General features: G+C 41.1%; 1 protein-coding gene across 1 annotated transcript; it reads right to left on the reverse strand.

The window, feature by feature from the left end:
- Positions 1-1,550: 1,550 nt before the first annotated feature.
- Positions 1,551-48,587, reverse strand: LOC147528824 (ceramide kinase-like). The gene is made up of 13 exons (XM_086610559.1): positions 48,449-48,587; positions 36,501-36,614; positions 35,236-35,358; positions 33,092-33,217; positions 32,495-32,558; positions 28,694-28,839; positions 19,363-19,437; positions 17,422-17,574; positions 13,609-13,714; positions 10,861-10,931; positions 5,132-5,337; positions 2,648-2,856; positions 1,551-1,718 (listed from the first exon to the last, which is right to left on the reverse strand). Exons 1-13 carry the CDS (start codon positions 48,585-48,587, stop codon positions 1,619-1,621), a joined length of 1,632 nt encoding a protein of 543 aa, XP_086466685.1. The 3' UTR covers positions 1,551-1,618.
- Positions 48,588-72,089: the final 23,502 nt, after the last annotated feature.

The raw sequence follows: 72,089 nt of genomic DNA on the forward strand, positions 1-72,089 counted from the left end.
TGACTGTTCTTCAAGCAAATATCATTTGCAAGTGTTTTTTTGTCACATAGAGCAGTATGAATAATACTTTGTAGCAAAGATGTAGCACACCATTTTGATATTACGCAAAACTGGAATGTACATAATCTCAATTAAACAAAAAATCAGCCATTTGTAACAATTTTCAAGTGCTTCAGTAACAAACTGACCAATCACCATGGCTTACACAGAGCAAATACATGGGAGACGTAAAACTAACACAAGTTGAATGACAGAAGTGCCAATAAATATACATCAATAATCATTAGCTGTTCAGACACAGAAAGAACACAGATGCAATGAGTTTTAAAGAGAACTACACATTAAGAACAGATAGAGGAGAGCAGGAGCTGACTTCTGATCCTCAAACAGGAATAAATACGTACGAGAAAAGCAAAATTTAGCCCCAAGCCTGCACACAGAAAGTGTGTGTAACAATGCACAAATCCATACACAACTTAAATAATCACTCCATAGCTATATGTGATAGTCTGTTTTTTTGCTATAAAAACAAATCAGCACAGTGAATTCATGATTTATCAGATGCCAGTTTCTTCCCTTGATTTCACAAAACAAATGATTTTGTTTCATATTTAGTTAAATAAATAATATTTAAAAAAATTTTGAATCATCAAATCATATTTTAAAACTTAACATTCCAACATCTTATTTTGCAAAGACATTTTAACATATGCACAGTAGAATCTCCAAAGAATTGCGTACCGAAGAGGGAAGCTTTTCACACATTAATTTCAGATATTTTAAAAAACTTAAAACTTGCTGGTGTTCCAGAAGATATTTAGGTTTTGCTTTGCCTGTACCTTCCTGGTATTGTAAGTATCCCTGCGAGTTGCTTGCAGACATTTCAGTTGCTGTGTGTGGTATTTGGTATCATCCAAACAGTCACAAAACCCTTTATAATCCCAAAAAGCATCATGCAAAGAAGCCTTTACAAACAGAATATATAGGATAAGGTATGATCTGTACACAGAAGTGCTTTTATTTTTCAAAGTATTTCTAAACTCTTATTGTTATTACTTAAAGCCAGGAATGTGTGTTTGAATTGCATTGATAAGTTGCAAGGTATAGTCAGAATTAAAAAATGAAAGATTTTACTAAAAAAAAAAAAGACGAGAATGACAATGCTGTTGTTCAGCATTTAAGCCACATGCAACTACATAACACTCCCAGCAGAAAACATCTCCTTGGACACTGAAAATATCTTGTCTTGATATCTCGGTTTGATGATAACGAAAAGTCCAATGTCTTCTAACATTCAGGTATTATTGCAACACAACTGCTAAACTAGCTTTCTAGAAAAAGCACAGAGAATTTATCAGTCATTGTGAACACATATATATGTCACTCCTCTCTTTTCCAACACAACTTAGATTACATTGCTCCAAGATGCATTTTAATGACTACAATGTTTTTTAAAAAAAATGACACAATGCAATAAGACATCTAAAACTATACTGAAGCCATCGGGAAAAAAAAAACACCTAAAATTTTAAAATACTTGTCAATTTGACTAAAATGCATATTTACTCAATATCCTTGAGGTTTTATTTTTTCCTTCTCCCCATTGGAGGAACAAAGTCTATAGTAATTGTTCAATGTTACTCTGGCTGTAGGCAGCTTCTTCTTTACAGTTTTCCTCGATTCCCCTTGCAAACAGTTTCATTAACTGGCAGTGAACCCTGAAAAACATGGAAATCACTAATAAGAAATGAGTACTACACATTTAATTCTAATAATCCATGAATTTCAAGCAGTTGGACAAATTTCCTTGCTCCAGACTACAGAAACTGCTCTCTTATTCTTGGTACAATCCTCCCCTGCAAAGAATCCTGGATGCTTTTGTGTATCCATCACTTCTGTTATTCCTCTTTTCCACACAAGAAGTTCTATAGAGCACTTAGATGAGCTGATCTTATACAATATTTATAAAAATCACTTTGGACTGCTGAGTGATTATGATTTAATGGAAAACACTTGCATGTAAATATTTTGTATGGTGTTTTTAGTTCCCTTTGTTCTAGAAACAACAAAAATACCCCAATCAACCAAAAAAAACCCTGAACGACAAAAAAAAACCAAAACCAACTTGAAATTTCACAAGCCTCTACTCCCTTCTAATTTGATTATTTGTGCAACTGCAAACTTCTTTCTTCATATGCCAAGGCTGGAGATAAGACTGCTGTGTGTCAAAACCCACAAACTATGGGACACACTCAGTATTTCTGTAAGACAAAGATACTTAAGCCTAAATTTAACAGGAAAAGCTATTGCTCAGAGTAATGAGGTACTCCACTCATTTAAAAAACAAATCCTCCCAACACCACCTTCAGTTTCAGGACTTCCACCATGTAATATCAGTACCTAAGAAGTAAGTAGAACTTCAAAGGTAGGGCCATCCACCTGTCTCAGTGCTTCATTTACAACATACATGGTTGGAGTATTCTCTGGAAAGGACTCAAAAAAAGTAACCAAAAAAAAAGTTTATTATCAGAAGACCGAAATTTGCTACGCAGAAGCTCTTTTTTGGGATGTCTTTATAAGCACCTTTACAATCAGTGGAAAAGCTTAGTATGTTTTCTGGCACATGGAGAGAAATATCGATGCTTACCTCACTTCAATTGCTGAACTGTCCAGAGTTTCTCCATCACAATTCCAGGTGCTATTAGCAATATTACAGCAACAGGCTGGATGATCTCTGCAGAACTGGCCAAAACGTTTCTTTCCTATGTCCGTGACGTTACTTTCGTTGTCTTCTGAAATCTTTGATGTAAATTGAAAACTCTTCACCCGATAAACATCTACAAATGAGAAGTCAAACTACAAACAAAAAAATAAATCAAACCAGGCAATTAGTTAAATACATTTGATGTATAAAGTAACTCAGCATGCAGCATTTCGTATTCTAGAAAGTCTGTTCACTCCAATTTTCTAAAGAACCTTACCTGAGGCATAGAGTGATCTTCAGTTTTAAAAAAACTGCACAAGTCAGGAACAATAAAGCAAAAACGGAACCTTACTTGGTCCCCTTCAAGTAGCTGCAGTGCTGGCACTTTACAGACAATCAGGTAACAATCTCTGAGATTCCGAATAAACGGGGTATAAAAACTATTAAAAACCCATCAAAAATATTTTAACATGGAATCAAAGTCAAAAAGGTTTGGATTGGATCTTTGTACCATTCTCAGGACCTGTTCAACTACAGTCATTAAGACACATGAGCTTTTCTGAAAGCCTTCTGCTTCTGCATTTGGAAGAATGCCCTGAAGGTGAGAATCCCCCAGCAGAGTCATCAAATCACAGAGCTGGATGTATGTGAAAATAAGAATAGAGGGCAATATTATTACATTCCAACAAAATAAAAATAATTTTAATTAGTTAATTTAGCTAGAAAAAAGTAGGATAATTAAGAGATTGCTCTTATAACAGAGCTTACAGATTTATACTACAACATAGCACAAATGCTTTAAAATAGGCTTTGTAAATGAAATGAATTTGTAAATGAATTTGTAAAAAATTGGAGGGTGCTCCCACCTGCCCTGAAAGCAGCTTAACTGATACGGACTTAAACATTGAGCAAGTTGTAATAAATAACAGACATGTCATTTAGCAAAGGCAATGGAGAATGTCTGTGTGCATCTATGGCAGGGGAGTGGCAAGGAAGCAAAAGCCAATAAAGAAATGGTTTACTCAAACAGTCTGTATTGACGTAGAGTGATCTTTTTCTTTTCACATTTTCTTCAGTTTTCAACAGGGTTTCTCACTATTATGGTACGCTCTGACCTGGGACGAGGACATATGTACAACCCCACATTTAATCTACACCGCAAAACCAACATATCCCAGAGAGAAACAGGGGGGAAGCACTGGAAGGGGAATGACCACAGAGGCAATCACAAAAAGCATCAGAGTTGAAGACCTCCTAGGTCTGAAGTTCCCTCAGCTTTTAACCATAAACAAACTGAAGCTGTCAAACTCCACACTTGGAAGCAGTGGCTCACGGATACAATGAGGCTCCCTAAGCAGTGTGCTAGTCCACACTGCTTAGTTGCAAAGACTGGTACCCACGGCTTCACAGGGCCACCCGTGAATGCTCTCATGTCTCAAGTCTAAGCAGAACATAGTCTCTTGAGGAATGTTGAAGCCAATTTGAAAGATAGGCAGGGAAGAGTTCAAATAATCAAAAATATCAAGGGAACAGTAAGAGTGAGTGGGAAGGAGAGAAGGGAAGAAGAGGAGACTAAGAATAGCAGGAAGGAGGAATACAGACACATGCACACAGTGTCCCAGGGAATGGTAATGAGGAAATACAGGAAAGAGAATCTATATGAATTCTTCTATAGAGGAGGAAGAACAGCTTCATAAACCAGTAAGATTTATTATTGCTTTTATAACTAGGTATGACATTAGCCCATTGTTCAGGCAACTTCCAGAACATGTTAGTAATACCAGGTCGTGACAAGTATTAAGTGTGTGTATTCACACTGTAGCTCTGGTTTCAACAGATACTACAGTCCAAAAGAGGGATGAATCTTCCCTTGCAATTTATCCTGACAGCTACAAGATAGGCAAGGAGTAATTTTGAAGCTGAATGCATAAAGCTCATACCCTGGTCACATATATGTAGTAAAATCCTGCTAAAAACCTGCAGTTTACAATCAAACTGCAGTTCTGGTAACTTTCTTCTAAACCACATTTTAATACAGTTTAGAAAAAGTGATTTATTTACTACATCATCTACCCCAGTTACTGAGAGCAGTTTCATGACAAATACATGGGGTCACAGCTGTGATAAAATCACTTTAAACATTGTACAAACAGCAAATATGCAGAAAATGTTATGAAATAGAATTCACTTAGCAGAAGTGGAATTTTGTTAGAATGCCATGGCCGAAGACCTGACTTAGCTAAAATGATCTTTTATTTTTTTTAAATGGTACACATGCTGAGATTATATCACTCAAAATGTATAAACTTTCTTCTTTTTTTCAAAAAAAACACCCTTCTTTGTAGATACGCTTTTTTGTCATATGAGAATATTGATATTTACAACGTGGGCTAACTCTGGAGAATTCGTTGTCAAAGTAACACGTACCTGATCATCTTGGTTCGTATGTCTGACAAGATACCGTAGAAAATCAAATCTGGAGCATTTACGAACTAGAATGAGGTCAGCTGAACCATCTGCCAAATGAGCTGCTGGTGAAAGACCTTTTGGACTTCGTGGACAGGCACAGCTCATATTTACTGCATTAATGGCTAGAAATTTCCCTTTAATAACCTTCCATTCTTCTTCATCTTCTGAAACACATCAATAAAGGCATGGAGATGGGTTATTACTGGATCTACTCACAAGAACACTAAAAGCGCAATCATTCTTGGCAACTGACAAGTTTTTACTGGGCATATTCATACACTGTGAATACATATCTAAAATAAACCGCATTTTAAAAAGTAATATTTTTCATATACTAACTGAGAAAGTTGCTTTCTCCCTTCACAGACCGTGATTATCTACTAAAACTGCTCACCATTTCTGACATATGCATGTCAAATTCAGGATCAGTGCTATTTGGGTAAACCCACAAAGCCTTAGGCAAGGACAAGACAGAGGCATGTTCCAACTCTTGCAGTATGAAAGTTCGGAGGGATTTTTAACTTTTAAAAACTTCTATTCTTGCTCTTCAAAATGTTAATCTTACATAAACAATGATACAAAGACAGTGGTGTAGTATTTGGTTTCTAAATCAATATTTCTCATCTTCCTCAATCCCACGAATTGTATTTTAAAAAAAGACAAAAACAGAAGAGAAGACTTGAGGTTCAGCAAAGACCAGCAGACAGCAGATCAGCACTCTGTTTCCACCCCAACCCACCCTCAAATGCCTGAAGAGGAATACTATTAACAGAGTTAGACTGTCCTGTGTGAAAATCTTCAGAGATTTCTGGGAAATAATACAAAAGTCTGTTTTCAACAATGTGAAACTATTTGTTAGACATCAAACCTAGACTGAGCTTAAATGTGTGATGGCATCAATACTCCCAAGAAGCAGGGAATTTTCTAGAACAAAGAAACACTCTCCGGCACTGTATAGAATTGTCATCTAAACTGTATTTTCTTGAATATGGACAAAAGTAGATAAAAAATGCCTTTGCATTTTTAGACTACACATAATCACCTTCCTCACTACAATAAAAAAAATGCCATAAGCAGTCATAACACTCGTTTTCTCCTCTTAATACAAGTAGACTCAGGTATTTCAAGGGAACTCCACAGAAGCAGTGATTGCAGAATAGTCTATGGAGATATACGTGGTTCTAAGACTGGAGTTCAGGAATGAAGTGCCATTGTTGATGATAGGGGTAAAATTAAGGAATGAACAAAGAACTATAAGGTTTGTTTATATAAGTTTGTTAAAAAATGTTTGATTATCAAACAACAGCAAAGTAGAGCTTTTGAGGCATATTAACTGATAGTGACTCAGAAATCTAGCATTATCCAGTTCCCCACATTTGGATTAACTTCTAGTTAAGTTCAAGGTGCTTCTTTGATGAGACTATAGATGACATTTATGCTATATACTTCATGTCCTGAAATTCTGATATTCTTTACTGTCTCAGTTTCAGGAACTTCATGTTTAGAGAATCTTACAATTGTTTAGGTAATTTTGGACCTAAATTCTATGCACTTATTTTGAATTGATCTCTTCCAAGCTTCATACATCAGAAAAGAAGACAAAAATTCTGTAACTGTTCTTTGCTTTTTGAACTTTTCTTACTTCCTTGAATTTTTGTTTATTGGAACTTCTTACTACCCATTCTTTAGTAACAGAACCAAGAAAAACAGAATTCCAGGAAAAGTATAATAGGATTATAATGTGAAAAAATACTTCAATGAAACTAAAAACTTCATTCTTTTTCCATCTAGACTATCCTCTCTATGTCCTGATAAACAAATCAGTAATAATGAGAAAAAAACACAGCTCTTAAATTCAACATTTTCACATCATTTGCCAGAGCGGTTTTAGCATCAACCATGCTTGCTTTGCTGCTGATATTTTATGTGGCTTTCAAACAGGACATTACAGAAAGAAAGAATTTAAATCCGACTAAAAATGTGTATTTTAAGAGAGATGAGAAAGACAAACATCAAACTAGAGAATGACTTTGCTCAGGCTGCAGGCAAATGATGAGGCCCTGCTCCGAGATGAAGGTGCCTGAACAGAACAAACTACTGGAACTGGAAACATTTACGTCCAGAACTACACAAGTGCTTATTTACAAAACAAGCAGGCATTTGCTGATATACAAACAACAAAATGAAAACCCTCCTCTTTACTGATAGATCCTTTTGCTGTTTACCTGAGAAGCACTAATAATTTGGTCTGCAGTGCATCTCGATATGCATTAACTTTTGAAATATGCTCGCTGTAATAAATAAGTCTCAAATTACTTAAGGTAGAATGTATTACTGTAATGGATTGTTTTTGCCTGATGGAAAAGTGCTGTTCAGTATAAATTTCAGCATGTTACTCAAAAAAAGCCCTGCTGTTCAAGTAAGAACAAAGTCAGGATTTTTACCGCATTTTAAATGACCAACTGTTTTCATAGCCATTCTGCAGGGTGCGTCACTGTAATACCGCGCATTATCCACCCAAAGTATCTGCCGTACCATAGAGCGATCATAAGCAGGGAGAGTACAAACGGCGCTCATTCCAACTGCCTGTCGTGCATACGGACACTGGAAGTTGCTGAAACCAGCACAAAGTGCTAGCGCTCAAAGTTTACCCAGCACGTGCACAGACTTCTTCTGCGTACCACAGAGAAATACATCCAGTGCCAGTCAACGCACACGTCCCTCTGACCCCACCTGAACTGTACACAAACCAAGCAGGCACAACGAAGGAGCCCGCCAATACACTCTGCTGAGTAAAAAGCTTATCCGAGATGGTGATTTAAAACCCTTTTTATTGCAAATCAAAAGCAGACGATTGTTATTGTTTGCTTACCAGTACTGCATGGAGAAGAGACCAGACTGCAAAGAAAGCCAGCTACCGGAAGTAAAATGGACTTAAGTAAACAACATCCTACATAATCAGATGCTTAATGTCTTGTGCAATGCTGGCTAAAGCACTCTTGATTGCTCACTAACGTGTAGCTTCCTTCTGCCTTTGCTGGATCAAAACTAATAAAATGGCAGATTTAATAAAAAAACAAATAGCAAAATCCCAAATGCAACAAAACAAAAAAATCCCACAAACAAAAGATAAAAGGTTGGCAATTTCTACCTACAGTTATTTCTCAAATCAGCAGATTTTTTTCTTTCCAAAAAACCTGCTATCAGACTTAGCTCCTAAGAATATATTATGTACAGCTATTTCTTTAGCTGAATCTGGGCATCACCTAACAAAACTCAAGAAACATGCCAATGTGGTCATCTGTTGACTACATCAAAGATTTGAAAGCAGTAGCTAGGATGAAAGCCGGTATAACAGGAGTTCGAGTTGGCATAGAAATCTATACACAGTCTTTATGCTACCAATGAATTTCTACAGTATGATGATACTTTCTGCTAACAAACAGCTAGAACCTGGCACAGATACTGTGCAAAATAACTGTAATTATAAGATAATCTAGGTCAAAAGGACCAAGGTTTATGTCAAGAAAATTATGGTTTTATGCACTGGGGTTTACAAGAAAAATAAAAAATAAATAAAAAAGAGTAAAAGCAGAAACAAGCACTCATGGGAAGGTTGCCTGCTGTTTAAGAGAGGTTTATCCAAGACAATGAACAGAGACCAGAGAAGAAACTTGTCCAACGGAATCTGTGTATCTTACTCCAGCAAGGCCATGAGTCCATCAATATCGGTGCTTCCCATTAGGATGTAGCAGTCAGACATCGAGAGATACAGCTAGGAGGATGACTGCACAGAATCCAGTATATTGACAGTTGTTTTAACAAAAGGAAGGAAATGTTATGCCTGTAAAAAAAGCCATGGAAGTGTGTGAAGGGGTTGGAATGAGGGGGAAAAAGAGAATATGGATAGCACAAATAGAGAAATCTCATTTATACTGAGTATTGGTGGGGTATTGTACAGAAATATTTAAGTCCACTAGATTGGTTATTAGTTGTCCAAGTTCACTGCCTCATATTTATTTAATAAACAGCTTTACACAGGGTAACTTCTGTGCTAACATACACAAATTTTTCATCCTATCTATTCCAAAAGTTATATTAATGAAGTGCTTCCTTCTATACTACCTCACAGTTTATCAGCTAAGTCCTTTTCACAAAAAGAACACAGAGTCCGAGCTCACAGCATATATCTTTCTTAAAGAAAGGAAACTCAACACATTGAAATCGTGCCTGACAAATTTGGTGGCCTTATATGATGGGGTTACAGCATTGGCGGATAACGGAAGAGCAACTGATGTCATCTACCTGGACTTGTCCAAAGCATTTGACACTGTCCTGCATGACATCCTTGTCACTAAGTTGGAGAGACATGAATTTGACAGATGGACCACTCGATGGATAAGGAACTGGCTGGATGGTTGCACTCAGAGTTGCAGTCCATGGCTCGATGTACAAGTGGAGACCAGTGGCGAGTGGCGTTCCTCAGAGGTCAGTATTGGGGCTGGTGCTGTTTAACATCTTTGTTGGAGACATGGACAGTGGGATTGAGTGCAGCCTCAGCAAGTTTGCTGATGACACCAAGCTGTGTGGTGTGGTTGACATGCTGGAGGGAAGGGATGCCATCCAGAGGGACCTTGACAGGCTGGAGAGGTGGGCCTGTGAGAACCTCATGAAGTTCAGCAAGGCCAAGTGCAAAGTCCTGCATGTGGGTCAGGGCAATCCCAAGCAAAAGTACAGGCTGGGAGGAGGATGGATTGAGGGCAGCCCTGAGGAGAAGGACTTGGGAGTGCTGGTTGATGAGAAGCTTAACATGAGCCGGCAATGTGCGCTGGCAGCCTAGAAAGCCAACTGTGTCGTGGGCTGCATCCAAAAAGCGTGGCCAGCAGGTCGAGGGAGTGATTCTGCCCCTCTACTCTGCTCTCATAAGACCCCACCTGGAATACTGTGTTCAGCTCTGGGGTCCCCAACACAAGAAGGACATGGAGCTGGTGGAGTGGGTCCAGAGGAGGGATATGAAGATGATCCGAGGGCTGGAGCACCTCTCCTCTGAAGACAGGCTGAGAGGGTTGGGGTTGCTCAGCCTGGAGAAGAGAAGCCTCCTGGGAGACCTTCTAGCAGCCTTCCAGTACCTAAAGGGGGCCTACAAGAAAGCTGGAGAGGGACTTTTCCCAAGGGCATGTAGCGATAAGGCAAGGGGCAATGGCTTTAAACTGAAAGAGGGCAGATTTCGATTAGATCTAAGGAAGAAATTTTTTACAATGAGAGTGGTGAGGCACTGGAACTTGTTGTCCAGAGAAGTTGTGGCTGCCCCATTCCTGGAGCTGTACAAGGCCAGTTTGGAAGAGGCTTTGAGCAACCTGATCTAGCGACAGATGTCTCTGCCCATGGCGGGCGGGTTGGAACTAGATGATCTTTAAGGTTCCTTCCAACCACAACCATTCTACAATTCTATGAAATATACAAGTAATTAGTATAATTTTATCAGAATTTTCTGAGGTTTGGGTGGAGGAGACACCTTACATATTTTTCACATATTTACTTGTATTTTCCTTAAACTTAAAGAAACAATGGATTATCTAGTAACTCGTGTTTAAAAAAAACCCAACAACACAAAACTTGAATTGATACATTCTGAGAAATAATGTTTTGTATAACACTCCATCATCTTACTTGTTATGACAAATTACCTTCATGTTTTAATCCACGTTCCTTGTGCTGTTCTGCCAGCTGTTGCTCACTTTTCTTGCAAATATAACATCTGAAAACAAAAATACCATTCAGTTTCTGTAAGCAAAACTACTATTCAGTTTAACTCTTTTGTTCTACCCAGTCATTACTGGACCTTCTCCCAGCACAATATGCAGCATGGCACTGACAACCCTGACGTGGCATGAATCATGCAGCCCTGCAGGCAGTTTAGGTACTTAAGTACAGTGCTGAAGATTACTGGATGTCAGAAATAACAGCATTACAGAGCCATAAGATCACACAGTTTGGAAGGGACTTCTGATGTGGTCCAAATCTCTGCTCAAAGCAGGTCTTATAGGATGAGGATGTTCAGTGTCTTGTTCAGTCAAGTTTTGAATATTTGCAAGGGTAGAATCCACAAGATGTCTGGGCAACCTGTTCCAATACTTGACTGCTGTAACAGTGAAAGACACTGACATACTGGAGCCAGTCCATCTCACAAGTACTGAGCAGAGTGAAAGAATGACTTCTCCTGAACTGCTGGCTTCTCTTTTGCTTAGAAAGCCCAATATATGGTTGGCCTTCCTTGCTGCAAGGACATACTGCTGACTCAGATACAGCTGTGGTCCTCCAGGATCCTGAAGTACTTTTCAGCAGAGCTGCCTTCCAGCCAGTCAGTACTGCTGCATGGGACAATTCCACCCCAGATACATCATGTTTGCTTCTCCTGAAGTTCAGGAGGTTCCTATCAGCCATTTCTTCAGCCCACTAAGGTGCCTCTGAACAGCAGCCCTGACTTTCAACATGTAAACCGCTCCTCTCAATCTGGTATAATCCATAAAACTGCTGAGAGTGCACTCTCTGCCATGGCCCCAGTCATTAAAGATGTTGTACAGTATTAGCCCCAGTATTGATGCCTGAGGGACACTGTTAGTAGTTGGCTGCCAGTTGGACTTGGTACTCATGATCTTTCTAGGTAGTCTAGCTAGTTTTCCACTTAACTAGTCCACGCCTCATCAATTTGATTTTAAGAATACTACAGGAAACAGTACCAAAGACCTTGCTAAATCAAGATAGGTAACCCTCACTCTTTCCCCCTCATCCTCAGGCTCGAGGACCTGTAAGGCCTGGGGCTAGACTACATCAGTGAAAACTGGAGCAAAGCAGTCATTTTCCAGCCTTTTTCATATCTTTTATTATTACGTTCCCCACACCACTAAGCAGCAGGCCCACAGCTCCTTTACCTTTTGTTATGATTGGTAAACTTATTACAAAGGGATTATATAACTACGACTCTTCACATCCCTCATTGATTTCAATTCCACCTGAGCTTTGGCTTTCTCAGTTCCATCCCAGCATGTTTAGGCAATGTCTCTGTGTCCTTCCAAAGTAGCCCATTCCACTTCCATCTTCTCTACTTCTCAGATGCCTGCTCACCCTCATTGGTTTTCTATCATGCTTACTCAAGTTTCTGCAGATCAGAATGGACTGTTCTTGTCCTTTGAGGATGTACCGACCAACTCCAGGGCAGCCTCCCATGGAATCTTGCCAAGATTCCTGAATAAACCAAAATCTGCTCTCCTGAAGTTCAGGGCTGCAATTCTACTTTTTGTCTTGCTTACTTCTCTCAGGATTTTAAACTGTATAATCTCACAGTCACCACTGCCAAGACTGCCCTCAACCATCACATCCTTCACTTTCCTTTTCTGTAACAAGACCAGCAGAGCATTTCTCCTAGGCAGCTTGTCAATCATCTGCATGATCGCTGTCATCAACACACCCCAGGGTTTTCCTGAATTGCTTGTGTCCATCCTTATTGCCCTTCCAGTAATTATCAAGATGTGTAAAAACCCCCGTGAGGTGTCAGGCATTCTTTACTCCCTGACCAAGACCTGGATGACAGATTTCTTCCTCTGGATCTTCTCCTGTATCAAAGCACCTGATGGATCAGGGTAGTTGCTCTGGCTAGTACTGGAGGCTGTAATCTGTTGCATGTTACAGCACTATTATTACAGCACAGTCTCGAGAAGTTCCATGTAGTTTCTGGCTCCTCTGTATCCTGCTGTGCTGTTTGCTGCTGTGACAACTACTATATCTCTGATAGCTACATTCATGTATGAAGCGGAACAATAAATACTAGTGCATAACTTCAAGCAGGTGAAAGCAAAGAGAAAGGAAGGAACACAGAGATTAAGGTAGGCTCTCTTTTAGGAGAAACAAGCAAAGAATATCACACAGAATTTATATAGCATAGTAGTAGTCTATAAAAAAAAAAATATCCCACAGGATAAATAGGCTTATTCCTGAGAGGGCCAATCCTCAGGACAAGCCACGCCAGCTGTTGTCACTGCACTAAAACAATCTCTAAAATCACTAGATCCAATTGCAATGTGAATGTTTGAAAATTTTTGATTAATTATTTCCATTTGCAGAAGTTACAAGGCATCCAGGCTTTTCACTTATTAGCAGTAACACAGCATAGCACCCTTGTCACCTTGTAACTGGGTACTGCACCATTATACTTTCCTGCATTTGTGGGGGTGGGACCAGCTAACAAAATTTTATTACATTTTTGTTTACTGAGATGATAACATGAGGTGTTCTCTTTAACAAGTCAATAAACTTTTAAAAGCTTGTCTCTTTCAGAGTAAGTGTTCTGAGGTTAAAAACATTTCTGTGACTTCTGTTTATGTACAAGCCTTTTGAAATAGTTCATGTCAAATATCCAGAGATAAACATGAGCCTACCCTGTTCTGCAGCTATCTTTATCTCGTGGAGATCCCAGTGTGTGTTTTGCTGGTTGAAATGAAATTGTTCCTTCATAGTAATGATGAGTAAGAAAAGTCTTGAAGCCTACATAAAAAGGGTATTAAGCAGCATTAAGTCACTATAAATATGCAATGCGACCACCTCTGCATACATCCCTTGATTGTTCCTCTCTTTTCTTCTCTAAGGACTGCAAAACAATAGCTGCTCTCCTCAAGCTCTTTGTGTTATGAAGTTTTAGACTTTAAAGGACAAGGAAATACAGTCCCCAACTTTAATATTAGTCATTAGTGCCATTACTTTGCTTGACATCTTTAAGAGCCAACTAAGCATTTTAGCTGTACATCACTGCTGAATGTTAAAAAGTCTAAACTACACAAATTCTGCTTTTGTATCTTCTTTCCCTAACACAAAATAAATCAAATAAGGCAAAAAAAATATCTTCCAGTAACATCGGATTTCTCCAAATACTAGCTAACTAGGCTAAACCACTCAGCTCTCTTTACAATCAGTGCTGAAAGAAGGACAATATTAATAATTCATTTCATCAGTCAAGTGTCCAAGACAGAGGAGTGCCTATTTCTCTCTGATTGATAAGAAAGTAAAAATTATTAGCACAGAAAAGATACTACTTTTTAGGCAGCTATCACTGTGTGACATAGAGCAACACATTTCTATTAACAACACCAAACAGCACTAGCAATTTCATTAAGAAAAAAGCTTATTAAACAAATTTGAATTAGGGTGGCTTCCAACATAATTCGTAACAGTTCAATATAAACTTTTTAGTTCTTTACAAAGCTCACAAAATACTTAATATTTTAACTATCAATTCATTTATTAACTGTGCTACTGTCATGGTTTGATGTGGAGGGGGGGGTGGTTCTGGTGGCAGGAGAGGGATTTTGCTCCCTGCGACCTCCCCGGTTTTGGATCCGGGTTAGGCTTAGTTCTGGCCACCGGATCAGACTGCCATCCCCCTCGGGGTTGAGCCAATAGGGCGCCTCTGCGAATTGCCCTATTTAAGTCAGGACAAGGGAACCGGAAAAGGTGCTTCGCCCAGGATCGACCAGAGAAGGGAGGAGGGCACTGCCCCCGCTCCCTGGCTCCCGGCCGGGCGGCTGCCTGCGTCGGGCCGGCGCCGCCCACGGAGAATGGCGGCGGCGGAGCCAGCTGGGGAACTCGGGGGCACCCCACTCCCAGGGTGCCTACTGGGCTGAGTTCACCTGGAGAGGACTGAGATCTGAGAGAAACAGCCGCATCGACAGCAGGTCAGTGAGGATGGAGCGGGAGGAGGTGTGCCGGAGCCGAGTTTCCCCTGCGGCTGATGGTGAGATAGCAGGCTGCCCCCCTGCAACCAGGACGGCCTCGGTGGAGCAGCGACCCACTCGCAGCCCGTGGGGAGAAGATGCCTGAGCCCGAGGATGGTCGTGTTGGGGGCACGACAAGGCAGAGAGGCATCTGGAGTCTTCGTGACGACCCACGCCGGAGCGAGTGGCTACAGCTCCCTAAGTACCCGAGACTGTGGTATAGCCCACACCGGAGCAATCTGTGGGGAAGGATTGTTTCCAGTGGGCTGGACTCACGTTGGAGAAATTTGTGGATTTTTCCTCGTGGGTAGGGGATCCATTGGAGCAGGGGAAAAGGGTGTAAGGACTCCTTCTCCTTTAAGAAAGAAGCAGCAGTAACAGCACGGAATGAACTGACCTGCACTCCCCCAGTCCCTGCCCCCTGTGCTGCTGGGGGGAGGAGGTAGAGCCGGGAGGAAAAGGAAGGTGGGGGGGGGGGAAGGTGTCGGTTTTAAGATCTGGTTTTGTTTCTTTCTGTCCTCTCAAGTAATCGGTTTTTATTTCCCTTTGTCCTTCTAAGTAATCATTAATAAACTGTTTTGCTTTGAGAAAAGCGCTGCCTGTTTTGCCCAGGACCATGGTTGGTGGGTGCTCCCTCTGTTCTTGCCTCAACCCTCAGTCCTTTTGTTTTTTTTTCCCTCTCCTCTCTACTTTATTGGAGAAGGAGAGACTGTGTGAGTTTTAGTTGCTGGATCAGCCTAAAACCACGACAGTCCTTTTTGGCGCCCAACGTGGGGCTCGAGGAATTTGAGATAAGAATAGTGATTGGGAGAGGTAACGGGCAAAACATGGACTTCACAGTGCTGAAAAACAGAAGGACCTTGGGAAACTTTGATTGTTGTGACTGGTGAAGGGACAAGGGGTGGATTGTTTGTAAAATGTGTGTTCTTCTTCTTCTTCGATGTTGTTGTTGATACTGTGTTCTTTTTCTGTAACTCTGTGTTCTCTTTCTGTAACTAAAGTTGTGCCTAAATATGGAATTCGCAGAGGCGAGGGGTGGAATGTCATGGTTTGATGTGGAGGGGGGGGTGGTTCTGGTGGCAGGAGAGGGATTTTGCTCCCTGCGACCTCCCCGGTTTTGGATCCGGGTTAGGCTTAGTTCTGGCCACCGGATCAGACTGCCATCCCCCTCGGGGTTGAGCCAATAGGGCGCCTCTGCGAATTGCCCTATTTAAGTCAGGACAAAGGAACCCGAAAAGGTGCTTCACCCAGGATCCAGCAGAGAAGGGAGGAGGGCACTGCCCCCACTCCCTGGCTCCCGGCCGGGCGGCTGCCTGCGTCGGGCCGGCGCCGCCCACGGAGAATGGCGGCGGCGGAGCCAGCTGGGGAACTCGGGGGCACCCCACTCCCAGGGTGCCTACTGGGCTGAGTTCACCTGGAGAGGACTGAGATCTGAGAGAAACAGCCGCATCGACAGCAGGTCAGTGAGGATGGAGCGGGAGGAGGTGTGCCGGAGCCGAGTTTCCCCTGCGGCTGATGGTGAGATAGCAGGCTGCCCCCCTGCAACCAGGACGGCCTCGGTGGAGCAGCGACCCACTCGCAGCCCGTGGGGAGAAGATGCCTGAGCCCGAGGATGGTCGTGTTGGGGGCACGACAAGGCAGAGAGGCATCTGGAGTCTTCGTGACGACCCACGCCGGAGCGAGTGGCTACAGCTCCCTAAGTACCCGAGACTGTGGTATAGCCCACACCGGAGCAATCTGTGGGGAAGGATTGTTTCCAGTGGGCTGGACTCACGTTGGAGAAATTTGTGGATTTTTCCTCGTGGGTAGGGGATCCATTGGAGCAGGGGAAAAGGGTGTAAGGACTCCTTCTCCTTTAAGAAAGAAGCAGCAGTAACAGCACGGAATGAACTGACCTGCACTCCCCCAGTCCCTGCCCCCTGTGCTGCTGGGGGGAGGAGGTAGAGCCGGGAGGAAAAGGAAGGTGGGGGGGGGGGAAGGTGTCGGTTTTAAGATCTGGTTTTGTTTCTTTCTGTCCTCTCAAGTAATCGGTTTTTATTTCCCTTTGTCCTTCTAAGTAATCATTAATAAACTGTTTTGCTTTGAGAAAAGCGCTGCCTGTTTTGCCCAGGACCATGGTTGGTGGGTGCTCCCTCTGTTCTTGCCTCAACCCTCAGTCCTTTTGTTTTTTTTTCCCTCTCCTCTCTACTTTATTGGAGAAGGAGAGACTGTGTGAGTTTTAGTTGCTGGATCAGCCTAAAACCACGACAGCTACATAGTCAAATTCAACACAACTTTAATGAGCACACTGTTAATGTTATCCACCAAGTTATGGAACTTTACATAATGTGATCCAATGTACTTGGTACCACAAGGAATCTAAAATCAGGTTCAATCTGCCTCTTATGTTTAAAAGCTTCAGAGAGGCTTGGTTTGGAGAGAGCACATCAACTGCTCCAATACATTTATGTGCTGACAAAAGAAGGTAATAATTACACTTGTTACCTGAGTAATCATATCTTATCGGGCCCATCCACCGCTTCTTTTCACTATCTTTTAATATATCTCCATAAAAACCATAACCCAGCAGTGATACAGAGTACTTCAAAAATGTGTTGTTATGATGTACAGAAGAGACATCCAGAGGCTGACAGTCACCTATGAAGATTAAAAGTGTAAGGTTCTATTAAAGCTGATTTTGTTTGCAGCTACAAACATGATAGCAACCTTAATGTTAAAGATTTTTTAAAATAAAAAAAAATGTTGTATTTATATCATAAGACATATATGTCATATATCCATATATATTTCTTATACATGCAGAAAGGGAAAACTTTTTAATACTAATTTAATTTAATATTAAAAAAAAACATTAAGCACTAAGTGAGAAGAAAGGTTGGTGTGCTAAGAATTTATAAAGCAGAATTTACGTTCATTCACCATGTAGCAGTAGGAGAGGATGTTATAGAAGAGATCAATGTAGTTATCTGTACATCTACCGGATACTACTTAATCCTGTATGTCATACTAACAGAGGATAATTCAAGCTGGAAGGGGCCTTAGGAGGTTTCTCATCAAATCTCCCACTCAAAGTGGGCTCAGCTATGAGGTCAGATCAGGTTACTCAGAGCTCATCCAGTCAAGTCCTGAAAACAACCCAAAGAACAGAGAGTACACCTCCTCTCTGATGTCCTTATAGCGTAAGCTTTGGAGTGGTGGGGGGTTTTGGGTGGTGGTGTTTCTTCTCTTGTTTGTTTGTTGTTGTTTTTTTTTGTTGTTTTGTTTGGTTTGTGTTTTTTTTTTCCTTTCTTTTTTTTTTTTTTGTTTTGTTTCACTTTATGCCAATTGTCTCTCATCCTTCCACTACTGACAACTGTGAAGAACCCTTTATGTAAGTGAGAAACACCCTTAAAAAAATCTAAATACATGTGTATGTATGCACATTTAATAATCCAGCTAAAGTACTATGAAATACTAAATCCGTTTCTCTCTCTAATCCTAGTCCAATGGCCTAAACTCTACATAGGCTGAACGGATTTAACCACAGGTTAGTAACAGAGAAGCACATGTGTAAACCTTTGCAACACCAGCTCCTAAAACTGCCACTGTTAAGCACTCAATAAACAAGTAATAATGAAGTAACTGTCACTTGGAAATTCTATCCTTCATGCTTATGCAACATCATTATAACTGAAGGCTAACTTGAACAATTTTTCAGATTCAGTATTAAGAACTGGGTGACTATGATTCTTCAGTATATGACAAGACAGGATGATCATCACAAACCACAATGCACTGAATATGCCAAGCTGTCTCCTTCAGCCCCCGTGAAGTTCAGGGACTCCATTACTAGCGGACTTTGAGAAGCAGCAATGTCAGCAACCCTACTGACAACAACATATCAAAAAGCATTTATTTAAAAGTAGTTGTTTTCCTCCCTAGTTCCTCCTCAAATATATGACTTAGAGATCGCAAAAATGGGGGATTATCAGCTAACTCCAGTCAAGCAGAAGCTGTACTTCTAACTTTGCATGGAAGCATTGAATTGCACAGGACAATTGGACAACTAGTACAAATGCTACTATTCAAACGTCATAGCTTAGTCTCTAAGAGAGAGAAATAGTCCAATAATTTACACTGCTTATTGTATTTTACTGCTATTTTCAAAGCATGCCAGAATGCATGAAAACTTAAGCAGCAGATACAAAATTTCAAAATGTTATGATCCCTTGAAAACAATGAATTACAGTAGAGAAAGTAATTAATATTTAACCTCCTGTATTCAAAATCAGAGACTTAAATCCCAGACAAAAACTTCATATTTCAACTCAACCATTATGTTCAAATTATATTGTTTCACAGACATATCAAAAGAACTAAATGAAATTATTTTTTTCTGCTATTTTAATATTTTTCATAACAAAACAGCAAAATGTAACCACCCACCTACAATAATATGAAGAGCTGATGTTACTGGATCAGAAATGCCAACAGTTGAATAGCATATGCAATCTGTTGATCCTGAAAAATAAGAAACTAGAGATGAATTCATATCTTTTCAAAACAAGTATTATTGGCATGGTCCTCCAAATAAAGGCATTATGTTCCTTTGGCCTCCCTCTTTCTATTTTTGAAACAAAGCAAATATAAGGATACAAATATTATAATTTAAATTGTAACGTTTCCTCCCATAAAGAGTAGAATTTATTTCTCTCCATACAAAGTACAAAGATTTTCACTATATAAGCAATAAATACATAGCAGTTAGTGAAAGGAAATAAGTTAATTTACACAAAAAATTTCAAGATGAAAAGTTGAATGGTCTCCTGGCTTTTTGAAGAGTGATCTAAATTCCAGACTGTCAACATCCCCTCCTCCAGCTGCATCTTAAACCAGAAATTCTTGCTTAGTTCTATTATTTGAAAATTAGTAAATATTTGCTTTCAGAAATTAGTTTATAGACAGGGGAGCAAAGTGAACGGAGAAGCGCCTTTACAGTCTTGAGCAAAATACGTACAAGAAGAAAGAAGTTAAGCTTTGGGTTTTACTTATATTCTGTCTTTGTTACTAACAACCTTCAGGCCACTCCTCACTCACTATGGTTACTCAGTATTTTAGGTGCTGTTTAGAGACAGCCAGTTCTCCCTGATCTCTATAAAAAATACAATCTAAGAACTAATGTAGGGCTCTGAATCCTACTCTGCAGCAGGGACTTGAAAGTCAGGACCAGATGTACCTGAAGCACCTAACTCCAAACTCATCTTTTAGTTTCTCCCATTCTTTCCCAGAAATTGAACTCCTTTGAAGTCAAGGCTGGATATTTGAAAACAAAAACTTACTTTGTCCACATATATGTTCTCAGGTTTGCTACTGACACACTAGATGCAGAGCAGCTCAGATACAGAGTACTTCATTTCTGAGGCCTAATTAAAAATCTACTTTTGGTTCTTTGTCACTCTGAAAGCAGTCGGGGCATATACAGTTATCAATAAGAGCAAAGAAGATCCTTTCCCATCCAACTCACTTCTCAGGAAACGGACACCACATCCCCCATCAGTGAGCAGTGTGAGAGAAGCTCCTACCAAGTAAACGCTACGCAGAAGCCTGCCACAGTGAACAAGAAACAGCTCCAGGAGCCAATTAAAGAGAATACAAATATAACTGAACTGCAGAGCAAAAGAAACGATGTGACTAGAGAGATCTCTCTCTACAAGGTTGAGGTTCAAGATGGTGCGGGTGCACCATTACAAATATACGCTGTTGCACAGGAGACGGGACTCCAGTGTCCCTCGGTATCGTACCAGACAAGGTATGCAATGATGCTGTCATGCCAGTCGGAGTTTTATAGCAGAAAATATTAACTACAGTTCAGATACTGAAGCTATGCTTTACTGCCAAATTTTTCAGTTTAATTTTGCCTCCTACACTCATAGATTTCAATTAGGCAGAAAACAAAATTCTCACTACTTTTGAAAAGAAAAACAAATAAAAAAAACAGCCAGTAAAAGATCTGACCTGAACTTTTACTGCAGAATGTACAAGCCTAACATTTCATACAACCTTTCTCATTTCTTCAAGATCTGTTTGCATTCTGTTGTTAAAATTACCTTAGTCACATTTGTCTTGATGTAAACAGAGCTTTCAAGTAGTCTTACACCATCGGTATGAGGAGAAGAGGGGAATTCACGTAAGCTGCATTTTAACATCAGAGGCTTACCCCCCTACGCTCTTCTGTAGTCAATTAAAAGCTGATTTATCTGTTGCACAATTTTACAGAACTTACTTTCATTTCTATTTGTTAACTAGCAAGGGAGTACTAAAATTAGATATGAAGTCTGAAATTAATTCCGGGATTCTAAAATGGGAGGCTGGGGAAGACACCAACAGTGTTTACCAGCTGCCAAATCATTCCTCTTTCTCAGACATGCCAGTGGAGTACCAACTACGAATAGTAAAATATCATTGGGTTTTTTTCCCCCTTCTTTCAGAGCCAACAGTATTTAGCAACAAAACCAGTCTCATTCTTTACATACATTTCAAGAGAACGTAACCAGTCATAACAACACATCAAGCACGAACCTAAAGGTACTAGTTTAAAGGTCACAAAAATGTTCATGATAACTAAGGATTTGAATCTCTGAGTACTCCATAATCAAACAGGAATTCTAGACCATTAGGTGGGTCTTGAATAGATTTGTAATCTACTATTGCTGAAACAGCACTCTGAGTAGATGCACACACAACTCCCACCAAAATCTGGCTTATTTCATCAGTATAAATATGATATGGAAAGCAGGGTTAGAATGTAAATATAGCTTAACGAATACTCCTTGATTAGTAGCTTAGGATTGCCAGAGCACTCACTTTGGGCAAGAAGCTTTCACAGAGCATGACTCTTGACTAATGTTAGGTGGTGGGTGTTGTTTGTTCTGGTTAAAACAACAGAAAAAGCTATCTACATACTATGCCAGGTTTTCTTTGAGGATTTTTAAGGCAACCGCCTAACTGAGTGAAGGAAAATAAAAGGGCGTTTTATGGGTTGCACAGAACTACATGCAAATGTGAAGAAAGCAGTTGGACTGCTTGTTAACTAAGCGCTAATTCATTAAAAAAGAAAGATCTTCAGTGTGGAAACTAATTTTTGCATTGATGTACAAGGAGAGAAAAAAACTGACACGTAAGGGAACGACTAAGTTTCAGGTTAAGACACTTACAAGTAGCTACATGTGTACATGTGACACTGCAGACTACGTCAAAGCTTCCATTCTGGTCAAGGAGATCTTGTCAGGAATACTGACGGCAGCTTGAGCTTGATTCAAGGTACTCACACACAAGCCCCATTTGAAAGGCCTTAGGGAACGAGACATCTGCACAAGACAGGCAGACGCAATGCAAGATCTACAGGCTCTACCGACTGTATTGACCAGATGCCCTCTGGCTACAACCTGAGTTTAGATGCCCATCTCACCTGCAGTCACCTAAAACGTTAAGCATGAAAATTTGAGTATCATCAACTTCAAACTGAAACTCACCCTAAGGAGAGTAACTCTGTTACCTAAACTGACACCAACCACCAGTGTTCAAGCATGGAAGATTACTCTGCTTGGCTTCCAACTGCTACTCCAGTACAATAGTTGTCTTGCACAGGGCTAGGACATTTCAATGATGGTGGCACCATACCACCATATGTAGACAGCCAAATCTCAAATTCCAAGTCTGAAATCTCACAGCTAAAGAAAGCTCTCGTCCCAGACATTTTGATATTAAGAGTCTGCTGAAAATATTACATGTATAGAGAGCACATCAACTAGTCTTTGTTAAAATAAGTATAATTACTTTGAATCTTTACCATGTACTGTAGAGTCCTGTTTCATTACCCATTTTCCCCAAAGTCGGCTTGTTATTAGGAGGTATCATACAGCCACATAGCTATTATACAGACAAGTTCTTCTACATTCTTTCCCTCTCCAGATTTAAACACTGTATTTTTTTTAAATAAATGAATTTAATGAGTTAAAAAATTATCAAGGAAATTCTTCCTTTAATTAATCACAAGGAGAAATGATCAAGATATGTGATAAGATCTTGGTGATCTTATAGCAGCTTTCCAGTACCTAAAGGGGGTCTACAGAAAAGCTGAAGAGGGACTTTTTACAAGGGCGTGTAGTGACAGGACAAGGGGCAATGGATTTAAACTGAAAGAGGGCAGATTTACGTTAGATGTAAGAAAGAAATTCTTTACATTGAGGGTGGTGAGGTACTGGAACAGGTTGCCCAGAGAAGTTGTGGATGCCCCATCCCTGGAGGTGTTCAAGGCCAGGTTTGATGAGGCTTTGGGCAACCTGGTGTAGTGGAGGATTTCCCTGCCCATGGCAGGGAGGTTGGAACTAGATGATCTTTGAGGTCCTTTCCAACCCAAACCATTCTATGATTCTATGATTTAATTTATTACAGTGTGTACTCTTCATAAAACATTTTGCTAAAGCAAGATTAAAGAAGACAAAGTGATGAATCGTACTACATAGAATACAGTTCAGCTAAATCATCAGATTTCCCCTTTGCATGGAAGGGGAAGTTTTAAATTGGTCATAGGACCACCAAAGTGATAAGAAAGAACAGATGATTTACTGGTTGTATGGAAGAGTTCCTGCCATTGATTCTGTGGATTAAAAAGTAAATAAATAAAAATCCAAGTGCTAGAATTAATCATCTGAAAAATGATTACACTACTAACTTACAGTGAAGTTCTCTTAAACCAAAACACACACATGCTGTGAGCTATAAGCATTTTTGTGCTTTTATTGATGGAAAACTAAAGAAGTTCAAAAAAACTGGAAGTACTAAACTAGGCAGTTAACAGAAGCAACAGTCAGCCAGGTGTTGATCCTATAGTAAAGAGAGAATTTAATAAAGAAAGAGAAATACTCTTAGTGCTCATGCGCATTGCTTCAGAGAGATATCCTTGACAGGGGCAGGTGCTCCCAGCACACACAGAATCCTCAGAGACAAGTTAGTATAGCAACAGGATTCTGTACTGCAAACGGGTGGAATAACAACTTCGCCGGGAGTGTTGTACATTTATAGTATTTTTATGAAGTCACAATCCATACAGTCACCTTACAGATGAAATATCAGGTGATTTATGCTAATGACAGAGTAACTACATACACTTGGTCAAGCAGCATTTAATACTTTGAAAAATCTAGATGGTGACTTTTCTGGGAAGTGGTTTCAAATTACAAGGATCCGACACATTCAAAAGTAAGGGAAGAGGCTACTGTTACAGGGAGAGATGAATGGCCTGGGCATATCGTCATGCTCCTACTCAAAAGTCTTATACATCTTTCTTTCTGCCTCCAGAAACCAAAAAAATCAAAGTTTAACATCTGCAGAATGACAGACTGGCTTAAAAACGAACAGCTCAGAAGGCCTTTACGCTGGATTTTTTTGGGAGGTCATCACTTCAGCAGGAGTTCAGTACCACAGTACAACAAAAATTGATTAATACAATAATGGCAAATTTAAGAGATGAAGTTAACATCACAGGGAAAAGTAATCTTGACTTAGTTGTCTTCACAGTAGCCCCACCATATAAAATGCAGTATTTAGCTCTAAGACTGTCATCTTCAGAAGTATAACTGACTTAAAATGTTGAAGGTGGAACAAAAAACTTTGCACTTCAGATCTCAAACTGGACATACTGAACCTTGAAACCAGATGCTAACTAAACTGCAAAAACCATTAAATATTACAAACATCTGTTATAACAGAGAAGGCTGTGGACACATCGCTTGGAGTCATTTTAAAAAATAATTAGATTGCTGTTTATGCTTTTTATGCTTTCACATATTTTCAAAGAGAAATTTTATAGCCTAGATGACAGTAGTATAAGAGTCCAGTCACACTTCATGACTTTACTTGCATCTGGTTTTTCATTTTGTGAATGAACCCTCCACCATTTTTCTATACTACCTTCACATAAGAAGCCTGTGCTATCTTTAGCATTCTTAACTTCTACAGCTACACATCAACATTCTGATTATAACCATACTGCATGCTTCAATCCTAGACATTAGAGAGTTCACACCATGACCACAACAAAAGTGAGAGGGATCTGGATACACCAGAAGCCTGAATCACTACAGCAATTAACACTTTGTATCTAAACTTTACTCAGTCTTCCCCCTAGCGCTTGGAAGATTTTTACGCTGTCCCCAGGGTAGGCTGGCAAACTTGTTTTTTGGAAGAATTGATATGTTAATATTATGCCACAGCACAGAGTGAAGTAGGATTTTTTTTCTACCTGCTGAGATCATAAGAGTATTTAATCTAATCCTCTGACATCAGTTGACAGCTTTGTCCCCCTGTTCTATGCCAGGTTTAGTAAGAATTACTTTGGCTTACTCTAGAGGGTATAATTTCAATACTAAAATGTGGATGAAACCTCAATGCCACATGTTGTAGAAGAAATGATTCTCTGTTTTCAAGTTCTACGGGGGCATACTACCACTCTGAATGCAGTGAGAAACCATGGCTGAATGTGCTTTTAATGTTAGATGGCACTAGGAGGAAGTAATAACTAAACAGAAGTTTTCATAGGTGTGCTGACTTGTAGTTACCACACTGCAGTGCAAAACTGTCAGGTCGCTACAACCTCTAACCTCTTAACAGCCAATCTGTTTACAACAGCAGTCACTCAATTTACACTGGCAGATTTGAACAATGGCTGCAACTAAGAGAAATTCAGAAGTTAAACTGCCATTTGAGTAGAAGACTTTATTCATGTCAATAAAACCACAAGTTATTTCATAAAAATGTACTGTAAAGCATAAGAATATATGGTACTTTTTAACCAGAAGACACACTAAGGAAAGCGACTGTCTGGAAACAGACACATATGTTGCAAAAAAGGGTTCAAGTAGGGACTTGCTCCAGAAAGTTAGAATCATGATTTATAAGTAGTATCCGATGTTAAAAAAACACCAAGAAATAAAGCTCATTACTCGAAAATGGTCATATAGATAAGAGTTTCAGCACTAAATCTCTTTCATTTGTAGTTTCAAACCTTTATACAATTAAATTGACAGTTTCTGAGCAAAGATGAAGTCTGCTGAATTGCATGTTAGTTTGAATACGGACACTGTTTAATCACAGCCACAAAGCACGACCTGCCACGTTTCATCATGCTTCTGTTAACACAGCTTGATGTTAGGAACTAAATGATAAAGAAGGCAAAAACACCGATTCAGTGTCACCTTACCCCAGGCTTCTGTCCTCACTGAGTAACCCATCTCCATGTATCAGAAGACACAGAGAGCATTAGAACTTAATCTTTAAACTCTGAGTAGCGTTTGTTTTCAATATCTATTAATGAGCTCTTAGGATTTTAAGAAAAAGATTGATTATAAAGAACTAAAAAGAACATAATGGATGAAGTTTTTCTAGATGCATTATTTATATTTCATTATTCCTTTTGACTCGCTGTATTTTAGGACTGTCAGTTTAATTTAAAATAAAAGTCTTTTTAAGGATCTCATTTATTTTGGAACAGACTTGCATTAGTCTGGGAACTAGGGGATCTGATGGGGTCAATACATGGTCAGAGCCCTGTTACTTCAAGCAAAGATGAACAGAGAATGGTTTCACCAAGGGCTGGAAAAAACCCTCTTGCTGTGTTCCTGCCCACCCTGCAATGCATGGGTTTGGCTTTTTCATACAGAATTTGAAGTCCCTGTCATGGCTAGATGTGTTAAGGGTTAAGATCCATTTAGCGTTTTGACTCACTTTTTCAGTAAATAAGGACTTTCCCATATTTTCAGTAATAGATCATTTTGAATATTGTACAATATACAAACAGATCAAGATAGGTATTATCCTCCAAACTTCCAAAAACTTAATTAATAGAACCTCACGGCCAGTTTCCTTCTATTACAAACAATTTTTGAGGGATCTGAAGAATAACTTGGAGAAAATATTTGAATCGTAGCACTGATTATGAGGCTGTACCTCATGTTAGTTCAAGGAATAGAGCATGCAGTATACATTCAAATAGCAAACAGTTACAATGGACAAAACACAACAAACAAAACATTGAAGTACGTAAGAGAAGAAAGCGACTTGATACATGTTGTTAGCAATATTAAAATATCAATGGAGCTCACACTTTTTGGTTACAATTGGAAAAAATGCATTAAGAAATTGTTGAAAAGTAAGGTTTATCTTTCAGTTTTAATATACTTGCAGTTAATTTCCTAAGGACAAAGAAATAAGTCTTAATAATAAGGTTCTGGGTTTTTTTTAATTGTATCTTTTTATGATCATCAACATTACCATTAGGCAAAAATCTTCTGAAACCAACCATGCAAGCAAAAACTTTTACTCCAAGAAATTTGCCCAAATAAAGGAAATGAAGGGTAGAGCACTTTGAATTCTGTTCTTAAGTTTATTGTACAAACTGATTTTAATACAAAGCTTTACACAAATAAAATCAGAATATACTTAAATATAGTAATTCTGTTATACAGAACCCTTAAGGTGCTAGCTAAGAAGGAGAATGAAAAACCGTAAGGGGATATTCACACTGCAACTTTTAGATATCTAACCCTTATTGTACTACAAGGAGAAAGGGTTAAGCTTCTTCCAAGCAACAATTCAGACCATTTGGGCTTGGATACATTCTTCATAAAGATCTAACAAGTGTAAAATTAGTCACCTAAAGCCTGAAGGTACAAACATACTAATACACCTTGGTGTATTTTTATAACCTGTGCTAAATTTTCTCATAAAGTTTGTGTTTTAGTTCTAGTCAGAAGCTCATAATGTTGATTTCATATCCTAGCTCTTTAGTTCAAATCTCAAGCATCTGACAAGAAAAAGAGAACAGCCCAGAAAAGACACCGAACTCTGCATTTGTCTTTCCAGAGTCCTCAAAATTGCAGATGCTATTAAAGAGTTGCAACACTGAATCCAGTCGTGGAAGAGAGAGTCATCTTGTAAGACCACTTTTGAAGGAATCTTGAGGACCAAGTGGGCAGGGTGAGGTAACACCTGGGATACTAGATTTAACAGCAAGATTGATCCAAAGAGTGCCTATGGTCAATAAAAATCAGTTTATCACCAAACACCTGAATTCCAAGAATGAGTTCTCTCAAATGCCTCTCAATGACAGTAGTCAGGGATTGCCTGAAAAAGTGGCTGACATTAAGAACTGTGAAGGTATAGCACCTCTAAATAGGAGCAGAAAAGGCAACTTGGTCTGGAACCTGAGGACTGTTCCTCAGCTGTAGTTGCCTTATGCCTTTTGTGATGACAACCAAAATTAAAAAAAAAAAAAAAAAAAAAAGCGCATTTGTTTGGAGTTTGCCAGACCAGTGGAAGGATCTCATTACAATTCTAACTAAATTTGTGGAGCATTTGAAACTGGAAAAATATTTATCAGGTAAGTCTGTTCAGTAAATTTCACTCATTAATGTGTTCAGATGGGCAAAGGTACTACTGTCAACATCTTATCTTGTATTAACACACAATAAGCCACAAAAAAAAGTGATTAAATTTTGAAGTTGCACATTAAGATTTGATCTCCTTTACAAAATATCCTTTCCAAATAAGACTGCATGTGATCAATGATTATACCAGGATACAAACCGCTTTAGCTAAGTGTCTTTATGGAATATCATTGCTCATATCTTACACTTAGGCCTAAATTCAAGAAGTTATGAATAAGAAGAAATTTCAAAAATAAATGAATAAAGTAAACTGAAAGTTAACCCTTCCTTACCAGCAGGAATTATGCCAATCCTTATATTGCACTGGACTAACGGTGCTTTGGGATTATTTTGGTCTATGCCAGAGTCCTTCTGCATTCTTCCAATGAGACCATGCATCACTTCACTGAACATGCCGTCCCCACCAACACAAACAACACTGCCAGGAAACACAAATTAGAATGCACACTAACAGTCAATAAACAACACGGCAAGTGTTCTACTTAGGGCATGCACTGGGCACATCAAAAATAGTTGTTCTATTCTCCTCTTCCATTTTTACAGAATATAGTAGCCCACAGTGAACTTGGCAATTAACAAAAGGCAGAAAAAAAATTTCAAGCTACAGAACTGCAAATGCACCTATACATGTGTGTAATGTTAGAAAAAAATTTTGGAATGCAACCTAAAAAAAAAACCAAACAACCTTTATCCTCCATCACTGTATGCAGTCAGACAAGTATCAGTGGAAATTCACTATACAAGAAAAACACTCAACAGGACTGTACATACAGTTTTCTAAGTAAACAAAATGGAAATAGGGTACCTTTACTAAAAGGGGAAAAGTAAGTTAATATTTGTGGTTTCAGGCAGAAGTATATTTTACACTATTAGTTTAATAGGGATATACATTATATGAAAGGACAAAAACAACAGCAAGGTGCATGCAAGCATGCTCTTCTGGACATGCCAAGAGCCCATCAAAGAGAAGTCAGGTATATCTGCGTAACCATTCATAATGAAACACAGACCTCTAAATGTTGCCAGAAGCAAAACTTTGTTTTGCACACTTAATTCAGGTCAGAGCTGGTGCAGCAGCAGCTACACAAATCCTCAGTATGTTAAAGCTTAGCAGAGAGTCCACAGTCAAGCAAATACTAGGAAGTAAAAGACTTTTACAGTAGTATACATTTCATACACAATAATAAATTACACTCCCTGAACTCTAAAAGTATAAACGTTATTTAACTGAAAAACTAATTCAAATACACTTTAAAGGAACCCATGACAAATCCAAAGTTATGCATGTAGTCCCCAGCATACACGCTTAGGAATGTTTACTGTTATCTATAGCAATCATTTCCAACGGATAAACTAACACTTACTCTTCCACATAGTCAGTAACAGATATTGCAGAATGAGCATTAATTTCATAGCACAAGTTAGTTTGTTTAATTTATAAGTATTGATGATTTAAATTTACTTGTTATTTTCAGCAGAAGGAAAGCTTGAAAAAAAACAGTCATTTTTTCATGAATCTAGAGGGCAGTGTTAAAAAAATACGCTGTCCAATTCTAAGTCAAGACCTAAAAGACTGGAAGAGAAAGATGTTTGGTTTTCATTTTTAGAATTAATTTCTCTTCTCATAGCTTAACTACATTATTCCTTAACTTTAGCCTGTCTCTTCTTTCTCTGCAGACTCTAAGACTTAAAGAGGTTAAGTGGACAAAAGTTTCCATGTCAGTTCAGGTCAATGTTGTCTCAGTAGTGTTCTTTGTTTGTAACAAATACTACATGGAGGCTAAGAAATGACTATTTTAGGAATGTCTATACCTATCAAGGGCAAATAGTGACAGATAAAGAAGTTCACATGCACAATACTAGCATGATAAAATTCACTGCAAACATCAGGTGACTAACGTAGGAGTCACACACGTGAAGGCCTCTAGTGAAGAACTACTGTAAGAGACATCTTCTCACAGTGATTCTTACATTTTGGGTTTATTTTTCTAATGGACTAGTATTTCACTTTTTAGACAGATGATAACAGTAAACTACATATGCTAAAGGACTTCAGGAGAAGAAAGTCCACAAGATAAATGAGTTTAAAAAAAAAAAAATATGGTCCCTTCTAATCTCAACCATTCTGTGAACTAATTCAAGAACTAGGAAAAAAACAACTGGAAACAGTTTTAACAAAGGCTTGTGCAACAGGCATATGGATAAGGAAGCATGGTGATTCATTCATGTCAGACATTCTAAACATGGTCATTACTGGCACAATACTACAGCATGCTCTAGTTCTGCACAATGATGTGCAAAAACCTGCTGTATTGTAACTGAACAAATATTGTAAGCAACTGTCTTTAAAGAGAAGCTGTTCTATTACTGAACTGTTAGATTAGTACATTCATCGTTAAGGAATTCTTATACGGAGAAATGGGAAGAACAAACAGGAAACATGCACAAGAGGTTTAAATAAGCTGTCTCAAGTAAATACACCTGGAAAGCAGTGAAGCAGTTACTAAGAATCCTGTGTCTAGTTCCAAAATTAGAGGCATGGTTTTGCCAAATAGGGAATCTAGAGATTAAATAAAGAATCTCCTCACTGAACGAAGGGAAAGCCACTTATCAGAAACAATCTAAGAGGACATGTGAACAACAATTAGGTGCAGGAATCCAAAGCAGCTTTTCCTGTATGTGAGAAGAGTCAAACTTGAAGAAATATACGCATTTATGTGGTTCAAGTCTTCCATATAAGCACACAACCTGCTATTTAAAAAAGTAGTATTAATACAAGAACTCCTTCCTAACACACCACAGAAAGAGACTTGTATGTGATGGACAAAAATCAGGCTTAGAAAGACAGGCTGCAGTTCCCAAGCTAACTGCCATTAAGGCCCAGCCTGGGAATAGAAGAATCATGAGATTCTCAAATGATGCAGTTCTCTGGCCAATTGTTTAGCTCAGTCATGTTACAGAGAGAAAAACCAAAAAACCTCACCAAAGCAATAAAAAAAAATAAATGTCTACAATAAGAGATTGTTTGAATCTGCCAAAACCAGTTCAGGCACCACTACAATTGATCACTTCCACTTGTAAAAAGCAATTTGCTAGGAGTGGACATGGGCTCACTTACTTCCCTTTTCTGCTCTGTACTGGAATTTCAACCATCGGTATTATCTATTTCACTTCAGTCAAATGAAAAGGAAAAAAACTTAACTAAGTTTTTCCAGGATCCCAGTTTCCCTTCCTTGCACTTCTGCAAAACTAAGAAGAATCTCAGTATAGTTGAAACTGCTTATTTAAAGTCAACACATTTTAAAGCAGGTGAAGTCTAGAAACTCGACCCGTGAATGTAGTTTCTTACTACCATAATTTGTCAACATCATGCCCTCACTCGACCTATACAATGCATATAGATCTGCATATTTCCACTCATGTAACTTGTTTCATGTCATGAACTGGAAACTGGAATTACTAGCTTATTTATTAAAATATTCTGCTTCTACATCAGATTTAATAATGGAATGCAATTTCATCATTCCGTTAAGTCTTCTTTTAAAACAGTAATTTCACAACAGAACAAACACAAATAAAGTCAAATGATGCAGCCATTATTTGAACAGTCCTACATAGCAAGAGGAACTATCTGAAATGTTTCTAAACAGTTCATGGTTTTTACACACAGGCTGAATGCTACTGATGCAGTGTTCTGGACTCAACGTATATGTCAAGATCACCTGTACCACAAAACATTTCAGAGTAGCTTTCAAGCTATCGCAGAATGCTCAACTTCTGGATGAGCAGAAGTAATCTTACATTTACCTTTTGAACACAAATTTCATGCAAACATTGTTATACTACACTTGAACATATTGTGTGTTGAATGGGTTTACCAAAACAGTTCAGTTTTTCCTTTGACACTCCTAAATGTGGATCTCCAAGGAAAGGAACTTGCCCCAGAACTCTCAGCTGTTGCAATAAACATATTAGCAATGAAAGCTACTATTTTAAATTGGAGACAAGGACAGATTACAGAATATATCAGCTAGAAAAGAGAAAAAAAAAAAAAAGCAAGTGAAACTACTTACCCATCGTATTTATTAATATTAACTTCAAATAAATTGTCCTTCGCATGGTTAGCATGTTCAGTTACTATGAATAAACACACACATTAAAAATTACTATTATAAAAATACTATTATAAAATGGTATATAAGAGACAATTATAAAAGTGTTATTATTAATTCATTAATAACCATGATTCTATTACCAATGTGACCATAAAACAATCTGCCCATGAAATGCGTTTCAAAAGATTTTATGGTGAGGAAAGAATTGAAAAAGACATACACTGCAGTATACACGGAAAAATATTTCACTAAAAATTTGTGCTAATGAACAATTGGTTTTAACAGTAAAACTGAAATAGAGGAGAAAGACAGTATCTTTTAAATGAAGAGATCAAATAGCTCAGAAGTACAAGAAGTTTTAATTTAGTAAGCAGAAAATTGATACAAGTTCACCATTTATCTGGCTACCCAGATTTTAATTAGAAAACATTCTCTCTCTACCATGTAGTTTCATTTCCTTAGCAAGAAAAGGTAAGTAACAGAAAGAACATAAGCTACTCAGAGATGTTTCAAAGAGTTCATATTGTGTTTATTAAGAAAATATTCATTACTCACTAACAACATCAGTGGAGATAGAAGCCAGATTGAACAGTGGAGCAACTTTCTGTTCATAAATCCTCTTCCCTTGTCGTTTTCCTCCGTACGGATTAATATAAACAAGTAACTGCTTTGGTCTAGACTCTGCAGAAGGAAAATATAGTACACTGCTTATGTACACAAAACAAAAACTTCAACAAGCTATACAAAAACCAAACTTGTAAACATCAAAGTGAACACAGCTTACAAGACTTTTACAACTCTGTATTAACTCTTGTAACTCTAACTCTTTGATAAAGAGCTATAAAAACCTGCTTCAACTATCCTCTTTATTATACTGAGGATCCTGACAGTATTGAACAAATTGGTAATAAGACAGCACGTGAAATTCATAATCATTTCATCCGACTCCATGTCTCACATTCTTATGCATATTATTCTCACAGTACCTTCCCACTAAACGACGTTAGTATCACAGGCACATGAGACAAAAGAAAAACCAAGGGCAGCACTAGGAAAGGCACTTGTCAGTGAAGTATACATAGAAATACTTTCACATTAATTTATTTAAACAATGTTCTTGCTTTGGTAACATAGTTAAAATGCATTTCCTTTCAGTGATAAAGACACAATAACAATACCTCACAAAACCACACACTGCACAGCAAGAGTTTGCTCTGTAGAGTAACCCCTTCCCCCTAGAAAACACCTTTGATAACACCATCTCAAGTTTCTTCAAATAGTTATGGATTTACATTGGTGGTGTCAAACAATTATTCAATCCCTGTACTAACAGACACACAAAACAGTAATGCCTGCTGCACCTAGAGAGCCTTCCTTTTTTTGTATAGAGCACAAAGACCTGTTGTAACATTCGTGCTTCCTCAGATGGCATTCTAAATTATTATTTTAAAAGAAAAGAATAAACAGAGTTATTAGACTGGTGCACTTGCACAATAAATCCACCCAAGCTAGACTGTTTGAATGGTTTAAAGCTGCCACATACCCAAAGCACCACTCATCCTTTGTGAGAATCTGTTACCTTTTCTGAAATTGTTTGCTACCCATAGAATGAACACCTGCACTCAGAGATGACTGCCCAGGCCACATCTCTCACAGCTGTAGTGAATGGATGCACAAAACTCATTTTTTAAAAGATTTTATTGGAAGCCAGATACCTCAATGTGTAACATAGACAAAAGAGAAACACGACGCATGCTTCCAATGCCTGTTCAGAAGAACATTATTTGTTAAATATCCATTTCAATTCTGTGAGCCTTAAGTACTTCCTTGAGTCACATCATAAGTGTACTTGTGTCCAATCTCTTCTCTGGCTCTGTCAGATCGAGCTCAGACTTACGCTGTAGATAGCTTATCTCCAGTCCTGCCTTCAGCCCTATCTCCTGCTGCTCCTGTCTGGCATTCCCCTGGATGGACCTGATTATCTCATCTGGGCTGTAAATGGGTCCTGCTGCTATCTCCATCCCTGTTCTGCCCAGATAGAGTGGGACTGCACCCCGGTCGGTGAAGGGCACTGCCTGTGCTGAGGTCATCCTTGACTTCCCATCTGTCACAGAGTTGCTCTGCTCCTGCTGCCCCCTGACATCTATCAGGATATCTCTTTCAGGAATAACTCTTGCAAACTACTTTTAGCCTTTCAAGAAGCAGATGTTCGAAAGTTCTAGAAATGATTAACATGAACTCTTACTACCCAAGGCATGCTGCTGGTGAGAGAGAGTGGAAAGGTGAGACAGACTCACAAAAAGCCACCCATAAATCTAACAATTGCTACAGATCTCTAGAGTACCTCAAATCTCTGAGCTTGCATCTGCCCTTTACTTTCTCCAAAGCTACAGTCATTTAAAGCTTCTGCTAAGCTTCTAATATGTTCTTATTTTGTGAATATAACTTACATCTGGGCAAAATTATGAAAAACTTACAGTCCTCACTGATTAGAGTAAAACACTCAGTACAACTTAGTGAAGATACAAGAAGCAAAAGTAGTTATAAGAAGAACAAGACACTTCAACTCTCAGCTCCCTCAACTTTTGAGCATAAGCTGGTTTGAAGAGATCAAAAAAGTAGATATATCAAAATAATCTTAATTGACATACGCGCCTGCAAAATGATGCTGCAAATGTCAGTCGTTTAGTCAAACTTACTCTGCATTTCAAGTAATTCTTTCAGTGCCTGTATCCACTGATTACACAAATGCTCATCAACACACCAAAACGTCACATCACTGCACCGCCAGCGGTGATTTCGGGCTTTTTTCACATAATACACTATTTAAACAACAACAACAACAAAAAAAAAAAAGAAGGAAAAAGAAGAGGTATAATGAAACAGGTCTGTGAAATGACAACTGCATTTCAAAGAGATCTCAAAAATATCTGCTGTTTGAAAAAAGTGATAATTAACCCCCACTACACATTTCTACAAACAACAGAAGCATTCAGAGTGTGAACAGAACATTTGCAGAAAGTCAAAAAAAAAACATAAATGAAAATATTTGTTCTAGGTCATTACTTTATAGCAGATACCCAAATAAAAACTATTTTCCATAAACTGTTTATAGACATACAAAAGTTCACTGAGCTTATGTATTATTTTATCCATGTCTACATAACATAAAATGCCGTAAGCTTAGGAGGATAAATCAAACTCTCACATCAGCTCCCATGTAACCAACAGGATGAATTTAACTTCATAAAGCTGAAATTTGAGAAAAAAGATTTAGAATTTTCCTGTACACTACGAACGGAGCTGGTGAAACAAGTAGCACCCTTACCCTTCCATCTACAGCATTGCCTATCATTGTTACTGAAGGACTAAATGTGAGGAAAATACTCCACAACATAAAGTTTTCGCTTGGGAGCAATCACATTTGCCCCAGCTTTGCAGCACAGAAGTCACTACTCTTTCCCCAAAACAGACAGAAGTTTTTTTCTGGCACTTTGTTTTAAGAATGCAGTCAATAACACAAAGAACCTTTACACGTCCACATTCTGATGTTTAGGGATAATTTAAAAAAAACCCGAACATTTAGGATTCATTTTTCTGGCCTCTCGCAATTCTCAAGTCGAGTAGAAGAAATCAAGTGTTCTGCTGCAGAGTCATTCAGCAGCAGAAATGTAAGACATTATTTAGGACTTCATTAAACAACCAAGCACAGCATGTGTTCTTAAAGGAAGGGTTTTATTTTTCAAAACAAGGATCTTCAAATGTAAACTGGCAGATTTTTAGTGTGTTTTTTGCTTGTTCGTTTGTTTTTGTGGGGTTTTTGATTGGTTTGTTGTTTGTTTGGGGTTTTTTTTAAAGTATCATTTTATTTTAAAAAAAATTCCTAAGATTCCTTTTGAGTCTGCCCTAAAGTACTTCTAACAAAGCAATTAGCACAAGCATTCTGAGACCGAATTTGCCTTACCTGTGAAAGCATGTGGCTTTGCCATTTTTTGCCATTTGCCAATATTACGCTGTTTCTTGTTAAGTTCAGTTTCTTCTACAGCAATGATCTCAGAGGTTGGTACAAAACAGTTTTCTGTATGAACACAACATCTTACACATTAAAATCTTTGAACAGCACCAGAATGCTTATTTCTACACATAATATGACAAAGATATACAGTTAGAGTAGCTGATCAGTAAGCACAACCAAGAGCACAAGTAGAAATCTGCTGAATGTTCTCAATTTCCTTTTGCCTTTAGTCAAAGCACATAATCCACAACCACCTATGAACTACTTCCAAATAATGTTTTAAATGTCTACGATTTCTCAGAAAATTAGGTATTCTGAGCACAAAAACACTTTTGTATGAAGCCAAAATCCAGCAATGTTGATTTCAGAGTAATGAAATTGCCCCTTCAATGACCTCTGGTCCAGATATTTGACAGTGAATAGCACAAGCTATTTCAAAGAACGTGCAACTAAATCCAGTGCAGAGAGACCACAGAGGCTATTTGTTATTCTCAAGTAAGTAGTTGGCTTATGAAAGAAAGGCATTCATATGAATTCTTAAGACTTTAAATCCCACTAAGCTTTTAAACTTCAGGATCTTCCAAGAAGGAAATTCTAGATGTTATGTTTATGTACCATTAAGCATTTTTCCCTTGTATCAACTTCAGAACTATTGTTTTTCAGAATTAAAGGCCTCTTGCTCTTAACACTATGAAAGAATTTCTTCCACCCTCACTCTCTTTTCTGATAGTCCCTCAACGCCTTCTCAGACTTCTTAACTCCTGTCAAATGGAGTATTTGTCTCATTTTCATTACTGATTTCAAAATTTCTCTGCTTTTACTTTATCTAAAAAATAAAATTAAGTGGAACTGAAAATGCGTTTTGTATTTATGTACAAGCAAGCACTCTGTGTATATATACACACACATATAAAATACTTAATTATGTAAGATCATATTACTACACCTATTATATAAGAGATTATATTATTACAATATATTTGTTTCTTTCATATGTAGATAGACATATAGAGAAATATAAAGAGATATTAAACACATAAAATACAAACACTAATACTGTTGTTACTGTTACTTGTTTTTTTATCTTTACAGGTGTTTTAGTATTTGACTAGATTTATATTCCTTTAGGGATTTTATCTTACCAGAGGTTTTTATCATGACTCCAAAGAAATGTAGCCTCTAAACTTTACACTGAGATCTTTCAGGAATCCGGCTGCATTTGAATGTTTTAACTACTTTATTTATGTTTTAACTACTATATTTACTATATTTAAGGCATGATGAGGAAATGCAGCAGTCACAGAATGTCTTTATAAAGATACAACAGCGAAGATGAAATCACTAAAAACATTTCACATATATAGATATCATATGTATACATGTAACACTATCTCAAGAATTTAATATTGGATAGTAACAGTTAACTGACCTTCCTGACATTCAGAGAAAAGATCCGTTAGGGGATCTCAGTATGATTATCCACCTATCCATTTATCCAAGGGAAAAAAAAACAGAACAGAGATAGAATGATAAATTAAGGGAAGGGAGCATGTTCTTGAACCTTTCTTTCCCAGAAATGCTTTTTACTCTCATTTTTCTACTGGCTATGCCACCTATCCATATACCAGAATATGAAAGTAAGCTTCTTGCATTTATGAAGACTGCACTTAAGCAGTAACTCCATTTGTTGTTGCTCACAGATATGCTGCAAAACTGACAAACTACACTTAGATCAAAATTTGTATGACAATGCTCTAATGAACATTTTGGGAAATAGTTCTACATGTTGGATATTTATTAGCACGTGTCGTGGTTTAACTCTGGCCAGCAACTAAGCCCCACACAGCCGCTCGCTCCTCCCCCTGGTGGGATGGGGGAGAGAATCAGAAGAGTAAAAGTGAGAAAACTCACAGGTTGAGATAAAGATAGTTTAATAGGCAAAGAAAAAGTTGCACACACAAGCAAAGCAAAACAAAGAATTCATTCAGGGCTCCATCATATGTAACGGTTACTTGAGAACACAAATGCCACCACTCCAAACGTCCTTCCCTTCTTTTCTCTTCTCACAGCTTTACATGCTAAGCATGATGTCATATGGCATGAAATATCCCCTTGGCCAGTTTGGGCCAGCTGTCCTGGCCATGTTCCCTCCCATCTTCTTGTGCACCTGGCAGAAGATGGGAAGCTGAAAGTCCTTGACTGCTTACCAACAACTAAACACATCAGTGTAGTATCAGTATTCTTCTCACACTAAACCCAAACCAGCACTATACAGGCTACCATGAAGAAATTTAACTCTATCCCTGCCAAAACCAGCACAGCACGTATGCTAGGAACAGCAAGAGAAGCCACTGTTTTATTAGGCATTTTCTACATAATAAAGAGAAAGCTGTCCAACTGTACAAATAGCAAACATTAAAAAGCACTTCCAGTTCTTTACCACGAAAAGCATTTCTTTGGAGTACACATTTTAGCACATATTACATAGCTTATATTAACAATCCTAGTCCTTGAAACCACTTCTATTAAGCTCTCCTAATTCCTCAGATGTGTTCTCCCTCTGACAGTCACATGACTGGAAGTTCTGCTTTTCCAGCAAATCTCTTCACAGATGTGGCAAAAAAGCAAAGAGTAAACGTTTCAGTTAAATATGTGCATTTTTTAATCTTAAACCACAAGAGTTACATATCTGAAGAAACAGATTCCTGAAAAACAAAGACAGAAACAAAATAAAGGAACAAAATAAAAGCAAAGAATAGAGTGACCCCACCTTCCTTCTGTAAATCTTTGGGTTTGGTAAAAGTCAGAGAAGTTTCTGATTTATGAATACCAGCTATGCTGATTGTGGCCCTTGGTAACACTTGGCACTTTACAAGCATCAAGCAACTCCACTGCCCTGATAGCATATTCCAATCTTATGGCAGTCAAAACCACATACTACCTAAGACAGTCATTGCAGAGGGCCAGAAAGATGCAAAGCTATCTTGCATACAAACATGTTATTCAGAACATTCCCTACAGCTTATGAAAACAAACCTAAACACAGTGGCATTTGTGTTTGGATAGAGCTCAAGAATTTCTGTCAGTCCAAATATAACTATCACTATTCAACTTAGTATTATACAGTATATTGTTTAATCAGAAAGCAAATCAACTACTTAGTCCCACCCTCCCTCTCCCCTAGAAGGGAGACATTTCCATTGCAAATAAATCAAATAGAGACTTTCAATACAAGCAGCACAACCCTGCTCCTATAAACACAGTGTTCTTATCTGCTACCACTTCATCACCAAAACCTGTCCCATAAAAATAAGTAGAAGACCTGTCCCAACCTCTTTTGAGAGGTCAACACAGTTCACAGAGGTACTAATTATAGTCCTTTCCTGCACCTACTTTTGTAGCATTTACCCTATTGTCAAGTACCACGAACCATTTCTTTCACTGATTTAGCATACCGGTGTTTGCTCATAAAGGCCTTCGCCTTCATGAGTTTCTCCCAAAACATGCAAAATCTTACAGCCACATTAACAAGAAGAAATGGTACTTATACCAGCACTACTAGATCAACATTAATGAAAAACATTGAACTATGGGCTCGGATCATACCAAACAAAAGACTTTTACTTGGCTCAGAACAATATACTCAACCAAGTAGCACACAACAGCTCCTAGACAAAATTCCAGGCAAAATACTGTGACTTTTTCAACATACACATCTAGATTCAACAGGTCGATTTTTTGAGTTTAGAAATACTGAAGTACATATCAAATCTCTTAATCTTAATCTCAAAGATCTTCACACATTTATGTTTCCATGTCTCACTTTGTTCAATGTCTAGCATACATAACATTGAAGACAATGAGCTGTCCATCCAGAGCAGCTGAATGAAGAGGCATGGCAAAAAAACAAAATTAAAATAACAAACAAGACACATGACCCACAGGTGACAGTCTTCCCAGCACACTGGTCATGCCTGTCATCACTCATTCTGGGACCAAGTGTTCTTACAGCCTTAACAGATACTTGTCTTGAAGTGCAAACTGCCAAATCAGCAAAACACCACATCAGATGCACACTACTGTCCCCACATTAAGCAAGCAGGAGAAAAAAAAAAAAAAAAAAACAACACGAGGTAAGCACAATAACAGCAGGCTTGCTTTGTGAAAAACGTAACTGGCAGTTGTGAAGCCTGTTTTCCTGTGCTCAGAAAGGCTTTTTGGTGCATCAACACTGTCTGCCACTCCCACAGAACACTTCCTGAGTTTACAAGCAAACTTGCTCAGAACCTCAGTCAAGATCTGTTCATTCCTCACTGCCAGCGACGCGTCCTCGGGCCAAATTCCTCCCTCAGAAATGCGTTAGCTCGAAGCAACAGCGTAAAAATGTTGCTGATCACAGCATTTGGTTTATTCTTAAAACTCAGCTCGGGCCCATGGATGCAATGGCATTCAGAACTAATTTAAATGATTAGTACACTCTTGTGACTTAAAAACATTGACAACTAAAAAAGCTGGGGTGCAGATTTAAAGAAAAAGTATTTTTTCAGTCACTTTGAAAACTAATCTACTGTTGCAGACTGCATGAACAGTGAGTTATCTTGTCCTAAGTTCAAGCTTTCCCTTCACCTAAAAGTGAGAAAACAAGAATATTTCCCATGAGAAGGTACATTGCATTATACTGATTGCGCACAACAGAAAGCTGTGCCTAGCAAAGACCAGAACAAGAGATGATGGTGCATATGGATATAGAGCAGAATTACACAGAATTCCCCTCCTTGGCATGGGGGTGGGGGAAAGAAAAAAGGTGTCATGACTAAATGATTTAATTCAAAACTGTGGAAGGGTCACAGAAACATCTGAAGGCCATGATCTCACAATATACAGCCATGTATAAAAGAATTGTCTTTTTTTTTTTTTTGAGTAAATATTTTTTTTTTTTTAGTAAATCTTCAGTACAAGGGTGGTAAGACTTCGGAATAAATTGCCCAGAGAAGTTGTGGATGCCCCCTCCCTGGAGGTGTTCAAGGCCAGGTTGGACGGAGCCTTGAGTAGCCTGGTCTAGTTGAGAGGCGTCCCTGCCCATGACAGGGAGGTTGGATTAGATGATCTCTGAGGTCCCTTCCAGCCTATGCCATTCTATGATTAACTATTTTGTAAATTAATAGGCTATATATCAGTTCCAAATAATAGACATACAGTTGCTATTTCACACTGCACATCTGAATTTGAATCAAATCACAGCAATTTGAACTTGGATCAATTTGCACACTTAAATCACAATATTGAAGGTTTTCCCATTGATTTTTTTTTTTAATTTCTAAATTAAATCAACTTAACTAAGAATATTTCAATGGTAAAGCAAGAAATAAGATGCACTTTTTCACCCTAAGGTAAAAAGAGAAAAAAAATACCGAAGAGGTGTATGCTGAAAAACATGTACTGTTTAATGTAGGGTGCATCTATATTTCAATAATGTATCTTCTTCCAGAAGAAGAACATACATTTGAAAGACACAATGCTTTCTATAGCTATTATTCCCCACATCCTGCTGGTTCGATGTAGCCAGTGGAACTGCCTAGAAAAAAAAACACGGTTCAAATTTCTACACATGCCCATTATCAGTTGGCAACGACTGATGAAAAATGACCTTGACTAAGTACACGTCAACACACTAAAGGTTCTGGACAGACCTTGTCCAAGCAGGCCCACCTGCTCAGTACTGTATCTATCAAACCGAGCATTCTTTACAATACACATCAGAATGGCACAGTCTTGTGGACACTAGCACAGTCTTGTGGCTTACTAGCACCGAGGCTTCCTCACGCGGTTGTTTGGAGGGAAAGCTGGAAGAGACACACCAAAGCAGGAGAATTCTGAAGGGAGAACTAGAAGGGTTAAAAGAAAGTGCACACAAGAAGTGAAGGCATGCAGTCTGGTGCCTAGTTTGATCATCGCCTTCATACCTGTACTTTACAATTAAAAAAATCAGAAAAACATCAACAGAATCTCATTCTGCATGATATAAACTTAAGCAACGCTCCTAAAATACTTGTAAGTATATGCTTACAATACACAATCTTCTATAATTTGGTACACAAAGTTTGACCACATGTTCATAGAATCATAGAATGGTTAGGGTTGGAAGGGACCTCGAAGATCATCTAGTTCCAACCCCCCTGCCACGGGCAGGGAAATCCTCCACTACACCAGGTTGCTCAAAGTCTCATCCAACCTGGCCTTGAACGCTTCCAGGGATGGGGCACCCACAACTTCTCTGGGCAACCTGGTCCAGTGCCTCACCACCCTCAGAGGGATAAATTTATTCCTTATATCTAATCGAAATCTCCCCTCTTTCAGTTTGAATCCATTGCCCTTTGTCCTATCACTACATGCCCTTGTCAAAAGTCCCTCTCCAGCTCTCCTGTAGGCCCCCTTTAAGTACTGGAAGGCTGCTATAAGATCACCCCGGAGCCTTCTCTTCTCCAGGCTGAACAGCCCCAACTCTCTCAGCCTGTCTTCATAGCAGAGGTGTTCCAGCATGTTACTTGATAAAAACCTGATTGTGCTATTAACATAAGGAAATAATAAAACAATTGATCTGCCCAGCTTTGCAGATCAACTCAATCTCACGATGAAGTGTTACAAGGTTGAAAAATAACGTTCTTCAGAATATTTGAAGATGAAGGCATGCCTAGGAAAAGAAGTGCATAGCTAAAAGTAACAGAGAAATACATGAAAAATTTCAGAGAAAACTTTCCCCTCTAAGTTCAAACAAGTCTAACTAATCAAAGAATGGGAAATGGGAACCTCATTATACTGAAGACAGAACTTGAAAATATGATGCTGTTAAATAAGGCCTAACAGTAGGAAGGAAAGTAAACAGTGTTTAGGATTTAAAGTTTTAAAAACATACCATGACTTGAACAAACATTTTATGGTTTTGTTATTGTTGCTATCTTCTCAATGATAGCACTAAAAATAGTTCTCCTGAATTAATACTTCTTTATTCACAAAATGCATTTTGACATAACGGGTTTAAAAAATATATATATATTTTTAATATCCTTGTACAAAGCTGAGAAAACTCTAGAACCTCCCCATATTCTGTAAAACTACATTTTCCTGGACAAGAGGACAAGGCCTCTGTTGTTTCCTATCTGTTGCTGAATTTGTATGCAAAAGGGAGAGGTAGATACTCCAACACTTCTACAATATACCTAACTACAGTTCTAGTTCCTTACCTGTCCAAGCCTGCAAACCTTGACAAAATATATACCAAACCATTTTCACATACGTAGCTAAATCCAAGTCAGTAATAAATACTCAGAAAATAAGCAGCCCTCACTGAGTTTTTCAGTTTAAAGACAACTGTTTCATTGCAATAACCACCTATTAAACAAAAAATATAGCACTTTTATACTGCATACTGAAGTCTGTACTTAGGCATACTGCACAGTAGTCACGTAGTCAAAGGCCAAACGATAGAAAGATACCAATCTTGGTCAGTAACTCCTCTGAAATTATACACTTCTAACTAACCATCTTCTAGATTATAAAGTTTATTTATATACTGTCATGTATGCTACTTATATTTCCAAAACAATTGCAGAGAACATCATGAGCCATCCCAGGTCTTAAAAGAGCTTTAAGACAACAGGGCAGCAATAATATAAAACTGTGATGGTATTAAAGGACAAGTGCAGGAAACACCTGAATTAATCAGGGTGTTAAGAAGAGAATCAAACATAGAAACATTTGGTTGGAAGAGTAATTTACTCAGTAAATGTACTGAGTAACCCTCAGTAAATTTGCAGACGACACCAAGCTGGGAGGCTGTGTCGATCTGCTCGAGGGTAGGGAGGCCCTTCAGAGGGATTTGAACAGACTGGATCGTTGGGCTGAGGCCAATGGCATGAGCTTTAATAAGGCCAAGTGCAGAGTCCTTCACTTGGGGTATAAAAACCCCAAGCATCGCTATAGGCTCGGGGAAGAGTGGCTGGAGAGCTGCCTGGCGGAGAAGGACCTGGGGGTGTTGGTTGACTACTGGCTTGATATGAGCCAGCAGTGTGCCCAGGTGGCCAAAAAGGCCAATGGGATATTGGCGTGTATCAAGAATAGTGTGACCAGCAGGAATAGGGAAGTGATCCTGCCCCTGTACTCGGCACTGGTGAGGCCGCACCTGGAATATTGTGTCCAGTTTTGGGCCCCTCGCTTTAAGAGAGATATTGAGCTCCTGGAGTGAGTCCAAAGAAGGGTGACTAAACTGGTCAAGGGGCTGGAAAATAAAACTTATGAGGAACGGCTAAGGGAGTTGGGGATGTTTAGCCTGGAGAAGAGGAGGCTGAGGGGAGACCTGATTACAGCCTACAAATACTTGAGAAGGGATGGTGGGGAGGTAGGGGAAGGGCTCTTTACATTAGTGATGGGTGATAGAACAAGAGGAAATGGGTATAACCTTAGTCAGGGGAGATTCAGGTTGGATGTTAGAAAGTATTTCTTCTCTGAAAGGGTTGTCAGCCACTGGAATAGGCTGCCCAGGGAGGTGGTCGAGTCCCCATCCCTGGATGTTTTTAAGAATAGGGTGGATGATCTACTTAGCGATATGGTTTAAAGGGGATTAGGGACAGTTAGACTCGATGATCTCTAAGGTCTTTTCCAACCTAGAAATCTATGAATCTATGAAAGAGACCCTCAAGATCATTGAGTCCAACCATTCACCCTGCACTGTCAGGGTCCCTAAACCATGTTCCTCAACATCAAATCCACATGGTTTTTAAACACCTCCAGGGATGGGGACTCCACCACCTCCCTAGGCAGCCTGCTCCAATACTTCACAACCCTCTCTGTAAAGAAATTCTTCCTGATATCTAACCTAAATTTCCCCTGGCGCAACTTGAGGCCATTCCCTCTCCTGGGAATTCATAACGTGGGAGAAGAGATCGACCCCCATCTCCCTACAACTTCCTTTCAGGTACTTGTAGAGAGCGATAAGGTTCCCCCTGAGCCTCCTCTTCTCCAGACTAAACAGTCCCAGCTCCCTCAGCCGCTCCTCATAGGACAAGTTCTCTAAACCCTTCACTAGCTTTGTCGCTCTTCTCTGAACTCGCTCCAGCACCTCAACGTCCTTCTTGAAGTGAGGGGCCCAAAAGTGGACACAGTACTCAAGGTGCGGCCTCACCAGTGCTGAGTATAGGGGGACAATCACTTCCCTGCTCCTGCTGGCCACACTGTTTCTGACATATGCCAGGATACCATTGGCTTTCTTGGCTGCTTGGGCATGCTGCTGGCTCATGTTCAGTCAGCTGTTGACGAACACCCCCAGGTCCTTCTCTGCTGTAGAGAAGTAACATCATCTATTGTATTGCGCTCTACCTAAATTATACCTGTGTCTCCAGAACATTTAGGCATTTCTTTTTCTTCTCCTACCCTCCCTTTTTACTTATGATTCCATGTCATATTTTCCAAAATCTTGTAAACAGCTACGTTACAGGATAGCAGTCACACTCAGTAACCAGACTTGCCTCCTAAGGAATCTCCAACTGGCTACTGCTTCAGAAACTACCTCAAAAAGAGTCTAGTTTACTACGTCCCGCTCTCCTTCCATCATTCTCATCATTCTACATACACTTTGGAATAGGCTTCAGGACAGGTTCATACTCATTCTGGCCCACCAGGTGTAAGTTGAGAAAACTTATAAAAGTCGTAAAAATTTACAACTGTAAGCAGCTGTAAACTTTTGAGTGCTAAAAAGAGAGCTGGTGTAATTTTTGTGGCACTCCTGCATGGTGCAGAGGAAGCAATCACACAGTAGAACTGAGCTCCCATTGAACTGGCTCTAGCCTAAAGATCAGTCAACTGGTAACTCTGCAGAGGCATTTTTAGGAGGATTTTACACAATTTAACAAAAATTCTCTCCAAAGCAGGGGCTACTTTACCCAGTGGGAGCAACTGTCCCAAAAGGCTTTGAAAGTTTGTATTTTAAATTTAAGATCCAGATATCTTTCTCTAGACTCATTTTGCCTCATTTTGGAAAGTGCACAGCTTATTTTTCACACCCATATATTAAGCTCGGCAGAATTAAAGAACTGATTTGTCTTCAAAGTCTTAAGTTCATTTAGCTACACATCTGAAGTAAGTTTAGGAATTTTCAAATACTTTTTTTAGCAAAACTGCTGAAAAAAACTAGATCATGTCAAATAGTATTCACACAATAGCAGGGGAAGGATAACAAACTCTGTTCTTCTGTTATCATGAATAAGAAGAGATGTATTTAAAATACAACTAGTTCTCAGTTATGTAAACTACAACATCAAATTCTCACAGTTCTGTTTGAGTCTTCCTTCTCCCTCACCTGTTTTCAAAAAGCCTCAGGCCGGGAAGATATTATGATAAAATTAGGAAAATACGTAAGAAAGGTACATGGTAAGAAAAGAAGAAGAACTATTTAACTACTTAAGTTTGGGAACTTGCCTGGCACTGGAGACACATATACTCAAAGCTTTCTCAGATAAACTTCTAGTCAACCTTTCTATTATTAGTTTGTCTCAGATCCTCCAACCTCTAAAATGAGGATGACAGCAGTTTTCCACTCTACAGCAGCTACTGTGAAAAGAAGGACATTACACATTTTCAGATGTTCGCATACCATGCTAATAGAGCTATCTTAATAATGGAAATAATTACTATGTAAAACCCCCAAGGTCAAAGAATCTGATAAAATATCACCTATGGTGTAACAGAAAGCTTGATATACTGTATGTACAGACATCTTTAGAAGCTGTCCTGAAATTCTGTCAGGTCTTTTCAGCAGTAACCTCTCCCACTTACAGATTTATAAGTCAGCACTGTTCTAATTGCACAAAAGGGGAATTATGAACAATTTTGTTATCCCATTATAAATTATCAGCCTATATTAAATATTTCTAAAACAATAGCTTGCAAAAGTTAAACTTTCTTTGGAAATTTCCATGGAACCCTTTAGAAAGCAAAGACCTTAAAAAAACTCAAAAACAAACCCTCATTTGAAAAAAATAATTGCCTGAAACACTGCCTCAGTATGAAAATGTTTGGGTTTTTTTAACCACAACTAAGTCACGTAACTAAAAAAAGTCGCTTTTAAAGTTCTCTATTATGTTCTGCCACGAGTAATTTGAATACAGCATTACAAACCACACGCTGCTGCCTACTCAAAGTGCCCAGAGACAGCGGGGTTCAGCTGCACAAATCCGTGCTTCCCTCACCCAGCTGCAGGGACAGCTTTCCTGCCTTTGTTACCGGAGACGCGCTCCCAGAAATCGCCTTCTCCGAAAAACGCGGAACTCGCCGCCCTCGCGGCCCGCCGCCGGCAGCTTTCGGCTCCGTTTCGGAAGGCGTGAGCCGATGAACCGGCTGACGGGTTCGGCGCGGCCGGCTGCCCGCCGGTAACGGTCCCGCCACCGCTCCGTCCCCGCCGCCGCCTCCCCGCTCCGCTCCGCACCGCCCGGGCCCGCGAGAGATCCAGCCCCGCTCCCTCTCGCGCCGCCGGACTCTGAACCCCAGAGGCGGCCGCCGCGGACACCGGGTGACGCCGACCGACTCCCTCCCGCTGCGGGGTGAAACGGCGCCCGAGTACAGGAAGCACTCGGCGCCGACAGAACGCTCCGATCGCTCAGCGCACCCTGAGCCCACGAGCCGCGCGCCGCCGCCGTGAGACCGGCCCCGGCAGCGCCGGCGGCAGCCCGCCCCCGCCGCCGCCCCGTCCCCGCCGGCACCCGCGCCCGAAGCCGCCGCGCCTCACGCCGCCAGCGACCCTGCGAACGCCCTTCCCCGCCGCCGAGCAGAGGCGGCCCCTCGGGCGGCCCCGGCCCGCCGCGAGGCCGCGGCAGGTGCGATAACGGCCGCCCCGCCGCTCCACTCACCGCCGCCGCGGCGCGCCGGGCGGGGGTCGCGCCAGGCCAGCCGCCCCCGCTCCTCGTCTAAGGTGACCTCCCAGGAGCGCTGTCCCAGCCCCAGCGAGGAAACCAACCGGCGCCGCCGGCCGCCCGGGAGCTGCTCCATGGCCGCCGAGAGCCCGGGCTCGCCGCAGCCCGCTACCGCATGGCCCAGCGGAGCGGGCGGCCGCCGCGGGGCGAGCCCGGCAGCTAACGGCGCCCCTCGCCCGCCGCTACCCGCCCTGCCCCCCAGGCGGGACGCGGCGTCAGCGCCTACGCCAGCGCCGCCGGGGCGGGGCCTGTGGGAGCCGCGGCTGCCGCCACGGCACCCGGCTCCGCGGGGCGGGGCGCGGCCGGGGCTGGGGTCGTGCGGGACAGCGGGCCGGGTGGCCGCCACCTTCGCCGGGCCGCCGCGGGCCGCCGTGCCCGGGGCTCCGCCGCAGGCGCAGCGGGCGCGGGCCCGCCGCCCCCCCGACCCGCTTTGTCTCCCCACCTCTGCGAGCCGCGGCGGAGGCCGAGCCCAGCCCGGACCCCCGGGAGCGGCCGGCGCGGAGGAGACACCGGCGCCACGGGCACGGCCCCGTGCAGAGCATCGGGGGTTTACACCATAACGCGCGCAGATTGTTTTCGTGCTTTTTTGCGGAGCGTCAAGCGCCCGTCACAGTGACGGTGAACTCTTCCCTTATCAAGGCAGTGAAAATGTAATGAATATGTACCTAGGTATATAATGAGTATCTACCCAGGTAGAACCACAAACTTCTCCATCTAACCTTGCCTTTTCTTCCATAAAATCCATTTCGAGTGTGCCTTAAAGATGCTGACAAGAATTCACTATGATTAAACTCTTAATTCTTTGCTGCCTTTCAGGTCCTCCACAGTGTTTCTGAACCTTGGCACTGTAACCATCAGCATCCTGCCCAAAATACAGGCCAGAGTGAGTGGCAGTTGCTTAGCCTCTGACCTTACTCCAAACCTACTGGTTCTGAATATTTCGTGTAGAGGTTAAAGAAAAACGTCACTGGTCAGTTCTTATGTGGGTCCAGCCTGGGGCCAGTCCACTGCTTCACCAGGATGATACGGACACTCCAGGTAGGGCTAAAAAGCTTCTGCACTTGAGGTCTGCTCTGAACCTTGCCATGTCCCCCTCACATTTCATTTTCTGGAAACAAATGAGCTAGGCCTTGTCACCCAAGCTACATGTTCAAGATAGTCTTCCTGTGCCATGAATACATGTCATGTACCTCGATTATCGCAACATCCTTTCCTCTGGCCTTGAAAAACATGATGCTGCCACCTTCATTGCTGAAAAGACCTAGATATGCCACACTTCCAGAATTTCAGGGAACGCTTCGTTTCTGTCAGTTGAATTACCTTTTACATTTCAGAATCCCTCCCCTCATAAAAGACCTGTAAAGTTCTTTATACTGACGCTTAAAATAAAGTTAGTTTTTTGGGAAAGTCTGTTGTGAACATTAGTCTGCCAAATCCACTGCTGAGCAGTCATTAACTCTCACTGGTTCTTTGGATTCTGCCAGCAACATCATCTATTATCACCCCTCTTACACATGGGTGGTAAGATCTCCAGGCTAGCAACATCCTTTTTGTTTTGAGTTGTACCATATCTAGCACATTTCATTTCCATTATTTGTAATCACTTCTGCAAGTCAGGACAGCTGAGTGGAAACCACAGCCCAATGCTGGTACTCACAATGTAACAGAGACTCTTTCAGTGTTGACCCCTTAGACATTCTCCAGGAGCGGACGGATCAATAATATAAAGCTATACTCTTAAAATATTATTTATAATTTTTCCACAAGGCAGATTAGATTTAATTTTTTATAGTCTACAGTCACCTGAATCAATACTTTAATGCTGTGATCCATGCTAGCTACCCTTGCCTATAACTATTTCCTTTTATTCTTATTAATTTGACAACTAGATTTGTCTTAGCTAAGGCTAAAGCCTTCAACTCTAAAGCACAGAATTGATAAAATATTGTCTGGTCTGTTAGAGGTCTACAAAGGTGTACTAGCACCACTAGCAGTCCCGCTGGTGTTCCCCGTCCACGTTTCCTATTTGTTTAGTTAAGCAGAAGCCCTTCGTTTCTTCCCTGTACACCATTTTAGCATAACGCTGTTTTGGTCCTTGATTTGGGCTCCTCTGCACTGCCACGGGAATGTCTTGCAGGAATTCTTAGCAGTGTTGTGTTTCGTCTGCTCTGGCACTCTCCGGTAGACCCTTGAACACCAACACGTTTCTGTCCCTAGAAAGCAAAGGTCAAATTTGAGCCCAATACAGTTTTTTTTTTTTAAATCAGTTTTAGTACTTTATGATTTCCTTCCTTGACTTTAACAGAGAAAGAACTTCTGAAGGGTGACTGACTTGGTAGGCTAAAGCATACACATGTCAATTATTGTTTTACCGCTTATTCCATAAGCCTTTAATTACCACCGAGGGGACAGAACTGCAGATGCAGCAATGCCAGTAAACTGCAGGATTTACAGCCTACAATCTTGGTGCTAAAGACGGCTGATCACAGGGCTCCACCCTGAGAAATGGCATGTTTGTAACAGCAGCTCACTTTGTTCACAGGTCCACAGAGGCCACAGGAAGGGCTGCAACTGTAGTTAATTTGGGAACAATAATACATTGCATAACAAGTACGATTCACAGTATCAAATGGGAAGAATGTAGGAAGGTAACACAACTTACAAGGTTTATCTCTAAAACCCATTTATTACCTATCTAGCAAACAACATAACTTTTAAAGCCAACTTTCTCTCCTCAGTGTCTGATTTTACAACAGGTCATTCATCTCGGATGACACCAAGCTGAGCAGTGCAGTTCATTCTCTTGAGCAATGGGATGCCATCTGGAGAAACCTTGACAAGACTGAGGAATGGGCCTATGTGAACCTCATGAAGTTCAACAAGGCCAAGTGCAAGGTCCTGCACATGGGTCAGGGCAACCCCAATCACAAATACAGGCTGGGTGGAGAATGGATTGCATCAGCCCCGAGGAGAAGGACTTGGAGGTGTTGGTTGAGGAGAAGCCCAACATGAGCCGGCAATATGCGCTGGCAGCCCAGAAAGCCAACTGTATCCTGGGCTGCATCAAAAGAAGCGTGGCCAGCAGGTCGAGGGAGGTGATTCTGCCCCTCTGCTCTGTTCTTGTGAGACCTCACCTGGAGTACTGTGTTCAGCTCTGGGGTTCCCGGCATAAGAAGGGCATGGACCTGTTGGACTGGGTACAGAGGAGGGCCACAAAAATTATCTAGAGAGACGAAACACCCCTCTTGTGCAGAAAGGCTGAGATAGTTGAGGTTGTTCAGCCGGAGAAGAGAAGGCTCATGGGAGACCTTATTGTGGCCTTTCAATACTTAAAGGGGACTTACAAGAAAGATTGAGACAGACTTTTTAGTAAGGCCTGCTGCAATAGGATGAGGGGTAATGGTTTTAAACTAAAAGAGGGTAGATTTAGACTAGATATAAGGAAGAAACTTTTTACGATGAAGGGGGCGAGGCTGAGGCACTAGAACAGGTTGCTCAGAGAAATTGTGGATGCTTCATCTCTGGAAGTGTTCAAGACCAGTCTGGACATGGCTTTAAGCAACCCAATCTATTGAAAGATGTCCCCGCCCATGGCAGGGGGGTTGGAACTAGATTATTTTTGAGGTCCCTTTCTACCCAAACCATTCTATGATTCTATGATAACATAGGTAATCAATTAAGGAATACTTCTAAGCAGGTAGATCTTTTTAATCAACAGGAGCAGACAGGTATTCTTCAGCATGCTCTGCATTACCAAAATATTGATTTAAATCATTACAAACTTGAGCTAAATCACCAAATAATAATCTGCCTCTGTGCTGCGTTTATGGTAGCAGGTAAGGGGCTGCAGAGATGGTCCCTGTAAGAAGTTGTGAGAAGCCTCCCTGGCTCCAAAACCAGTCAGATCAGTCTCTGGCCAGGTCAGGCCCCTCTCCCTTCTTGCCAGGGTCGAGCCATCAGTGCCTCTGCAAATGCCCTATTTAAGATGGGGACAAAGGAGCCCAAAGTGGGGCTGGACCTACAGTGAAGAGAGGGAGGATGCAGGGACTGGCCCCCTTGGACTCCCGGGTGGGGGGCTGCCCACTCTGGGCCACTGCCACTCAACTGGAGATGGCTGCAGCAGCACAGCTTGGAGACCTCCAAAGTGCCCCACTCCTGAGGCACCTGCTGGACAGAGTTCATCCTGCTGGGACTGCTGAGGTTCATCAGGCTCAGCATAGCTGCAGGGGAGAGAGGTCTGAGATCTGAGAGAAATGGCCACGCAGACACCACGGTCAGTGAAGATGGAGTGGGAAGAGGTGCCAGAGCTGAGATTCCCCTGCAGCCCGTGGTGAGACCGCAGGCGGCCCCACTGCCACCTGGATTAATGGTGGAGCAGAGATGCACCCACAGCTCTTGGAGAACCCCATGATGAAGCAGAGGTGTCTGTGCCTAAGGGAGGTCATAGATTTTCTCTGTGGGAAGGACCCCACACTGCTGGAGATACATCTGAAGCCTGTGGAGAACCCGAGGCTGGAGCGGGTGGCAGCTCCCTGAGAAGCCATGACTCTGTGGGGAAGAAGCCCGTGCTGGAGCAATCTGATGGGTAAGGATTGCATCCTGCAGGACAGGAAGGACTCATGTTGCAGAAGTCTGTGGACTGTTCCGTGAGGAAGGGGTGCATTGGAGCAGGGGAAAAGAGTATAAGGAGTCCTCCTCCTTTAAGAAAAGGAGCAGCAGAAACAATGTGTCACGAACTGACCGGCAGCCCCCCCCATTCCTTCCTGGGGGAAGAGGAGGTTGAGTCGAGAAGAAGTGAGGGGTAGGGAAAGGTGTTTTTAAAATCTGGCTATGTTTCTCCTTATCTTCTCTGAATGAACTGTTAAGAAATTAAATTGATTTTTCCCCAAGCCGAGTCTGTTTTGCCCAGGGCCATGGTTGGTGGGTTCTTATCTCAACCCTCAGTGCTTCTGTTACATTTTTCTCCTCTCCACCCCACCAAGGGGGAGGAGTGAGCAAGGGACCACATGGTAGCTTAGCTGCCAGCTGGGCTAAACCACGACAGCCTTTCTTCCAAACCTTTTGGAGGTGTACTTCTTTATCAGGACCCTGTAACTAATTTTTTCCACAGCGAAAATCAAGCATGCCCTTGTAGTAACATGGCAGAAGTAGAAAGTACTGTGCTTACAACCTTACCTGAGAGAGTGGAAGGTCTGAAGGGAAAAAATGTAAAATATGTTAAGTAAAGTGAAAGTTGGAAAATAAGTGCACTGGAATCAAAGAAGAATCATAGTACATCGTATTTTTGCCACTCTACTCAGTTCTATGTTGGAAGTAAGAGAGAATCACAGATTTTTACCAAGAACTCTGTAATACAAACACAGCCTGTCACAGACATGTGTGATGGAGCTTTTCAGCTCCTATGCTCTGTGCTCCCAGGGAGATGGCTTCAGGCTCAAGGACTCCTCCATGTCCCAAGGAACATCTGCAAAGGTGCTCAGTCCCACTGAGAGAAGAGAAGAAAGTTCAAGGTCAGTGAAGATGTTCCTAATATGTCCCTCGAACAGGTACGTGAGAGCCAGCCATGTTCTTGTCCAAATAACGGCTAGTACAGAATGGAAACCTGAATCTCGTTGCTCAGGTATTTAAAACTGGAACTAAAATCAATAAAAAGTTTTTGCTTTGCGTATTTTTTGCTGCCTATTGATAACTATGAAATATTTATTTTCTTCCACAGAGAAAATGCCCCAAGATTGTTTTTAGACAGCTGCTTGGGAATTATCAGAAATTTTTATCTCAGTGTATCACAGGCAAATTGAAGTACTTACACATGAATCGAATTCTGTTCTCAAGTACACACACACAAGTCCCATTAGAACTCAGTAAATACACCAAAAGGCCAAACTCAGCAATTGAAATACTTTTGGAAAATGGAAACTAACCAACAAAGATAATAGAACAAAGGAAAATAATTCATTGAAAATATCAAAACACTGACTAATGTTCTAATTCCTTTTCTGCTTATCAGCAAACAAAAGACTAAAGCATGAGTGGAATATTCCTGCTGCTGATGGAAAGAATGACATCACCTTCTCCAGAAAGATACCTGAACTATTTTAAAGCACTTCTATGCTTTTATCATAAAAGTTTAAATTACAGTTATTATTGGAAATGATCTGGAAAAAAGCAGTTTTAAAGGCTTGTCAAAAAAGATGATTGCAGCCCTTTATTCACTTGAGCCCAAACGTAATTGAGAGAAAGTTGTTGATATCCTGGAGTGTGGGAATGGATCCAGAAGATACTTTGTTTTCTTGTGAAGGGAAATGTTGCATACTGTTCCTGAACCATAGAAGTTTGCAGAATCCTCCTTTTCTTCCAAAGCTCTGACCTATCTTCACACTCTCTGCATAAACTACCTATTACTGTGAAAAATACAAAATATGATTTGCTTCAAGCTGTTACAGCTGTGGCTCCCACCTATAGATATACACAGATTTGTATTTCTTTGTTTAGATCCTTATTCTGATTTTAACTGTTAGCCTCAACTGGAGTCCTTGAGGAGCTGTGAGACCCCCCCTCTCATTCAACTCCATCCTTTTAAGAAGCAGTGAAACTAAAAGTTTTCTGTCTGACAGAACGACAACGCTCCCTGGCAGTGTGCAACTTTGGTCTTAAGTTGATAAATGGTTATAATTTGTTGAAAAGGCCAGGAACCACTGTTCTTTCTTCTTCAAATAAGAGACCAATCTAGGAATCTGAGTTTTGTTATCTTCTTGATGGCCTTGAGTAGTACAGTGTGTGTATGGGGCTGTATAAGAAATGTTTGCTCTGTGCTGATAAGAATGCTTGAATAGCTGACATAGGTCTTTCCCTGCAGTGCTTGTAGGCAAGGATAACTTATGAGGCAGAACTGAAAAAATGCTGGTAACATCCAAAAATTTCTCTTTCCTATCACAACTATGTCAATTCTAATAGAAGAGTACATTTTTATCTGCAAGCTATGCTTTGCTGATATGGAATCACAGAATCATAGAATGGTTTGGGTTGGAAGGGATCTTAAAAATCACCTAGTTCCAGCCCCCTTGCCATGGGTAGGGACACCTTCCACTACACCAGGTTGCTCAAAGCCTCATCCAAACTGACTTTGAACACTTCCAGGGATGGGGCAGCCACAACTTCTCCTGGCAACCTATTCCAGTGCTTCACCACCCTCAATGTAAAAAATTTCTTCCTTATACCTAATCAAAATCTCCCCTCTTTCAGCTTAAAGTCATTGCTCCTTGTTCTACCATTACATGCCCGTGTCAAAAGTCCCTCTCCAGCTTTCTTGTAGGCCCTGTTTAGGCACTGGAAGGCTGCTGGAAGGTCTCCCCAGACTCTTATCTTCTCCAGGCTGAACAGCCCCAACTCTCTCAGCCTGTCTTCATAGCAGAGGTGCTCCAGCCCAGGTGCATCATTTTTGTGGCCCTCCTCTGGACCCAGTCCAACAGGTCCATGTCCTTCTTGTGTTGGGGACTCCAGAGCTGAACGCAGTATTCCAGGTGGGGTCTCAGGAGAACAGAGTAGAGGGGCAGAATCACCTCCCTCAACCTGCTGGCCACGCTTCTTTTGATGCAGCCCAGGATACAGTTGGCTTTCTGGGCTGCCAGCGCATATTGCCGGCTCATGTTGAGCTTCTCACCAGCCAACACCCTCAAGTCCTTCTCCTCAGGGCTGATGCAATTCATTCTCCACCCAGCCTGTATTTGTGATTGGGGTTGCCCTGACCCATGTGCAGAACCTTGCACTTGGCCTTGTTGAACTTCATGAGGTTCGCACAGACCCATCTCTCAAGCCTGTCAAGGTCCCTCTGGATGGCATCCCTTCCCTCCAGCGTGCCCACAACACCACACAACTTAGTGTCATTTGCAAACTTGCTGAGGGTGCACTCGATCCCACTGTCTATGATGCCAACAAAGATGTTAAACAACACCAGCCCCAATATCGACCTCTGAGGAAGGCCACTGGTCACTGCTCCACTTGGACATCGAGCTGTTGACTGCAACTCTCTCAGTGCAACTATCCAGCCAATTCCTTATGCACCAAGTAGTCCATGTGTCAAATCCATGTCTCTCCAATTTTTTGTCTCCATTATTTCCAGTCCTCAAATCTGCAAAAAAATTGCTCTGTACCAGGCCCATGCATACCTTGGCTGGAGCATACCTAGAAGCTTTTTCGCAAAACCATGCATATGGACCAGTTCTCAAGAAGAGTTCTATGAGACGGTAACTCTGGGTAGGCAGGCAATTTTTTATACTTCAGGTACCAAACTATTATCAAACTATGTATCATGTTCAATAGTAACCTCCATCATATATCATAACTCTTATACTTACTGACTCTAAGAACAGTAAGATTTTTTGAAGGTTTATAACTCTGCCTGGAGAGTTTTTCACACAATTACAGGGCACGTGCATGCCACCAGCATGACAGTATTGACAAACTTCTAGTGTGGGCTCCAGTCTATGCAACAAAAGAGCTTCAGGATGAAAGTATTGCTAATATAAAAATTCCTACCATCACCAAAGCAACATTTTTCTCCTATCTCATTTTTAGACCTCTAAGTTGAGTCATTTTAACTGGACCTTTTATTCCCAGAGTGCTTCTGTAAATATTCTGCTTCAGCAGGCAGGGCTCTAATCCATATCAAGGCTCTTTTTACTTACATCAGACAGCATGGACTTCATAAACTAAAGAATAAAGTGAGATTATTCTTCCATTTTAGATGAAGAGACATATTTCTATGCTACTTTTAAAAGAACACACTGTAAAACTACTAATCAATACTGCAGGAAAACAATACGAAAGCATAGGGGAAAAAAATCACGTAGACTATGGAGGTGGTAGAAACAGTCCCTTTCCAAAGAGAATGTAAACTAAACCAGAAACAAGTTTCTCTGAAACAGAAGAGGAAAATCTGGAGAGTAGATTTATAAGTAATCAACTAATGAAATAATTTGAAAATAAAACAATCTCAGTATAGAAATCATTACACTGAAAAATATGATTTACTTCCTTCAGTTCTGGATATCCTTAATGACAACTCAGGAAGTAAATAAAAATACAGACAACCAGATTATCAACACAAACAAATCATAGAATCATAGAATCATAGAATGGTTAGGGCTGGAAGGGACCTTCAAAGGTCATCTAGTCCAACCCCCCTGCAAGGAACAGGGATATCTCCAACTAGATCAGGTTGCTCAGGGCCTCGTCCAACCTGGCCTTGAACGTCTCCAGGGATGGAGCATCCACCACCTCTCTGGGCAACCTGTTCCAGTATTCTACCACTCTCATGGTAAAAAATTTTTTCCTAATATCCAACCTGAACCTACCTCCCTCTATTTTAAAACCATTACCCCTTGTCCTATCACAACAGGCCCTCCTGAACAGCCTCTCCCCATCTTTCTTGTAGGCCCCCTTGAGGTACTGGAAGACCGCTATAAGGTCACCCCGGAGCCTCCTCTTCTCCAGGCTGAACAGCCCCAACTCTTTCAGCCTGTCCTCATAGGAAAGGTGCTCCAGCCCTCTTATCATCTTCGTGGCCCTCCTCTGGACCCTCTCCAACTGGTCCATGTCCTTCTTATGTTGGGGGCTCCAGAACTGGACACAATACTCCAAGTGAGGTCTCACGAGGGCAGAGTAGAGGGGGAGAATCACCTCCCTCGACCTGCTGGCCACGCTCCTCTTGATGCAGCCCAGGACGCGGTTGGCCTTCTGGGCCGCAAGAGCACATTGCCGGCTCATATTGAGCTTCTCGTCCACCAGTACTCCCAAGTCCTTCTCCTCAGGGCTGCTCTCGATCCATTCTCCGCCCAGTCTGTATTTGTGCCTGGGATTGCCATGACCCAGATGTAGGACCTTGCATTTGGCCTGGTTAAACTTCATGAGGTTGGTACGGGCCCACCTCTCCAGCCTGTCGAGGTCCCTCTGGATGGCATCCCTCCCTTCCAGCGTGTCGACGGCACCACACAGCTTGGTGTCATCGGCGAACTTGCTGAGGGTGCACTCCATGCCACTGTCCACGTCACCGACAAAGATGTTGAAGAGGGCCGGGCCCAACACGGACCCCTGAGGGACACCACTCGTGACCGGTCTCCACTTGGACATCGAGCCGTTGACCACTACTCTCTGAGTGCGGCCATTGAGCCAATTCCTTATCCACCGAGTGGTCCATCCATCAAACCCATGCCTCTCTAGTTTAGAGAGAAGAATGTCGTGCGGGACAGTGTCAAAAGCTTTGCACAAGTCCAGGTAGATGACATCCGTTGGTCGACCCTTGTCCACCGATGCTGTCACCCCATCATAAAAGGCCACCAAGTTGGTCAGGCACGATCTGCCTTTGGTGAAGCCATGTTGGCTGTCACCCACCACCTCCTTGCTCTCCATGTGCCTTAGCATGGTTCCCAGGAGAATCTGCTCCATGACCTTGCCAGGCACAGAGGTGAGGCTGACCGGCCTGTAGTTGCCCAGGTCCTCCTTGTTCCCCTTTTTAAAAAAGGGGGTTATGTTCCCTCTCTTCCAGTCATCGGGGACCTCGCCAGACCGCCACGACTTCTCGAATACAATGGCCAGTGGCTTGGCAACTTCAAATAAGCACATATGAGAAGCACAGCCCCATTATTTATAGTGACACTGCAGACCAACTATTATCTAAGATACGGTTAGTTGGACTAATTAACCTAGCATATAAAAGCACCTAGTACTTCGATGACTTTGGAAGCATCTCTGTAAGCACCACCTATGGTCTTTATTATCTAAAATAAAACAAAATTAAATTAAATACAAATTATCTGAACAGCAATGTCATCTAAGAAACTCAAATCACTTCTTCATTTCCAAGAATCAGTGGACATATCTGTAGCCTCCCAATGTTAATAACTTGAAAAACCATAAACAACACAGAAATCAGAATGTATATGTGAAGAATCTACATTCTTTTAAAAAGTTTTTGACTCCGTGTAGCTGTCAGGATTGAAACTTTAGTTGATAAACACTGAATCAGATGAAATACAAACCTAATTTATATTATTATTTTAAATAATTTTCAATCATTTTTTTTCTTATCACTGAGGATAAGACTTACTAAAAAAGTAACCATGCCTGTGACCACAGGTAGATTGAGCTCACTCAGAAGCTAGTGAAATGCCTAATCATCAGTTACCAAAAAGTCCTCCTGCTCCTTTCTTGATATTTAGAAGGTTCTTTGACACTCTAATCAATTTTTATTCTTGGGAACTTATCACCTATCAAATGTATCCTTAAACACAAACATTCACACCAGTCTTCTTGCAAGACATCTACTTTTGATGTGATATTCACAAGGTCAGGCTTTTTTCAGTTCCTCTACAAGACTACGAATAATTGCAGTTAAAGATGGATCTTGAGGTCCATCTTCTTAAAAGACCAAGAGATGTTCTAAGACATACTTACTATTTACAAGATAGCAGAGTTACTATATAAAGAAGAAAGATGCTCAGAAGGGCAAAGATGTTTGGCTAAACTAGAAAAAAAATATGCATTAAACTCTTTCTTGTGAATACTGTCATTTTGAAGTCAAGTAGCATTAGATCACAGATTTGACTTTCTTGAAAGTCCATGTTGAAAAATTCATGACTTACACTTCAGTTTTATAGCTTCATATTTTCATTCAAACTATCGCACCATTTCAGTTTCAGCAGAAAAAAGCAATCCTACACAATATCTCTATAAGAACAAAATTAATTCAGAAAAGATAAAAGTACACTAAATAAAAAAATACACAGGTAAAATACATAGGTTTTCTCAATCTCATCAGTTTTTGGACACAGTCTCATTAGTCTTGTTATTGATTCATTATATAATTGGAAAGTTCACAGGTGCATAAATTTATATTTTAATAGCATCTACCTTTGCACAGACAAAGATCTTGGCTGTAGATTCTTTTAAAGTTCTGTTTGTGGATTTAAGGTAAAAGAAGGAAGGTAGGGTTTTGTCTTTAAATGCCAGTGAGTTGTCTCCTTGAAGATGGTTTAACTAATTAATGTGATTTCATTAACGACGTTACTTTCTGTGGTTAGTACAATATCTTAAAAGTACAATATAAACCTGAAGTAAATGCTTAGAAATGCAGGTGAAATTCTCTTTCAAAAACTGAGATTCTGAATAATCAGACCAAAGACGGATTGAAGCCATTTGTCTCAATAGAGTAATTTTCACTTTGATTGTTTTTCAGCTGACTACTGTAGCAGAGATGATGACAGCTGGTATGAAGTCATCTGAATCAGTGATACTAGAATGCAAATACATGCCAATACTTTGCATAAAATCTGCAAAGCAGAGCTCCTTCTGCATTGTGCCTTTTGACATCTCAGCACACACGTTGACTTGAATTGATGTGCTCTCTCTTTTATTTTCTTGTATCAAAATTAAATGGAAAGCTAAGAACAGAATATAAAATTAGACACAGCTACCCAAAAAAGAGGGCAATGGAGAATAAAGAGGATCTTCCCATAGCTGAAGTTAAATATTTAATTTTAGCAAAGAAATATATTTAAGGAACTTTACTGTACCTGATTTCATAGTTGTTCAAAGGGATACCAGCCATCCTGGGGATAGTTCGGAACATACTGAAAATAAAATTCAAAGACTGAGAAGTAACCTGATAAACATTTGTAATCTGTTTGTCTTGCCAGGTGACAATGGCTGACTAATTAGAAGCACTCCATTTTATCAGAAACATATTTAGAGCTGACATGTCATTCTAAATACAGTTTCCAGCAATCGTAGATTTTGATCAAAGTGATACATTTGAGAAGATTGCACAGGGTTTTAGTCAACCAGCTCATTTAGTCAGAACTATGAATCAAACTTCACTGCAATGCTTTGAAAAATCAATCACCTCAAAACTACCTCCAGATAGTTTAACGCGAATAGTTTTGTGAAAATCATGACTCTGAAAGACGTAATTCTAAATCACTGTGGCTAAGAAATGACAATCAGCAGTAATCAATGTTTCAAAGAAGAACCTGAGTGCAAAGGAACAGTTCAAACCAATTGTCTTTATGGTTGCATCTATAAGAGCAAGTCAACAGGAAAAGAGATCACATTGTTAAGGGCAGATTCTTTGCCTTGATTAGAAAAGGAAACGCAATAATGAGACTTGAACTAATAACGCACTAGATTCAGCTGTGAGAAACTTCCTGCTCTGTCACAGTAGGATGGATGTAAAATAAACCTGTGAAGGGCCAGAAGAGCAACTATAACAGAAACCAGAGAAGCAGTATTGAGCTAAAATGAATTTTCAGTCTAAAATAGACTCGCACAACATTTCATTGCTTTTGCTTTTTTTAGTAAATTTTGAGACTATGACTAGAATTCTTAGGACAGAAGCTAATCTAATGCCATGTGTGTCTTTCACAGCCAGCAACCGCTGGCTACTGAGAAAACATGTGTGACTTACTCCCTATACCATATGGCTGATAATCCCAACACCACAAATCATTCTGATTTTGGAAGGAACCATTTTGAAACACTGTGGGGTAGAACATGAAGTGGGGAGACAGAAATAAAGAACCATGCTATGGATTGTCTCTCTAAAAAACAGAAACAACTACAGGCTTAACAGAAGCCGACAGTGCCCAACTACAATCAGGATCTACATCTTCCCTTTTTTACCAGTGCAAAACCCTGTACTCACAGTGCACAGTTTGAGAAGACAAGCAATGCTGTGTGTGATTGACTAGAAAAACACGTGTAGCAGGGTCAACAGCAACGTAGCTTGAAGTTCGGTGAAAACTCACAAACCGTTCCTACGTAACTGAACCAACAGCAACACGGCTCTCTGAAAATTATCAGATAAAAAGCAACATGAGTAATGACAAAATAAAACTGAAGTAACACATTAATTCGTTTCACTCTCTGAAGACACTATGACTACAAAGCATATGGGTATGTGTGCAGGTGTGCATATACAGTTGGGTGAAAAAACATTTATAGAATCATAGAATCATAGAATCATAGAATGGTTAGGGCTGGAAGGGACCTTCAAAGGTCATCTAGTCCAACCCCCCTGCAAGGAACAGGGATATCTCCAACTAGAACAGGTTGCTCAGGGCCTCATCCAACCTGGCCTTGAACATCTCCAGGGATGGAGCATCCACCACCTCTCTGGGCAACCTGTTCCAGTGTTCTACAACTCTCATGGTAAAAAATTTTTTCCTAATATCCAATCTGAATCTACCTCCCTCTATTTTAAAACCATTACCCATTGTCCTATCACAACTGGCCCTCCTGAACAGCTTCTCCTCATCTTTCCTGTAGGCCCCCTTGAGGTACTGGAAGACCGCTATAAGGTCACCCCGGAGCCTCCTCTTCTCCAGGCTGAACAGCCCCAACTCTTTCAGCCTGTCCTCATAGGAAAGGTGCTCCAGCCCTCTTATCATCTTCGTGGCCTTCCTCTGGACCCTCTCCAACTGGTCCATGTCCTTCTTATGTTGGGGGCTCCAGAACTGGACGCAGTACTCCAGGTGAGGTCTCACGAGGGCAGAGTAGAGGGGAAGAATCACCTCTCTCGACCTGCTGGCCACGCTCCTCTTGATGCAGCCCAGGACGCGGTTGGCCTTCTGGGCCGCAAGAGCACATTGCCGGCTCATATTGAGCTTCTCGTCCACCAGTACTCCCAAGTCCTTCTCCTCAGGGCTGCTCTCGATCCATTCTCCGCCCAGTCTGTATTTGTGCCTGGGATTGCCACGACCCAGATGTAGGACCTTGCACTTGGCCTGGTTAAACTTCATGAGGTTGGTACGGGCCCACCTCTCCAGCCTGTCGAGGTCCCTCTGGATGGCATCCCTCCCTTCCAGCGTGTCGACGGCACCACACAGCTTGGTGTCATCGGCGAACTTGCTGAGGGTGCACTCCATGCCACTGTCCACGTCACCGACAAAGATGTTGAAGAGGGCCGGGCCCAACACGGACCCCTGAGGGACACCACTCGTGACCAGTCTCCACTTGGACATCGAGCCGTTGACCACTACTCTCTGAGTGCGGCCATTGAGCCAATTCCTTATCCACCGAGTGGTCCATCCATCAAACCCATGCCTCTCTAGTTTAGAGAGAAGAATGTCGTGCGGAACAGTGTCAAAAGCTTTGCACAAGTCCAGGTAGATGATATCCATTGGTCGACCCTTGTCCACCGATGCTGTCACCCCATCGTAAAAGGCCACCAAGTTGGTCAGGCACGATCTGCCTTTGGTGAAGCCATGCTGGCTGTCACCCACCACCTCCTTGCTCTCCATGTGCCTTAGCATGGTTCCCAGGAGAATCTGCTCCATGACCTTGCCAGGCACAGAGGTGAGGCTGACCGGCCTGTAGTTGCCCGGGTCCTCCTTGTTCCCCTGTTTAAAAATGGGGGTTATGTTCCCTCTCTTCCAGTCATCGGGGACCTCGCCAGACCGCCACGACTTCTCAAATACAATGGCCAGTGGCTTGGCAACTTCATCCACCAGTTCCTTCAGGACCCGCGGATGGATCTCATCAGGTCCCATGGACTTGTGCACCTTCAAGTTCCTCAGATGTTCCCGAACCTGCTCTTCAAGTACAGTGGGCGGTGGTTCATCCTCACAGTCCCTGCTAGTTCTTTCCACAGCTTGGGCAGTAAGACAAGAGGCTTTATCAGTGAAAAGTGAGGCGAAAAAGTCATTGAGTACCTCAGCCTTCTCTATGTCCCGGGTAACCAGAGCACCAGTATCCTTCCGGAGGGGGCCTACGTTCTCCTTGGACTTCCTTTTGTCCCCTACATACCTATAGAAGCTTTTCTTATTGCTTTTTATATCCCTTGCCAAATTCAATTCCTTCAGGGCTTTAGCCTTCCTCACTTGATCCCTGGTCACTTCGTACAGCTTCTCTGTATTCCTCCCAGGCTATCTGTCTCCTGCTTCCACCCTCTATAGGCTAACCTCTTCATTTTCAGTTGGTCCAGGAGCTCCTTGCTCATCCACGCGGGCTTGCTGGTCTTTTTGCCCGACTTGTTCTTCATCGGGATGCATCTCTGCTGAGCTTGGAGGAGGTGCTCCTTGAATGTGGACCAACTTTCCTGGGCCCCTCGTCCCTCCAGGGCCGCCTCCCATGGCACTTTGCCCATCAGGTCCTTGAAGAGGCCGAAGTCCGCCTTCCTGAAGTCTAGGGCACAGAGTTTGCTGTATAGTTTCCTTGCTGCCCCATGGATCTTGAACTCCACCGTGTCGTGGTCACTGCAGCCAAGGCTATCCTTGTGTCACATCGCCCACCAGTCCCTCTCTGTTGGTGAGCACAAGGTCAAGCATGGCACCCCTCCTTGTCGGCTCCTCTATCACCTGCAGGAGGAAGTTGTCATCCATGCATTCCAGGAACTTCCTGGACTGCCTGTGCCCTGCCGTATTGTCTCTCCAACAGATGTCAGGGTGGTTGAAGTCCCCCATGAGGACCAGGGCTTGTGACCGCGAGGCTGCTTCTATCTGGCTATAAAGCGCCTCATCTGCTCTGTCCTCCTGGCCAGGTGGCCTGTAACAGACCCCTACTGTAACATCGCCTATCCGTCCCCGTCCTCTAATCTTGACCCATAAGCTCTCTGTCAGCTCCTCCTCCAACCCCAGGCGAAGCTCCACACACTCCAGCCGGTTGCTGACGTAGAGAGCGACACCCCCTCCTCGTCTCCCCTTCCCGTCTTTTCTAAAAAGCTTATACCCCTCCATGTTGACACTCCAGTCATAGGAGTCGTCCCAACACGTCTCCATGATGCCAATAAGGTCGTAGCCCTGCTCATGTGCACGCATCTCCAGCTCATCCTGTTTATTTCCCATGCTGCGTGCGTTGGTGTACATACACTTCAGCTGGGCCTCCGACAAAGCCGACTCGCTGGCTGGAGCGACAGGGGTTCTCTTGGACGGCAGTGTAAGATCGTTCGAACATACCTGCGATCCTTCCTCAGCTTCTGGACCCTCGGTGCTGGCACTGGTGCCATGCTGACAGCGGTATGAATCTGACTTCTTGGCTGTGAATCTCCAAATTCACTGGGTAATAAGGATGTTAACACCTCACTGTCATTGCTTAACCCCTTAGTTGGCAACTAAGTGCTGCATAGCTGCTCACTCATTTGCCCCTCCCATGGGATGGGGGAATCAGAAGAGTAAAAGTGAGAAGACCCCATATAATTTATGTTATGCTCAGGTCTCACATTATCCAATACGTTCTCATAAACCACCACTCCCCTTCCCATCCTCTGATACAATACACACCTGCGAAATGTCTGTTAAATGTCTACAAATGTCTACAAATGTCCACAAATGTCCACAAAATGTCCACAAAATGTCCACTGAGTTCAATTAGTCCATGTCTTTGGGCTCCATCTGTTACGGCAGTCACTCAAGACAGGAACACCAGTCCACATGTCTGATAACACTTTCTAGTAGGGAGACCTCAAGAGTTTTGTCACCTACAACCAGGGATTAATGTCTTAGCCAAAGGAACTTCTAATCATTTAGACACATTTTGTCCCCTACTAGAGGTGCAATCAGCAGACCAAAGTGAGCGGTGCTAAGGCTCCTTACATCTCCAATGTATGAGGCTCAGGAGGCTCACATCTGATTTAGATGTCAGCTAGTTTCCCGGGTCAAACATCTCCACTACGTAGGTGGTTCAACGCTCAGGGAAAAGTGATAGGCACAAACTGGAAGACCTTTTGGTGGTATAGTCCACAAGTAAGTTAGGAATCTATTGTATCTGAAGAGCACTGCAGCACTTCTTCAGCACCGTTTCTGATTTAGTTTCCTTCCAAACAGAATCTGTTTCATGAGTACCACAGCTGTCTTTGGAACTGAACTAATACACAGTAAATGGAGACCATCAAGGTATTTGCTTCAAAACTGCATTACTGCTCTGAACCAAGTTGCTAAAGTAGATTCAGTTACACTGTAGATTCAAAACTTAGATTTGGCCCAGGGCCACTAGACCAGACCACTTTTATAGTTCTATCAGCTTAACTGCTTGGTGAAATAGCTTCCATGGTTTAGAAAACATTATCTTTAAAAAAAATTAAACCAACTCTCTTGCCTTTACTTGCCATTACCTGAGGAATTTCCTGGCTCCAAATCTCCACGGGCAACTGGTAAAATGTACCTCCTTTGTATCAAAGGAGTTAGAGCAACTCAGAGTTGATGATCACTGCCTAATCTTTCATCGTGTCATGACAGTGTTTCAAGCTCCTGCTACAGTACAAGTATTGAAAAACGCAAACAGGTTTCAAGTAAAATGATGGTTGAGTTATAACGGCCTTAAGCTGATATCTCAGGACCTTCGAGAGAGAAGCTAATGTAGAAACCTTTTGTTGACCACCAAATTAAAATATCCTTGTTTTTAACAGTTTTGCAATGGTGAAGCTATTATCAGGTCTAAGTAAATCTTGTATTCGCTCACCTGGGATTGAATCTACAGAGACACTCTCTACAGCACCAGTATTTCGCTGTGTAACCTATCTCACGATTTGTTCTTCCTCAGTCCACCAATAATGCAACACATACTGCTTATTTGTCCACTTCCACAAATGATCTTCTGTGGCACCTTATATAAATAGTACAGAATCTCTCATTCCTTTCATATCTATTTTTTGTTGAAAGATGTAATGGACAGCTAGTGAAACGGCAGTTCTATGAAATCAGAATCATGTTCATCATTATCATGGTCTCAGAGTCAAAGATGCTGTTGCCGAAAGGAGGTAGGTGTTAACATGCCAACACCTGTAGCTACTCTCAGTCCCATGTGGAAGACTCCTCTTTGGTTTAGGAATCCAGAAGCATTAGCTGGCAGGGTGCGTTCAGTCAAATATGCTTCTAGGGTATCTTTGAAGTATTATCTTACCATCCATCCTCCTTTTTACATGGTCCAGCTCACTGTACAGGAATTGCTTGGTCACTTACGTATAGTTTATCCAATCCGCATCTACTACCCAGTGCTGCCGGGTCATCGTTATTAACAACTCAATGAGCATTCAATCAATCCGACTAAAACCTAAAAAGTATCTTGTTTCATTAAGAGCAGGTACATAGAATCCTCTCATGGAAGTTTTCCATGAGCGGAAGTCCATGGGTGGATGCATTTTCTATGCAAAATCTCTGACTCATACAGGAGCATGATAAGCACAGAAGTGCTATGTCACTTTAATTTTGTGAAGAAGCTATTTTCATGCTGATGCAACAGCTAAACTACATAAGCAAATCAAATTTCAAGCTTATTTCTACCAATGAACTTGGAAGGCATAAGGTATTTTTCTCTTTGGCACATAATCTTTTGTTTTCCTTGAAGTCATCAATATTTGAAAGCTGATAATAGAAGCAGAAAATCAGCCTGCAAACTAAATATCTTGTTTAGAGCAGGCTACTAGTGAACGATAAAATCCTACATGAGTTTTTGTAGCCTGGAATAGGTCAGCAGTAAATGCTGCTGATTGTTTCAGGGCACTGCCTAGCACAAATGCACAAAATAGCACGAACAATGCAGTCCCTAAGACGCACACTCATTTGCTACTATTTGTCGCAGGGAAATGGTTGGCTTGGAATTCTGCTGACCTTTACTGTGCCTGAGGGAAGCTCTCTCAGACAGCCACGTCCTTCCATCATGCTTCAAAATCTAGCTCATTCCTAAGTGACCAAAAGCTTTCATCAAATCAATAGATGTTCAACAGATTGTAAGATTTTACACTTGGATGCAAAATGATGCAATTTTAAGAATAGTTTCATGGCTTGTTGGAACGTGTTTCAATTACAGAAGCTTTCTTTATTAGAATATTCTAGGACATTCAACATGAATGTTTTTTAATCAGGAATGTGAGATGATATTTCTGAAAATTCTAATGTGAAAAAACCAATCATTCACCACTTTGATATTAAAAAACGTAGCAAAGAAGAACTGAAGCATTGCACCTCGCTTGATGCGGATGATTTTTATATTGAAGCCTTGGGAAGAAATTAATCACTGCTGTAAGTAGGCAGACCACAGCTGGGAGTGGCCGAATTGTGCTTGCCACCAAGGCAAGCCGAACAGCGCTCTGCGAAGCAGCTCAGCTGGATTCCTGAGCAGTGAGAGGCTGCTAACCATCAGCCTTTTAGAACACCGCAGTAGTAAAAGCCCACCAAATGGCTGCGAGAAAAGTGTTTGGTCTCGGGCCCAGTGGGAATTTCCTCAGATTTCAAATAGTGGGGGCCGTATGCCAAGATCCCTGCAGCACTGCTTAGCTTGAAAGTAAACAGCTGAATATATTTGGCACGGCTTTTACTACTGCCGCTCAAGCAGCTTTCGTACGGGTTTGTATGGGCACAGCTCGTAGCCCTGGAGTTAGGAAGAATCCTTTTTCAAGTCAATATTCTTTTGATAAATCTCTGGAAAGTGTATATAGGGAATTAGATATGAATTGATAAAAAAAATCCTTAAAAATAGATAAACATGCAGAATTTTTTACTCATCTCAAGCAGAAATCCCCTCTTCAATCATTCATCTACATATAAGTGCAACACTTCTGAGTGTGGGATACAGCAGGATGTGCTCTTCAAACTTCATGAAAGACTGTTTTTCTCCTTTCCCATATTAATATTTTTCAATAATTATCTTAACCTTATATCTCAACGTTATATAATAACGTTGTCAACGTTGCAGTTACTGTAATAAACGGGCATTGCCTCCTAAAACACTAATGCTCCTATCAAAGTAGGCACGTTCCAAAAATGCAGATTCACGTTAGCAGCCCAGTAGTCGCGCTGACATGAAAAAGGCCAGGTTCAAGCATCATGCCAGAACTCTTTGGTCTTCAGCTGACTCACACCTGGACATGCTGCAAATAATAATTGACTTGATCTTCAAGAATGAGATTACCAAAACCTTACAGCACTGAGCAGTACCAACACATCTACTCCAACAGCTGTTTTGCTGGCAGGCTCCAGGGAGATCTCTTATCGTAATCTCATAATGAGGTATTAATAGCAATCTTGGAGGAAACTGCTTGCTCTTTCTCAAAGACGAATTATCAGTAACTGCAAAACTCCGTTTACTGTAGTGTACAGAATGGAAACGCTGGTGACAAGGGAAGCATTCCCTGGATCCTCCTCTGCAAGTGGGAAGACACTCCTGAGCTATGTACTTCCTTCCTGTCGTGGGTTAGGCCGCTCCGGCAACCAAACCCCCCCACAGTCGTTCACTCACCCTCCCCCAGCCCCAGGGATGAGGGAGAAAATTAAAGGATAAATGGGAAACCTGTGGGATGAGATAAGAACAATTTAATACAGATAAGTAATACACAGTGTAGATGCTCACCACCCCCTCGTATGCGAAGCCCATCTCGTCCTGAAGCTGCAAATCCTGGACGAATGCAAGGCCCCGAAATAGAGAGGGGCAGAGAGAGAGAGTACTCCGAGAGTGGGAGTACTGGAAGGAAGAGGAAAAAAAAAACGCAATAGAGCAAAAGCGCAGCAAGCGCAAAAGAGCAAAAGCGGCGAAAGAGCCAAAGCGCAAAAGCCCTTCTGTCCGGCTGACCCTCACTTTTATACTGGGCATGACGCTGCATGATATGGAATACTAATTGGCCAGTTTGGCCCTCAATCTTAAGTTCCACCACAAATCACAAGGGGAATGGTGTCCCCCTTGTCCCGGCTATGCTCCCCCCTTATCCCGCCGTGCTTCTGCACTCCGGCCAGGACATGGCACACTGAAAAGTCCTTGGAGTTTCACTTCCAACCACAAACATCAACTTGCTATCAACATTCTTCTCAGAGCGAGCCTCTGAGTAAAACCAAAACACGGAGCTCTTCTAGCTGCTAAAAAGAAAGAGCTAACTCTGTCCTAGCTAAAATCAGGACACTTCCATAGGAAAAATCTTATACGGAAAGTCCAATACTTGGTGAACAGAAAACTCAAATCAAGACAGTGGGCTTTGATAAAACTTTTATATGAGGCACAGTAAGAGGAGTTTTTATTTTTTGCCTGCTTAGATGAGGAAAAGCATTGATCCTGTATGAAATGATAGTGAGAGCCACTTACGCAGTGATGGTACAATGAGTTCATTTTATTGCATAATAGAAGACAAATGAAGTAGACTGATTGTAACAGAAAAGGACCAAGTCATGAAGCACAGTCCTCTCTCAAAAGCACACAAGGCTATTCTTTCTTGTGGCTGCTAAAAAAGTTCTCAGAATTTTTCAGAGAAAAAAATATCTTTGTTCAAGGTTACAGTCCTTAGAATCCATAATGTCTGTATCTGGACTTTGTATAAAAAGCTGTGTTCCTCAGAGCAGCGTGAAACCTTAGCACTTAGGTTCAGTTTCTCCCAGGCATTGTCTATGTGTATACTGAGGCCTACCTGCCAGGGAAAAATCTATAGCAACGCAGGTCAGATGAGCAGGTGGCAACAGGAAAAAAAAGGCTGCATGGAAGAATAAACACTCAGAGAACCAGAGATGCCTATTGTTGGCTGATTTCTCCAGGACTCTCAGGCCTACAAAAGATCTCTCAGATATTGATCCTTTTCCTTTGGTATCAAAGAGATGAACAATCCCACTGAAGTTTGCAGGAGCTGATGGACTCTATGAAAGGCTTTTCACAACAGCACTGACAAAGTTGCTTGCCTGTTTCTTCTGCCACAGGAAAAGCTCATATGGCCTCACTGTTGAAAGAAACAAAATAGTGAACAAACACAGCAATTCTTTTAAGGTGAAATAAGTATTCAGACTGCTCTTGCCTTCCAGATGTAGAGAATGCCATCATTTCTGCATGAAAAGCAGGTTCTGCTTTGTTTAGGTTTGAAGAAAACAAGATGAAGCAACATTTTTTGTCAATAATTCTGAAGCTCTTGCCATCCACATTTTATAATCAGTGTTTATAATGGTATACAACAGTTAAACTGAGCTAGAACGGACATGAATTCTTCAAGATTTTCAGCACCCCATAACACAAGGAAGAACCAGGGAGCATTTTTGATAAATTAGGCCCGAACAAGTATGACAGAAATTATTTGACATTGTTAAGCTTGCCCTCTGTCAAGGTAAATATCCATTTACGATCATAACACCAAAGAGCAACTCCTCTCCATTAAAACAATTCAAATTCATTCAAAACTACACTAGGTATTGAGTTTTTGTCAACCATAGTATAAACAGACAATTAATGTAAAAAGTGATACGTACATCTATATGTTATGAAAGGATGCTGAGTCCTCCCTTTTTCCTCTTCCGTATTTCTTAAGGTTATTTGAGTCATTATTTTCCTCTTGAATGAAAAAAGAAAAAACCTTCACAAAATAATTCCCTGTCTTTTGGCATATAAATCCTCAAATTGGGTTACTTAGAACTTGAGCCAACAGGAGGATTAAATGAGCCAACAGGAGGTTTAAATGAAGCTGCAATATCTAGCAAGGCAGTGTTTTTCCCCTCAGATGACAGGCTGTTAATATGGAGCTACAAGACTTCCATACAGCCTTTCTGCTAAAGCCACCTCTGACTGCATAGAAGTCAGATAGAGGATACAAAAACTCTCAATGGCTTGGCCAGCTCTTTATTTTTAATTC

This window comes from Tauraco erythrolophus, chromosome 4 (assembly GCF_009769465.1).
Source record: "Tauraco erythrolophus isolate bTauEry1 chromosome 4, bTauEry1.pri, whole genome shotgun sequence".
In the NCBI taxonomy this organism is placed as follows: domain Eukaryota; kingdom Metazoa; phylum Chordata; class Aves; order Musophagiformes; family Musophagidae; genus Tauraco; species Tauraco erythrolophus.

Coding starts and splice junctions, on each gene's coding strand:
- LOC147528824 (XM_086610559.1), bottom strand. CDS start 48,587: ATGGAGCAGCTCCCGGGCGGCCGGCGGCGCCGGTTGGTTTCCTCGCTG. Junction 17,575..19,362: donor AGCTCTTCATATTATTGTAG/GTGGGTGGTTAC, acceptor TAATCTTCATAG/GTGACTGTCAGCCTCTGGAT. Junction 13,715..17,421: donor GATAAGATATGATTACTCAG/GTAACAAGTGTA, acceptor CTTTTTATGTAG/GCTTCAAGACTTTTCTTACT.